Consider the following 72,089-nt stretch of genomic DNA (forward strand, 5'->3'; position numbering starts at 1 on the left):
GCCTTTTCCAAAACCATTTATAAAGAACAGAAACATATTCAGAATCAATTTCTTCTGAATATGTTCAAAATTTGGAAAGCTAGGTCCCTAAATTAACTCCCCATCCATCACTTTTTCAACCATATTTATTTCATCAAATCTTTCATGATGAAGATAAAATTAACCAGTACTGGAGTGGGGAATTAGAAGATTTTTATAATCTAAACACTCACAAGAAGATAATTTTCTTAAAAATGAGAACAGTGACAAGTACATTTAGGAAACTTTGTACATTTATAATTTCAAATACATCAAAATCTGCATTTCAATCCAATCCCAGCAGTTACAATACAAGAGATTGCCCATTGAGATATATTCAGTTTGTAGCACACATATTTATTCATTTATTTTTATTTTTACAGAAAGTTCATTTCTAATTGCACTTACAGGGTAAAGAAGGGATGGAAATTTGCTTGGACAGCACATGAGCGGTTGGCTTTCCAAGAGTTAAAACAGTTCTTTGCCTCTCAACCCCCACTGTCCAGTTCCTCTGAGAAGTCAGAGATGGACTTTGAAGAGGGGGGTGCTGAAGTGGGGAGAGATGTGGTGGAATTTGAAGTTCCCCGTGATTCTTAGGAAGGAGGAAATACATTCCAAGGAGATAAGCTGACTCACAGTTGGGAAAGCCTTGGCAGAGACACAAAGAGAGTTACAGTAGCCCCACCCTAGAGTCTCCTGGGTTATTTCCCCTTAGGTTAGTCTGGCAAGATTTTGTCTGTATGGTTGGAGCAAATAAAGAACTAGGGTTTTGGAATACACTGACTTGTCATTGTTCTTGGGCTGGCCCTGATAGGAGTTGCTCTATGAAACTTTAGGAAGTGGAATTTTCTAAAGATGGTAACTGAACTATGCACTATAATAAAACACAGAAAGAAAGTTACTTTTCTTTCCTTATTAAATGTTCCTTCCTGTTCATCTCGGGCCTCAATAAAATGATGTAACATTTGGGGGAAAATATACATCCCAGTAAGCCAGCACTGGAGGATAAGATAGAGAAGATCTCCACAGCTACCATGTACTTTCCTTTCATGCTCAGATAAGTTGGAACAAATGACAGCCAAACGCTGCAAAAGACCAACATGCTGAAAGTGATAAACTTGGCCTCATTGAAACTGTTGGGCAACTTCCTGGCTTGGAAAGCCATATGAAAGCTGACACTAGCCAGGAAACCCATGTAACCCAGGACACAGTAAAACATGATCACTGAGCCCTCGTTGCATTCCAGTATGATTTCCTTCTTCTGTGAGTGCAGGTCTGTATCTGGGAAAGGAGGAAAGGTACTCAGCCACACGATGCAAATTCCCACCTGCATGAAGGAACCCAAAAGGACAATAGAATTGGCCAGTCCTTCCCTACCCATTTCCTCATTCCAGAGCCTGGCTTGGTTGCCATGAATGCCAGAATCACAGTCATGGTTTTGGCCAATACAGACGAAAGGGCCACTGAGAAGATGATGCCAAAAGTCATTTGCCGGAGAAGGCAGATCATCTTCTGAGGCCTTCTGATGAATAGGAAGGAGCAGAAGAAGCAGAGAAGAAGGGAGAGGAGGAGGATGCAAGTGAGGCTCCAGTTATTGGCTCGGACTATAGGAGTCTCTCGATGCATCCAAAAGATTCCAAGCACAAAGATTGTAATCAAAGAGAAAACAATAGCCAATACAATAAAGAGGATTCCCAAAGGTTCTTCATAGGAGAGATAGGTCAATACTTTGGGAATACATTGATTGTGGATCCTGTTGGGATACTGATCTTCTGGACATTTCATGCAGGCATCCATATCTGGAAAAAGAAAAAAAGAAACTCTTTTTAAATACATCAGAATTTTGTATCACTCTATAGGGCCACCCCTGATTTTAATACCTGCTAACTATTTAGTGAAGATAGGACAGGAATTCTCCTTTTTTTATGCAAACAGATACAACAATCTCATATTCATTATTGTAATATGATTACAATGTTATAGATATCTATAAGAACTTTATACATACTTTTGAAGATATTTGTGTACTCTTTCTATGCCACCAGAAACAGTGAGAATGTTGTGAAATTCCTAGGAATGTACATGAATTATAAAGTTGATCTATGCCTTTAAAAATACACTTAGATTGTATATTCCATTAAAATCTACATTTTTGTTTTCTTTTTTTCTGATCTTTTTTGAGGGAGAATAAACAATAATAAATCCAATTTCTTGCATACAAGCTCTTACCTATTCCTGTACTAATTTACTCATATACCTTTGGAGGAGGGAAACAGAGGGTATTGACTGAAAATAAGAAGCAAAGAAAAGTCTTTAATTAGCTCAATACATTTCTTTTTCTTTTTCTCAAAGTATTATCACCCAAAATGGTAGTTTTATTATGTTATCACCAAACTCTGGGCAAATAGTAGATGTATCCTTAGGACCAATGTGATATTAAATCAGAACAACAGTGCAACTCATATTAGTGTTTATAATCCTGTTTGTACACATGTAAAATGAGGCAGTTATTAATAGACTCTTTATGTGCCATCTCAGTTTGGAGCAGGAGCATTTACAGCTTCAGAGATATCTAAGTTTTTAGAAATAAATATTATATAAATAGATCAATCTGATATGCAAATTTAAAGAATGGATGGAACGAGAAATTGGAGAAGCCTATTTTGTCTAAACAATGAAAAATAATCTTAACAATTGCATTAGAAGATTTAATGGATCATGTAATATTTTTATTGAATAAAACTGCTTTTCTGTTAAAAGAGAAAGACTAAACCCTCCTTTTGTTGGAACTACATACCCATTACATGGAAACTGATAGCTGAGCAATGGAAATAGATTCCCCATGCTTTCCTTTTGACCTGGAGACTAGTCCTTTGACATTGGAAGGTTAAAGATATGGCCCAGATTTCAGTGCATTGAACACCTGATATTAGCTAGACCTATGTATGAATTCCTTTAAAATTCATTTATATGCAGATGACTACAGTAGAATGTGGTCATAATAAAAAAAAATCTTGTTTATAACTTTATTTACATATATACAGGCATAAGAAGTGGATGGATGGATGATGGATGGATAGATGGATATTACCATTGTGATTTTCTCTCTTTTTTCTTTTTTTCTTTTTCTTTTTTGCTGTTTTTTGTTTTGTACTTAAATAAATAAGGGCACTGGGGTGGATTTTTGCTGCTCAGTTAGCCAAAGTACTCACATTTCTTTGTCCTACCTATTTTGTCAGAGATCTGCCCTTCTGGACATGGCACACAATCATAGCAGCAAAATTTCTCTCCCTCCTTCTTCTTTCTGCTGTAGCCTGGAGAGCAGTGGTCATTGCACACAGAGAGAGGCAGCACCTGAGCAGAAATACGTATGAAAGAAACAGGGAATAAAACCCCTGCATCAATACAGCTTTCCCAAACAAAGAATCCACAACTGGGATGTGGAAGGAGAAGAAAATGAAAACAAGAAAAAGCTGGGAGAGGAATTCATCTCAGCAGGATTGAAAAATAAATGTTATTTTGAATATAAATCCCCAACTACAGTATATCCAAACCTTATAATGACTGATGATTATTTATTTATTTATTTATTTATATTTTGAATTTCATCACTGTCCATCTCACTCAAAGAGTGACTTTGCGCGGTTTACAATTAAACTAATATAAATACAGGTTAAAATACAATAAAAACTGTATTCTTAAATAACAATAACAATATAAACATAAATATAAAATCCAAGATGGGGATGTTAAAAATTTCTTAATTAAATTCATGTAATTCACGGGGGCATCTTCAAGGTGTTAACCACCCCCAGGATTGCTTACCCCTCTTCCTGCCCCAAGCTAGATGGTAGAGCCAGGTCTTCACCCCTTTCTGGAAGGCCAGGAGAGTGGGCACCTGTCTCACCTCTAGGGGAAGAGTGTTCCAAGGGAGGGAGCATGGCAGAGAGGGCTGTCTTCCTCGGCCCCACCGATCAACAGTTTCTCATGGATGGGATCCGTAACATGCCTTCTCTCCCTGAACAAGTAGGATGGGTCAATGTAATGGGGAAGAAATGGTCCCTCAGGTAGAGGGCTTTGATACTGTGAATGTATCCCCGATGAAGATAAAACAGCATTTTACAAAGGACTTGTGGATAAACTTTTGGATTTTACGTATGAAAATTGGTGTCTCCTGGGGGACTGGAACAGAATGGTTTCCCCACAAAAAGATAGAACTTCTGAGAAAAAATATTAAAATAACAGTAGGTAAATTACCAAAGTTTTTTTCTAGTTATTTAATAGATAATTTGGAGTTTGTTGATGCATGGAGACATAACAATGGAGATTCGAAGGAATATACCTATTTTTATGAAAGACATAGATCTTTTTCAAGAATAGATACTGTATATTTGAATTTCTGAGACTATGGCTAATAATGTCTATAAAGTGGAGATATTACCAAAGACATTTTCAGATCATAATCATTTTACTAACTTTTAAAAGAAAAAAAAATGGATATTTTAGATGGAGATTTAATGAGATGTTATTTTTAAAGGAAATAGTGGGGGGAGGATTGTAAAAAGAAGTTAAAGGAATTTTTTGAGAATAATCTTAATAGAGGTACAGAAGACTTAAGGATGGTTGGGGTGAAGTAAAGCTTTTGTAAGAGGATATTTTATAGAATGCAATAGTGAATTTAAAAAGAAAAGGCAAGAAAAAAATGCAAATGATTCTAGATGAGATTAAAAAATTCGAATTTTAAAAAATCTCCAGGGATGATAACTATAATTCATCAAATTAATACATAGGTAATTATCTATGTTAACAGTGAGAGAGATGGAAATAAAGATGAACTATGCAAAACAAAGGAATTTTGAATTTGCAAATAAACCAGGGAGATGGTTGGCATACAAATTGTGAAAAGAAAAAAGAAACTGATATTAAAGTTACAACAGAATACTGTAATAACAGATAATGTGAATATGCTAAAAGTATCTCATCAGTATTATACCTCTTTATACAAAGGTCAAGAAATTTCCTTGGCAAAAGTGGATGAATATTTGTACAAACAGAATTTACCAAAGATTACAAACAATCAGAGGCAAATTTTAAATGGACCTATAACAACAAGGGAGCTGGGTTAAGCTATCAAAAAGACTAAAATTTCAGCTGAAAGGTTGAAAATAATTTTACAGGATTTTATTTGTGAAAATCAATGCATGTTTTTACCTAAAAGACAATTATGAGATATTATTAGAAACATTTTGAATATCTGGAGTACTTGGAACAATATAATGAAAAACAAGCTGCATTGATATTCTTGGATGAAGAGAAGGCCTTTGACAATTTTGACTTTTATTTAGAGTTCTGGAACATGTGAACCTTGGAGATAATTTTATTAAATAGATAAGGTCAATTTATTCTTCCCAGAAAGCACAAATAATTGTTAATGGAGAACTAACAAGACCCTGTGAAGTTCAAAAAGGGACAAGGATGTCCACTGTCTCCACTTTTGTTCATTTTGTTCTTGAGGTATTAAATAGAGACCTAAGACAAGACCAGAGAATTATGGGAATTAAGATTTTTAAAAGAATCTTGTATGTTAAGGGCATTTGCAGATGATTTGGTGTTGATTTTAGAAGATCCACCAGAGGGGGTAGAAGCATTAATGGATAAACAAAAGGACTTTGGTATATTATCAGGCTTCAAGATTAATAATCAGAAGACAAAAATGTTAACAAAAAATATGAAATTATAAGATCAAATAGAATTCATAGAGAAAACTGGTTCTAAGATTGAGAAAAAAGTAAAATACTATGACAAATATGAAGTGTATGTTATTTCATACTTATACATACATACATATATACATACACACATACATTTATATTTTTATATTTATATTTATATATATGTAATTATGTTAAAACATGGACTGAAATTAAGAAGGAAATCTTAAGATGGGAGAAATTAAAACTATCACTGTTGGGGAGAATTCCTGTGATAAAAATGAATGTTTTGCCTACAATGATGTTTTTGTTTCAGACAATACCTGTTTTGACAACAGATGTACCATTTAAACAATCACAAAAAGACATACCTAAATTTATATGGCAAGGGAAAAAAACACAAGTTAAATATAATGTGCTACAAGATGCAAAGGAAAAATGAAGATTGGGTTTACCAGATTTGAAATTGTATTTCGCTGCTTATTGTTTGGTCTAGATGAAAGAATGGATGTTGCTGAGAAACAAGAAACTTTTACAGTTAGTCATGACCTGAGGTTTGGAGATTTATGGTACATTAACTTAAAATTAATGTGGACATTAAAAATCATTTTATTAGACATGCCACATTGAGGATATGGAAGAGATATAAACCCAGGTTGGGCCCAAAAACACCTTTGTGGACCTCAGCTCAAGAAGCATTTTATAGATGAGAAACAACAGACAAAGGCAAATGGTTGATGTACCATGACTTACTCTCAAGGGGAATTTAAAATTAAATTAAGAGAACAACTAATAGCAGAAGGATATACCTGTCAATGCTTTTGCCATTTACGGTTACTTGAAAGATTTGAAATGGATAAAAAGACTTACGATATGAAGCAAACTAAATCAGAATTTCAAATACAATTGTGTACTGGTGATGAGCATGTAATTGCTAAAACGTACAAACTTTTATTGAAATTGGAAACAGAGGAAGAATAGGTTTAAAAAATTATGATAAAGTGGGCTAAGAATGTTGGTTATAATATACAGATGGGAAAATATGTGGCTAAAAGGGCTGAAATTTATGTTGTTATGATCTCAAAAAGAATTTTTATAAAAAAGATGTATTGTTGGTACATGATGCCAGAGAAACTATCTAGAATGTATAAAAGCACTTCAAATGTATATTGGAAATGTGAACAGCATGAAGGGACATTTTATCATGCTTGGTGGACATGTAAAAAAGCCAAAAAAAAAAATTGGATTCAAATACATACTTTGATACAGAGGATATTAAAGATCAATATTCAGTTGAAGCAAGAACTTTTCCTTTTAGGATTAATGGATAAACAATTAGAAAAAAGCCATGGAAGATTGTTGCAGAATAAGATTATTGTGGCGAGATTACCATATGCACAGAGGTGGAAAGATTCAGCATTACCCACAATGGAGGAACGGCTGATCAAGATGATGGCACTTGCTGAAATGAATAAATTGACTTCTTTGATTAGAGAAAAGATACTAGGTACATTTATTGGTGACTGAAAGACTCTTATGGACTTTTTGCATAAAAATGAAAAAAATGAACTTGTGATTTATGGTTTTGATGATTAGACAGGACAGACAATAGAAAGAAGAGTAATATGATGTACTGTTAGAGAGAGAGGTTTAAAATGTATTATACTTATAACTGCTATGAAGAATATTGGAAGCCACTTCCTTTTTCCTTTCTTTTCTATTTTCCTTTAACCTTTTCTTTTCTTTTCTTGCACTTTTTGCTTTTTCTTTGATTTCCTTATTGTCCCCCTTTCTTTCTTACTTCCTTTATATTAGTTTGTGTTAGTTTTTAATCTTCTTTCTTAAAAGCTTTAATAAAAAATATTTTTTTAAAAAGGAAGCATTAGTCTTAAAACCTGCCATTGGCAGGTTCTTATTGATGCTCAATTGCATAAATAGAGAACACCTCATCACCTGAAAGGCTCCAGAAAGGCCAAAACAACACTTCCTTCAATTACTGCCATGTATTTGACAATTGCTTCAAAGGATGCTTTATCGTTGTCTTTAGTTGAGAATCTGCAGCTTCTTCTCACCTGATTAAAGCTTCTGTGCCATACAATTTGATTGTCATTAAGGGTTAATTCTCTGCCTGGTGGAGCCTGAGGTTCCAATGTTCCCACCTTGACTCGAGCAAAGGAATTATTGGGGAAAGTGATCCAGTTTACAACATCAAAACCTGTAATTAATTCTCTGTTTTCATCAAAACTCATAGTGTCTCCCATACTGTTGTTGAATACAATGCTTTTCAAGAAAGAGTGAAACTATATGGGAAAAAAAAAAGTAACAGCAAGGGTTTGAAATCACAACTGCATAAAACTATTTCAAATGGGACTACCCTGCTTTGAAAAATACAGATGAGGATCTAGAGTATCATATATAATACATATTTAAAAATCACATCCTCTCTCTTTCAGGTTATACCCACTGGATTCATGAACAAGCATTACCCTTAGAGATTTAGAATGCAGGTTTCACTCTACCACTCATGTTAGCCTCTTTTCTCAAAATACTGAAAGTAGGTATTATCTTCCAGAAGGAGATATAATTCAGGATTTGAACAAGGACCTCCCCAAAGCATGAGTGAAAAGAAACAACCATGTTGATTTTGCTTGTTCTGCTTTGCAACCACTCCTTGTCCTTCTCTAAGATGTGCAAAACTCAAGCTATTCTTGCTTTTGCAAATGCAAAAGACTCTAAGCTCGGCTGCTCCTCATCTGGCACTGGGAAAGCTGTGAGAAGCCTAAAGGAAGAGATTAGAAACAATAGGGATGCTTAAGGAAGGCAACACACATTATTTCTTCAAGCAAATCACATGGCCTCTTTCAACTTAGTTAAGACGATTGCATGAACATCATATGTATCAGCCAAACTATTAACCTCCTAGCTTCTCTGCTTCAAGGTCAATCTCTACAAGCCATGTTGAGTATATCCTATACCAATTATAATAAGTGTTGTGACAAGTGTCTGTTGCAAGAATTTTCAGGAGCATGAGAGAAATTGACTCACAAAGAATGGTCTCACTGGGCAACCTGCAGTTTGTGGGCTGCTTAAAATCTGCATACACCCCACAATATATACTCAGATAGTGCTCTTGAAATTTCGTGACGAAGTGAGCAATCTTCATTGGCATAGAAGGGTCATTTACATTTGCTAATCCAATCTGAACTTTTGATCATATTTTTTTCCAACTAGGGAAGCATTACAGTCTTATTAGCATCATTCACCATAGCATTCTTAGGAGTTAGAGAAACATGGTGGCCCCATTGAACAAAAAAGATTCGTGTTATAGAAACACAATAAAGTACCTGCCATGCCTTTAATGAAATTAAATGATGAAATCCCACTGTCTCTGCTCCCATTAATCTTCTACCTCTGGATCTGGACTTGAGTAAGACATGCAAGGAATGTGCCATGATATAGACTGCATTGTAGATATTGTAATTGTAACCATTCATATTCATTTCAAAAAATGTACTAGGCAGGCTCTCTAACTTCTCATCCCCAGTGCACAATAATTTGTTATCTTCATTTACACTGGAAATGTGTAATGGGCAGTCAAATGCCTGCTCCCAAAAATTCTGAATGAAATTATCTTCCTTTGCCCAGAATGGCTTTATGCTGTGAACAAATTCTTGGAATCCAGGTGGTTCTTTTGAGCGAATAGTGAACGAAAGAGCACCATGGAAACTCTGTATATCCCAAAGCCTCTGAACGGACACTGATTCAAAATTCCAGTGGGATGTAACAATCCACACTTTACCCAGAGATGGTGATAAAGTAAAAGTTGCTAGAAAGATTATCATTCTCAGATTCTGCATGGATGGAGGCGCACCATATACAAAGCACACACGGACATTTTGATTGCTGAAAAGTTGAACATATCTTGACTTCATTGAAATCAACTGTATATATTCATCAATATAAGTCCGCTTTGGTGTTCTAAGTATGAAAGCATAACAAATATTGTTTTGGGAAAGCAACGGTACAATTTTCTGCAAAAACATGTCTCCATAGTCATCATCCACAGCCAAGAGCCCAATCCATGTCCATCCAAAATGCTGGAGTAACTGGATAATCCCAGTGTATTGATGGACTTCATTTGGGAGCATCTGGTACAGGAATGGGAATATATTTTTGTCACCATGTAGTGGTATAAATGTTCCATAAGCAAGCTGAAAGGAAATACATAGCAAATAATCAGAAGCAAGCATAATCAGAAGAGAGAATACTAAATTAGAATACTATTTATTATTAGAATACTAATAACACCATGTGGGCTATTTTTGGTGCCCCTAGGTCGGCACATCTAACACCGTTGCTGCGCGAGCTGCACTGGGTGCCAGTTTGCTTCCGGGTCCAATTCGAGATGTTGGTTATCACCTTTAAAGCCCTACATGGCATTGGGCCAGGTTACCTTATAATAACCTTACTTTATTCTTAAGGGTGGCTTGCACCCTAGAGCCTCTCCCACCAGCCTGTATTTTATACCTTTCTTGGATTCTATATTTATTTACTGTATTTTATAATAACTGTTTTTATGAGATTTTAATGTTTTTATTTCAAGCTTGATTTTATTGTAAACCACCCAGAGTCCCTCTTTTGGGGGAGATGGGCGGTGGTTAAATTTGATCAATCAATCAATAAATAATTTAAATGGGATCCATCCTCAAAATAGCTAAGGGAGAATGTAGGCACTCAAGAGTTGCTGGAGATTATCCAGTGAGATCACATGCCTGCAATGTTATATCAGCTACAAGGGTTGCCTGTATGTTTCTATGTCTTCATTTTAACTGCTCTGATATTAACTGGTAGGCAAAACACTTAAAACCTAACACAAGACCAAAAGCCAGGCATTTATGATCTACAAAAGAGTCTTCTTGTTTGACCACCTGAAGGGAATCAAGCAGCAGGTAGAAGAGACAGAGTATTTTCTGTAGTGGCCCAACCTGTTTGGAACTCAATGCCAACAGGTGTTTGACAACATAGGTTTCACCTAGATTGCCCCCTGTCAAATATTTAATCATCCCTACAGTTTATTCATATTTACTGTATATTTATTGAATGTACTGTGCAATTTTCTCCTAGTGTACAATTTTCTCCTAGACAAAGTTTTAACTCTGAAAATTAGCCTAAAGGCACTTTAAGAATGGAAGGATTTAAAGAAATTTGGGATTTCTAGGGAGCCATCTCAAGGGCCTACCTGTGGAATCTTGTAGTTGGCAAGAACAGTGGCCATGATGGATGAAGCTTCTGTCAAACGTCCTCCAATGGCAGCAATAAACTTTTTCTTCAAATCACAGGTAAAGTTGGGAACAAACCTCTGGTGTGTACAAAGTAGGCTCAACATTGCCTTATAGGTTATCCTTGCAGTGAAGTAGTTGTTCACAATGTGGAAACCCAATGTGATGTTCCGTAAGAATTCAGGATCCTTGTTGATCTCTTTGACAGCAAACACTAAAGCAAGGATTTGCTGATATTCCTTTGTCAAGGAACTAAAAAAAAAACCCCTACCAACTTAATTAAATAATATAGAAAGTGTATTTGTATACTCCTATCCTTTTTTAGATCTAGGGTACTCTCTGCTACAAAGTCATGAAGTTCAAAGGAGACCATAGGACCAGCCCTGAGAAGCAGCCACCTCAGACTGCAGATGCTGAAATCCAGCAACAAGGGATGGAGGAGACCCCAACACATGCAATGTTCTTCACCCTTTGAATAGCCTAACCTCTACAGAAGGGTTGCTACCTCTTGTCCCATTGCTAGTGTTTGAGAAAAAGCCACTTCAGATGGTGTCTGAAAGGAATGGGAGAAGGCAACACTTGTCCCTGCCTTGGGGTGACAGAATAATTTTGGACCAGACCAAAGAGAAAGAAAGTTAATCTCCTGGAATAACTTAAGAAACAGGTTACAGCCCAAGACTGACATGTCAATTAATTAATTTAAATAATATTATTTTCCCCTTAAAGAGAGAAGTAGTGTGCTTTGATTCTGTTTCCCAAGGTTATTCTTCTTATCTAATATGTAGTCTTATTATAGAATCTCCTTTCCCTGTCTCAGAAAATATTAAGTATTTGACAGTAACTTACTCCACACATTGGGGTAAGATGTGGTGTGCTTTAGCTATGATTTGCTCAGTCTCCTATATTTGGCAGATTGACAAATTGTCTGAAACTATTACAAATGGTTTATCAATCACAAAGGCTACATTCAGAAAACATCTCAGTGAAAATCAGAGGAATCATATATGGATTTAGGGGAGAATGTGAAGCCACACGGAGTTTGCTACTCAGTAGCCATACTTAAAAAAGAGAGCAAACTAATTAACAGAAAATTCCCAATGATATTGGGGTTATGAAAATTTCCAAAGACTTATCACTTTATAATCCTGTAAGTAACCGTTTTTTCCCAATTCTTTTGCACTCAGTGGTCTGAAGAGAAGTAAAATAGAATTCCTTACACCACTTCATTGATCAACGTCCGAGAGGGCTCTTCTATGAAGGAAGGGCTGTTGTGAAAGAAGAAGGCTTGAGTGGCAATTGCCCCAATGATAACATTTCCTGGCTGAGCAAATTGATGGGGTATAGGAAGTGGGTCATCACGCATGGTACAATTGATGGCGTGTGTCTTGCATATAACACAGAATAGCAATACAAGGAGCAACATTGCTATCACCCCCATCCTGTTATTGACAATTCTCATCCGGAGAAAGACAGATGTTCCTATACAGAAAAATATCCTGTCTCCACGACATGAAACTCCGTGGCATCAGTTTTCATTATCCTTACATATATGGCCTCCAGGACTGTTGCCACAGTACTGGGATGTTTTCTCCAAATAGATTCTATTATTTTTTTTGTGACTGTTAGTTTTCAGTCTGTATGCATACACATGTGGTTTGTCTGGGCTTTCAGCTGCTTTCAATTATTTAATGTGCTTTCAGTGAATGCCGTTAAAAAAAACAGGTTTTATCTTAGAGTAGCTAGTTTGAGATCCTCACTTCTTTGTTTGGAAGAGAAAAACAGGATGATTTTTCTCATTGTCATTATATTAAATTAATTAAACTCTGCCCTGATGACCATGTCTTACAGGTAATAAAGCTTTCATTCGTTCACTTTCTCTTACGTGATCTCTCTACATGGTATATTCCCTTATCTAAAAGGGATCTAAGCAAACATTACACACAGAGAGAGAATTTCTCAGTGTGTGTCTTAGAAATTACATCTTCCCATTTATGAGAAGTAGAATGAGAAATATGAGAAGGGGAAGAGGAAACAAAGAAGAAAAAAAGTACAGAGACTATCAGAGAATGAGCTAGAGATAAAACAGCCTGGAACATCACATGAGGATTAGAATAGAAAGGCTTCAAATGACAGTTCTCTATACACTGTTCAACAATAATATTTTAAAGATAGGTAGAAGCACTCCTACTATTAGGCTGACTTTCTAAAAAGTGACAGATTTTAATATCATCAGCAATGCTAAAGAATACAGAATAGCAACATTGCTACCTCCTCCATCCTATAATTGAAAATTCCCATCCGGGGCAGATTCTACTCCTGTTTCTAACCCGACAGCATTAAAATGACTAGTTCTGTTTTCTTTCTCTTTTTCATATATGGCTTTCCAAGTCTTTTTTCATAGCAACAGAATACTCCCAGGTTAAAAATATTACCATTTTTATTGTCCCTTGTCTCTTTTTAGTTGCTAGATATCAGTCACAATGGGCACATATGTGGTTTTAGCTGTATTTCCACTGAAACTGTGAGTTTTAGTCCTGCCTAAGCCCCAAAGCCAGCTGGGTGACCTTGGGCCAGGGTCTCTCAGCCCTAGGAAGGAGGCAATGGCAGACCACTTCCAAAAAACCTTGCCAAGAAAACTGCAGGGACTTGTCCAGACAGTCACCAGGAGTCAAAAACTGACCAAGAGATGCTCACTTCTTTGTTTGAAGGAGAAAAGTGGGATAATTTTTCTCATCATCATTAAATTGAATTAATAAAACTCTGCCCTGCTGACCTTGTTTTACAGTTAATAAAGCTTCCATTTGTTCTCTCAGTGTGGCAGGGAGAAAGTCCATTGTCTAAAGCAATCTTCTCTTACAGCACACATATTCATAGTTTCTCGCTCACTCTCTCACAAAGTATATTTTCCCATTTGTCAGAATTAGAGTAAGAAAGATAAGGGGAATAGGGAGAAAAGAAAAAAAAAATACATCTAGAAACAGTAAGAGAAGGAACTAGAGTGAAGACATCCTGAAATGTAATGTCCAGGTCAGGATGGGAATCCTTCACATGACAGCTCTGTTTAAGTAGTTGAATAATTAATATTTTAAACATATTCTTATCATTAGACTATTTATAAGATCTGAAGAGTTTATACAAGGCCTTGTGTGCATTTTCCAGGAATGTAATCAGTAATGATAAAAGAAGATTATAATTTTTACAATGGTTGGAAAAATGCTCAAGTCCTCCTCCAATCTCTCCTGAGAAAGTGGCTAGAAGTGGGTATTTAATTACTGTGATTTGCTTTGACTTTTATCACATAAAAGTAGCATGGATTCTTTCTGTAAATTTCAGGGGGAAAATTCAGTTCAGACTTAGCCACAAAATAAATAAATAGTATACCTCAAATGAAAAAAACAATCATGGGCTATGCAATGAAAATTTATTTCAAAGGAACACTTTTGCCGTTGCCTTATCCAGGGTGAGTGAGGGTGTGTGGGTGTGTTTACTTTCCAGCCTAGCCTGTGGTTGCCTGGTGCTCTCCCTTCTAAACAGCAATCCCAGGAGGGTTCATAAACGTCAATATGGCAGCTGTAATCTAAGCTCTGCTCCTTTCTCTATCCTTCTCTCTCTACGCCCTGAATTAGATCTGGGGTATGTGCAGAGATTTGGAGGGTTAATACCTTGTGGCAGAAGAGTATTCAGACAGAATGACATTCATAAAGAAAGAAATTGTGATCTTACTGTTAGATATTTGAGATTAATTCGGTCACTACTGATTAGACAGAGTATCTTCAAAAGATTGAAATCAGAGCATGGACTCGTGTTTTAAGTGATCAGTATCAATGCCTCCTCAGGACATGGGGAAAAAAATGATAAAAACTTTTTTTAAAACACTGGAAGCCTTATAAGTTACCCTCTCAGGGTAACTTATTCCAGAGGGTGGGGGCTACGGCACAGAAGGCCCTCCTCCTGGACCCTGCCAATCAACACTCTCTCATGGACAGGGTCGGTAACATGCCCTCTCTGCCTGACCAGGTGGGATGGGTCAATGTAATAAGGATGAGGCGGTCCCTCAGGTAGGTGAGGTGCTGCAGGGTTCAGTTCTCTCTCCACTCCTCTTCAACATCTACATGAAACCACTGGGTGAGATCATCCATCACCACGGGATGAGGTATCATCAATACACTGATGATACTCAGCTATATATTTCCATCCTGGGGGCTGTGGGGGTCTTGATGGGGAACAGCAGGCTTCAGCTCAACCTGGTAAGATGGAGTGGCTGTGGATTGATGGCTCTTCAGTATCTGGGAAGTTGTTATCTCTAGTTCTGGATGGGGTGGCACTGCCCCATTCAGAACTGGTGCAGAACTTGGGGGTCCTCCTGGACTCACAACTCCTGCTCAAAGAGCAGGTGGCAGTCGTGGCCAGGAGGGCCTTTGCACAACCATGTTGTGCACCAGTTATGCCCTTTCCTGGATCGAGATGCCTTCCAGACAGTCATTCATGCCCTGATCATCCCCCACATAGACTATTGCAATGTGCTCTACATGGCGCTACCCTTGAAGAGTATCCGGAAGCTTCAGCTGGTCCAGAATGCAGCTGCGCAGGCAGTGATGAGTGCCCCAAGATCAGCACATGTGACACCACTGCTGCACTGGGTTCCAGTTTGCTTCTGGGTCCAATTCAAGGAGTTGGTTTTGACCTTTAAAGCCCTACATGGCATGGGGCTAGGCTATTTATTGTGAACCACCCAGAGTCCCTCCTTGTGGGGGAAATAGGCGGTGATAAATTTGATAAATAAATAAATGGGGCCAGGCTACCTGAGGGACCATCTCATACCTATAACATCGACCCGTCCCACCCTGTCATGCAGAGAGGGCATGCTATGGATCCCATCAGCAAGGCAGTGTCATGCGCTGCCTGCCTCTGAATAATACTCAGACACTGGTTCGTGGATCAGGCTCTGATTTATTCACAGCGCAGTTACAGCGTCGGAAGAAAAAAGCTGAGAGTGACAGGAGCGCGCCGGTGCGGGGTTTAAATACCCCGCGCCGGTCAGCGCCCCCTCACTCGTGGTCACGTCACCCCCCTTTGTCCAATACGTTGCCCTGCCGGTGGGTGAGGGGTTGTGAGGCCCCGCTGGCGTTCCGGGATCGCCCATCATCAGGTTTTCTATTCCTCTGGTGATTGCTGTCAGCTGGGCGATCTCCGATGTATTGGCGCTGATGGCTTGGGTGTGCTCCGTGATCCGTTTAGTTATTGTTTGTTGGCCGTTAGTCGTTGTGGGTTGATGGCTACTTATCTTGAGCCCCTTCACCTATTTCCTTGCTATTGTCATGTGTGCCATTGCGCTGATGACTTCAGCTCAACGGCACTCATGACAGGCAGTTTCACTTGGCGGGGTCCAGGAGGCAAGCCTTCTCTGCAGTGGTGCCTGCCCTTTGGAACATTCTGCCCCTCTAGATGAGGCAGGCCCCTTTGCATCCAACCCTCCAGAAGGGTTTGAAGACCTGGTTCTGCTGCCTCGCCTGGGAGGGGAAGGGCAATAGCTCTTCATGGGGGTGGCTAGTGGCATAGAGTTCTCAATACCAAATGTAATTTCTCCCACTTGGACTTTATATTTATATTTATTATTTTAGTATTTTGGATGCTGACTTTGTAATTTTATATGCTGAGGCTTTTAAAAGGATGATGTATTGTAAACCTCCCAGAGTCCCCCTTTTTGGAGGGAGATGGGTGGTAATAGAAATTTGAATAATAAATAAACAAAAAACAAAAAACAAAAAACAAACCTGGCCCCATGCCATGTAGGGCTTTAAAGGTCATAACCAATACCGTAAATTGGGCCCGGAAGCAAACTGGCACCCAGTGCAGCTCCCGCAGCAAAGGTGTTATATGTGCCGTCTTTGGCGTTCCTAAACCTGCTCACACAGCTGCATTCTGAACCAGCTGTAGCTTCCAGATGCTCTTCAAGGGTAGCCCCATGTAGAGCATGTTGCAATAGTCTATGCAGGAAATGACTAGGGCATGAGTGACTGACCAGAAGGCCTCCCAATCCAGGAGGGGCATAGCTGGCACACAACACAAAGTTGGACAAAGGCTACCCTGGCCACGACTGCCACCTGCTCTTCGAGCAGGACTCGTGAGTCCAGGAGAACCCCCAGATTCCGCACTGGATCTGTCTGGGGCAGTGCAACCCCATCCAGAACCACAGATGGTAAGTTATAATTCTTTTCTTTTCTTCATTTTTTTCTATTTTCTTCTTTCTTCTTTCTTCTTTTTCTTTTAAATTTTAAAACATTTGTTGTATTGAAAATCCTAATAAAAATATACTGGATCCTAATGGGCACTTGAGACTGCTGTGGTCACACCCCTTCCCCTCTGATCACTGGGAATGGCCCTTCATGGCCCTTTTGGCTGCAGGACAGACTGGACACCTGGCTTCCACAGCTGTGGGGCCTGAGTAGAGAGCAAAGGAGCCTCAAAAGGGCTTTAATTAGACAACTGGAGGGTAGTTAAGATTGCTGCTGGTAGACTGTCCTTCTCAAGACCATTAGCTTTCTTTTTTGACGGAGACATGATCGGCACATTAACTTCCTTCACTCTGCCTTTTTCTATGCACATAGCACTAGTTTTCGGCCTTTATTAAACCCCAGAAAACATCAGAAACAGTTATTAGTCTGTTATATGCTCATTCCCCTGTTAGTGTGCTTCCTTTGTTCTCTGTTCCTGGAACACTTTTACACTGCGACCTGTTCTTTATGAAGAACATTTTTTACCATTTTTTTTTCCTCAGTGGCAGTTTCTTCAACAGTGACAAAAACAATACTTTTGCTTTCAACAGGAAATGGTGATAGAAGAAACTGGCAAAAGTTCTTTTTAGATGAAATCTGATTAAAGCCAGCATTTTGGATCACATTCATTCTGTTGCCTATTCTGCCGAACAGAATGTATTGGTCACATCATTATATAATTTTTCCCTATCTCCATATAAAGATAATGTTTGGGGGGCTACAGCCAGATTTGCCTTGTTTGCAGCTGTTTTTAAGAAGAATTTTTTTCATGCTGGTAACTGCAAATACAATCTCAAATAACCCTATATTTGTACCTTCCCTTATCTTGTTTTCATTACTTGATTTGATTTTGTAGCTTGTTTTTTTATGGCATATATTCCATACAAATAACATTTGCTACTATGTTAAATGTAGTAGTAGTTTCTAGGCCGGTGATGAGGACATCCTTCCCAGAAGGCACCAAGCTTGCCAGCTAGCTATGCCAAGGGTCTTGCAACCCCAAAAATACAGGATCGGAATCATCAGGACACAAGGCTGTGGCATCCCAGAAAAACAAGTAGAAAAGTTAAATTTTATTTTTTTTAGTAATGTTTTCAGAATTCCTATTTTTAAATTGAAGTATAACTTTTTATATTGTTTATATTGTTTCAGCCAACATCTTTATGGACACTTTGCTTGATACTTTGCAAGCTGTTCTGCTAGCCTTTCCTCATAATTCATTTATAAAATAAATAAAGTATCTACTTTAAACGAAATATAGGGAGGACAATTCAAAAATATAAAATTAGATACCCTTGAAGGTATCCAATTGATACCTGGCAGAACTGAAGGTCTCAAGGTTCTATCATCCCTGATTTTTTCATGTCATTCTAGCCAAAAATGAATCCTCTTCAGGTATCTTAATATTTCCCCATTATGCCATTCTCCAACTTGAGGCAGAAATGCCTGGAATAGAGGTTGTGGCCTGAAGGCTGATGATCAGTTATTGGCTAAAGTTCCAGTTCTTCCCCAATGCCCTACTACCCCTGTATTGGCAGAAGAATATTCTCCTATGGACTCTCAGACATGTACCTTCTTACGCTGGGTTATGAAAATGCCAGACAAGGATGGATGATATGGAGTTCCAACTGGAGATCAATAGATACCATATAATAGCAGAATCCAGATATGAGGTTGCCCTCAAATCTCAGATCTCAAAATTAAATCAAGCCCACTTCATTTCTCAAATCTCCAATTCATACAGAATCAGGGCTGATTTCCATATGCTTAGAAATTTCTTGTTGGCAACGGTGTTACGATAACAATCTTGTGATGTAGACTGCGGTCTGGGGAAGAGAGAGACAGAAGTGAATCTCAAGTGCCAAATAGCACATTTATTAGGCCAGAAAGCAAAATTGATCAAGAAGTTATTTCAGAGACCTGGGGTGGTGTCATACACACATTGAAGAAAGATTCTGTCCTGACAAATTCCATTACATCTTCTGAAGATCCATATTATGAATAGAACTAACATAAATATTAAATTCCCACCCCAATTATTCATGGCATGGGTCCTCATTCTGTCCCCTTGTCCACAAGACAAACATTTTCTCTCTGCCAACAATATCATTGTCAGGCTCCAGCAAACCTTAAAGAAATTCCTGGATGCTTAAGCTTGATTGCTAGGCTTGAAAGTACTTGAAGTCTCTCAGACAAAAAACACAGCACAGCTACATAAGAATATTTATTGTAGGCTTCCTACAATATTGTAGGTGGGAGAAAAATGGCAGACTGATGCACCTCCACAAACAGGGGAGACAACACTGTGGCAAAGACTGGCAGCCAAGTGTTAAGCCTGGGTGAATGTCACCTCTCCAGAGGTCAGAAGATTGCCCACTTGTGCTTTGAAAGGCTGCTCCTTGCAAGGAGATCTGCAAGATCCAAAAAACTTCTGCCGGCTTCTCATGAGTCTGAGCACCAGAGGCTATGAAAGAGACAGTGTGTTCACAGCCACAGCAGAGCCTGCAAAAGGACACTGGGTTTGCAAAAGATGCCACTTTCTTAAACACATTCGGAAGACAATTATTTCAGAGTTAAAGAAAGATCTTTGATGCAGCAGATTAAGCCACCTGGCAAGTGATCCTTCAACCCAGATTAAAGATAAGAGCAAAGGAACATTTTTAAGGATTTAAAAATAATTAAAGGCAAAAAGCTTGCCATGAGTTGAACTTAAGAAAGTTTAAAATGGACTAAAGGACAGTTGAATTTAGATTTACACATAAGACACGGTCTTTGTCTAATTCAAGGGACCATTGTCTTTTTAGTGACATACCCATTACCTTGCCATCAATACCTCATTAACACATATTATGTTATGATCAATCAGTTATAATGCCATATTCAATAGTATGTATATTCCAGTTTGCATATCTATATAGAGTGGTGTCATCCTGTGCCTTTTTAGGCTTTTGCTTCAGCCACCTCCAGTACCATAATCAAACAATTTGTGCTTCAATGAGTGCCTCTGATCCCTGTTACCAAAGTCCTCTTCGGATAAATTTCTCATATAGTTGTTGATTATTTACATTACATTATTACATTACTGACTTCTCTGCCCTGGTTTTCAGTTTGATTCTCACAATAATATTATGACTGAATACTTCCTAAATATCATACACATAATTATTGAATGTGTTAGCCCTTCAAGGTATTCCAGAAAAGATGCACAAGTATGAGTACTAGCTGTATCTTTATTGTAAAGTTACATTAACAGCCCCCAGGCACAGAGAAATCATTTACTTCATTCGGGATGGAAATATATAGCTGAGTATCATCACGATGGCACTGCGGGTTAAACCACTGAGCTGCTGAGCTTGCTGATAGGAAGGTCGGCGGTTCAAATCCGCGTGACGGGGTGAGCTCCCGTTGCTAGTCCCAGCTCCTGCCAACCTAGCAGTTCGAAAACATGCCAATGTGAGTAGATTAATAGGCACCGCTTCGGCGGGCAGGTAACGGCGTTCCATGTAGTCATGCCAGGCACATGACCACGGACGTGTCCATGGACAAACACCGGCTCTTCGGCTTTGAAAACGGAGATGAGCACCGCCCCCTAGAGTCGGACACGACTGGACTTAATGTCCAGGGAAACCTTTACATTTACCTCTACACAGTCAAAGGCTTTAGAATAGTCAATAAAACAAAAATAGATGTTTTTCTGAAACTCCCAGGTTTTTTCCATTATCCATCGGATATTGGCAATTTGGTCCCTAGTTCCTCTGCCTTTTCTAAACCCAGCTTGTACATCTGGCAATTCTCGCTCCATGAATTGCTGAAGTCTACCTTGCAGGATCTTGAGCATTACCTTACTGGCATGTGAAATGAGTGCCACTGTTCTACAGTCTGAACAGTCTTTAGTGTTTCCCTTTTTTGGTATGGGGATATAAGTTGAGTTTTTCCAATCTGATGGCCATTCTTGTGTTTTCCAAATTTGCTGGCATATAGCATGCATTACCTTGACAGCATCATCTTGCAAGATTTTGAACAGTTAAGCTGGGATACTGTCATCTCCTGCTGCCTTGTTATTAGCAATGCTTCTTAAGGCCCACTCAACCTCACTCTTCAGGATGTCTGGCTCTAGCTCACTGACCACACCGTCAAAGCTATCCCCGATATTGTTATCCTTCCTATACAGGTCTTCTGTATATTCTTGCCTCCTTTTCTTGATCTCTTCTTCTTCTGTTAGGTCCTTGCCATCTTTGTTTTTGATCATACCCATTTTTGCCTGGAATTTACCTCCAATGTTTCTAATTTTCTGGAAGAGGTCTCTTGTCCTTCCTATTCTATTGTCTTCCTCCACTTCCACACATTGCTTGTTTAAAAACAATTCCTTATCTCTTCTGGATAACCTCTGGAATTTTGCATAGCGACAGTAAGAACAGACCACGGAACAACGGACTGGTTTAAGATTGGGAAAGGAGTATGGCAGGGCTGTATACTCTCACCCTACCTATTCAACTTGTATGCAGAACACATCATGCGACAAGCTGGGCTTGAGGAATCCAAGGCTGGAGTTAAAATCTCTGGAAGAAACATTAACAATCTCAGATATGCAGATGATACCACTTTGATGGCTGAAAGCGAGGAGGAACTGAGGAGCCTTATGATGAAGGTGAAAGAAGAAAGTGCAAAAGCTGGCTTGCAGCTAAACCTCAAAAAAACCAATATTATGGCAACCAGCTTGATTGATAACTGGCAAATAGAGGGAGAAAATGTTGAAGCAGTGAAAAACTTTGTATTCCTAGGTGCAAAGATTACTGCAGATGCTCACTGCAGTCAGGAAATCAGAAGACGCGTAATCCTTGGGAGAAGAGCAATGACAAATCTCGATAAAATAGTTAAGAGCAGAGACATCACACTAACAACAAAGGCCCGTATAGTTAAAGCAATGGTGTTCCCCATAGTAACATATGGCTGCGAGAGCTGGACCATAAGGAAGGCTGAGAGAAGGAAGATCGATGCTTTTGAAATGTGGTGTTGGAGGAAAATTCTGAGAGTGCCTTGGACTGCAAGAAGATCCAACCAGTCCATCCTCCAGGAAATAAAGCCAGACTGCTCACTTGAGGGAACGATATTATAGGCCAAACTGAAATACTTTGGCCACATAATGAGAAGACAGGACAGCCTGGAGAAGATGTTGATGCTAGGGAGAGTGGAGGGCAAAAGGAAGAGGGGCCAACCCAGGGCAAGATGGATGGATGATATTCTAGAGGTGACGGACTCATCCCTGGGGAGCTGGGGGTGTTGATGACCGACAGGAAGCTCTGGCGTGGGCTGGTCCATGAAGTCATGAAGAGTCGGAAGTGACTAAACGAATAAACAACAACAACAAGCCCCCTATCACTGTTGCCTTTTGCTTTCCTTCTTTCTTGGGCTACTTCTAGTGTCTCAGCAGACAGCCATTTTGCCTTCTTAGTTTTCTCTTTCTTTGGAATGTATTTTGTTGCCACCTCCTGAACAATGTTGCGAACTTCTGTCCATAGTTCTTCTGGGACCCTATGTACTAAGTCCAGTCCCTTAAATCTATTCTTCACCTCCACTGCATATTCCTTAGGTATATTAGTGAGCTCATATCTAGCTGATCTGTGGGTCTTCCCTAATCTTTTTAGTCTGATGCTAAATTGTGCAAGAAGTTCGTGATCGGAACTACAGTCAGCTCCAGGTCTTGTTTTTACCGACTGTATAGATGTCCACCACCTTTGGCTGCAAAGGATGTAGTCAATCTGATTTCGGTCTTGTCCATCTGGGGAAGTCCATGTATAAAGCCGTGTCTTAGGTTGTTGGAAGAGATTGTTTGTTATGCAGAGTGAGTTGTCTTGGCAAAATTCTATCAGCCTATGTCCTGCTTTGTTTTGTTCTCCCAGGCCATGCTTACCTGTAATTCCAGGTGTCATTTGACTGCCCACCGTAGCATTCCAGTCTCCCATGATGAAAATAACATCTCTTTTAGGAGTGTTGTCCAGTAGGTGCTGCAGGTCCTCATAGAACTGCTCTACTCCAGCTTCTTCAGCATCTGTGGTTGGGGCATATATTTGGATCACTGTGATGGCTTGCCCTGAATTCCAATTGAGATCATTCTATCGTTTTTTGTATTGTATCCAAGCACTGCTTTAGCCACTTTACTATTAATTATGGAGGCTACTCCATTTCTTCTGTGGTCCTCTTGTCCACAGTAGTAGATCTGGTGGTCATTTGATGTGAAGTGGCCCATTCCAGTCCATTTCAGTTCACTGATGCCCAAAATGTCTATCTTTATCTTGACATCTCACCAATAACCACATCCAATTTTCCCCTGGCTCATAGATCTTACATTTCAGGTTCCAATGGTTTGTTGATCCTTAGAATATTGGATTCGCCGTTCACTAACAGCACCGTCGGCCGCTGGCCGTCCTTTTGGCTTTGAGCTAGCTGCGTCATCACGTCTGGGGCTAGTTGAACTCATCCTCTGTTCCTCCCCAGTAGCATTTTGACCATCTTCCGACCTGGGGGTCTCATCTTCCGATGGTATACTGATATATCTCTGGTTGTACTGATCCATTTAGTTTTCATGGCAAGAATACTGGGGTGGGTTGCGATTACCTTCCCCAGGGATCACATTTAGTCTGACCTCTCTGTCATGACCTTCCCATCTTGGGTGGCCCTACAGGGTTTAGCTCATGGCATCATTGAGGTGCTCAAGCTCCAACACCACGACAAGGTAACAATCCTTTGCTGAAGACATATCCGTATACATATCCATATCCATATATATACTTTATTTCAAATACAAAATATAATTTAGATGCTTTTGGAATTAAATTTGGGGAAGCAATATCTATATTATATTGCTTTATGGTTAGGTTTGTGATTGTTTATTTTTATGTGATTTCAATGGCTGTTAGCTATAAACAGTGAAAAGGTTGATTTATGATAAGAGCTGTCCTCAGGCATCCAAAACACTGCCTATGGAGAGGACACAAGAATTAGATCACCAACATGGTATCCTCTTCTCCTGAACTTCCCAGGTTGAATTAGACCATCTGAAAGGAAATTGTATTAATGCATATGATAACTACAGTATGTTCATCCAAAAACACTAGCAACCTCTTGTCTTTTGAACACCTGAAAAGGGTCCACAAGGAAAAGATATTAAAATTCCCCAATTTTTCATGTCACTGTGTCACAAGAATTGCAATCAAGTTAAATAAATGAAGGAAGGGAGAAAAGCAATTTTATTGTTGTAATTGTTCTTTCTATGGTCAAAAAAACCCATTCCCAACCAAATGGGAAAGTAAAATAATATGCACTCCTACCAAGCACATAAAAAATGGGGAATCTGTTTTCCATAAGGTTGTCTGAGGACCCAATTATATTTTATAGAGCTCTGACATTTAAGACTAAGACACCCTTGAGCTCAGCCTGACTCCGAGGGACTTCCTGGACAAAATCATGTTGTTTTCTGGGAAGCAGTATATTAGCAGTTTGTGACTGCTTTTTTCAGGCTGTATTTACAACTTCCCAGTCTAACACACTACCGTAAACTTCCCTGGTGGTCCCAACCCTTATTTAGATTCCATGCCCGGGTAGGGTGGTTAGGTGCTCTCTCCTCCTCAGACAGATTCTCAATTTAGTGCCTAATTGCCCCACCACCAAAACAGGACAGCAACCATTTTTTCAGGGCATATATGGCTGATGTCAGCCTTTATGCACCCCTCTCCAACCACAATGTGACCTTCAGGTGCATTTTCTGGCTATGGTTTGAGAGTAGCCTTTTCCTTTTCTGTCACCATGAGTGTTCTTGTCCATTTCAGCCAGAGCACTTTAATTCATTACAGGTTAGCTCTGGTAGTTCATTCACTCCTTCATAGAGGGAGAAATGCCCCCTCAACTGAGGCAACCGCTACCCTGATCTGAGAGGTTCCAAGACCTCACCTTTGATATTAATAGTAAAATGTCACCATGGCATTGCATGTAAGAGGTTGCTGACTCAAAACACAGATTTTGTTTAGTTAGTATCTTCTTTACTTCAGCTAACTAAATAACTTTTCCTAGCTAGGCTTTTTTTTTTTTTTTAAAAAAAGCAGGGTTCCACTGTCCTATAGGTCATGTGAATTATAAACTCCTTCATAGTCTTCTGCAACCATGATTGAACCATCAGTGAGATCTGCCATCATCATCTACAAGCTGTTCACAACAACTCTCTTCTCCTTGGACAGTTCCTTCTATTTCTTTGAATATCTGGTGATAAACAAAAGACACTTAGGATATTTTTTTTCTTTTATTGTAATATTATAAATCTTAATACACTGTTATTTCAATGCAGATTTCAATGCCATATTCATGTAATATTATAAATTATGAACATTCTAAACCACTCTACCACCCGGAACATGAGCGTGCAGGCCTGTGTGGCACAGTCGAACCCAGAGCCCTGCAGGGAAAACCTGTCCTGAAAACCCCTGGCAGGGGTTCCTGTTCCCACTCCAGGAACAGCCAAAACCTCTTGTGGCCATATTTGTCCACAGCTGGGACCTGGATCTTAGGCAAATACAAATGGGCCACAACCAAACTCCAGAAGCTCAGAAGCACTGGGTCAGGAAACAGCCATCTCCTCCCTGCCCAGAGGACACCATCTGATCCCCTGGAGCTGCCCAAAGATCCTGTATAGAGGACTCCAATGCTGAATCCTCTGACCAACCCATCCCCCTCAGGATGAGTTCAACTAGCCCCAGACGTGATGACGCAGCTAGCTCAAAGCCAAAAGGACAGCTAGCGGCCGATGGTGCTGGTGGTGAACGGCGAATCCGATGTTCTAAGGATCAACAAACCATTGGAACCTGGAATGTAAGATCTATGAGCCAGGGGAAAATTGGATGTGGTTATTGGTGAGATGTCAAGATTAAAGATAGGCATTTTGGGCATCAGCGAACTGAAATGGACTGGAATGGGCCACTTCACATCAAATGACCACCAGATCTACTACTGTGGACAAGAGGACCACAGAATAAATGGAGTAGCTTTCATAATTAATAGTAAAGTGGCTAAAGCAGTCCCTGGATACAATCCAAAAAATGATAAAATGATCTCAGTTCGAATTCAGGGTAAGTCATCTAACATCACAGTGATCCAAATATACACCCCGATCACAGATGCTGAAGAAGCTGAAGTAGAGCAGTTCTATGAGGATCATGGGGCAATCTCCAGATCTGCAAACTATCAACTTGCCAGCATAGGCCACGCACAGGTTCTGTCCTGTCCCTTAACAGGTGGGACAACCACATGGGCCCTGAAGAAGGGGATCCCTCCCCCCTTCCAACGTGGGTCAGCAGCAACTGCTTCTGCTGCTGCTTTTCACTCACCTTCAGTGGGCAAAACCATCGCGGGGCTCCCCCCTTCCCCCTGTGCCCCCCAAACTCCCAGGGGACTCACTCCTGCCTGGGAGACAGGTACCCCTGAGCACGGCCCACAGAGTGATTGGCTAAGGCCAGGCCCTGCTGAGGAACTGCAGCTGGCACACCTACTGTGAAGGATGGAGTCCCAGTCGGCTGCGTAAGTGACTCCCAAGGAAGCCCCAACGAAGGCAGCGCCTGAGCCACCAGCTCCAGCAAAGCAACCTCCGAACAGTCAGCGACTGCCTCCACTACGTGCCTCCTGCACCCCTCCAAGCCCTCCATCACACCTCCTACTTGCTCTAAAGACGGGTTCTCCTGAAACCCCAGTTGAGACAGGTCAGCCATAACGCCAAAGAAAAACAAACACACCAGGAAGGGGAAAAGAAAGGGGCAGACTCGCCCACCAAAAAATGCCAGTCAGCAAAAAGAGGGAGCCCAACAATAACTCCCCTTGCCCCTGAAGAGCCCTCCTGTAATGGCCAGGAAAAAAACGAACTACTAAAAGAGAAAATTGAAAAAAAGCAGAAGACAAAGCAAGCCACAAAATGGCTGCCACCAAAAGGCAGCAGGAAGGAGGCAAACAAACAAAAGGGGGGTCTCCCCAGGAAGAGGAGGCAGGAATTACCCCAACTTGGGGGGGGGACACCTTCCCACTGAAGGGTGTCACAAAAAGACCCAGAAAAAAACACTGCAACACACACACACACACACCAAAAAAAAAAAAATCCTTAAGTTTGGAGAGGAAACCTGGAGACCCCATTCAACACTTCCTACACGGAGGGTTAGTTTTAGGGTTAGGGTATTTCTAACCCTAACCTCCATACCAGTGGAACTCAGAGCCACAAAGGAATGTGAGTTCAAGGTATATAGGTTCATAAACTTCTCTGTGAATATTAAATGACAGGTCTCCAAACCTGACAGCAAAGTTTTTAAAGACACAACACTTCTAATGACTGCCTATTCAAAATGACAGTCAGACTCACACAGGTATTCTATGTATATCTAATTTAATAATGAATAGTATAAAGAAACACAGGCAAAGCTGAGAATACTAAAAGTGTGGGATTTCTCCCAATTAATTCCCAGGCAATCTCAAACCTCTCCCCCCAGAGTCAGTACAATTCCATCCCCCAGCAGGTGTTCCTAATGGTTGCTGGCAGTCCTCAGGTAACCTCCTTGACCAGTTGAGATAGCCCAAACATGCGTTCCTCCAGACTCGCATCATCCAGCTCGCTGCCTGGCACCAAGGAGCGGCAGCAGCCCCCTCCTGTACAACGACACGTGTCAACACCAGCATGACATGGGAACTCGTTGTGGTGTTTCAGGAACATTGGAACAGGAACCATGACAACACTGATATTTCAGAAACTGGAAATATAATTTTATTTATCTAAACCTATCTCAGGAAAGTAAACACTGATAAAGGTTTTGATATAACAATATTTTACAATATGGAATAAAGGTTTTATCTCCAGTTGTCTGCTCATGATTCTCTGTCAAACAGGAGTTATGAACAATTAAATAAAAGTTAGATTAGGAAGTACGTAAAAAGCAACCTGATGCTGAAGCCATTTCAGTTCAGCTCAGTCCAGTTCTCCTTGCTTCTTGTATATGGTTAAGAGAGAAAAAATAATGAAAATTGTGAGAATACTATGATTTCAGCTTTAATACACTAAAGAAATATTAAAATAGTTCTGGTACTTTGTTATATTATTATTATTCTCTCTTCCTAATGCCTTCCTTCAGCAACTTTTGAATCATTATCGTATCATGACCAGGCATTCCCAGCTTACACAACTTCTTCAGCTTTATGTAGACCTTCTGCATATTTGCCTGTACATACTTAACTTTAATAAGTAATTGCATTGAATTATACTAGAGGAAAAAAAAAATGATCTTTTTCTGATTTGGTCATGGGACATAATTCACAATAGCATCTCCTTGAACATCTGCCTCATTTTCAGATTTTTTTTCTGTGTTTGACCCCACAGCAATGTCAGCACAATGGTAGCTAATATTATGCCTCCAATAATCACCCTGTAATTTTCCTGCCCATAATTTTCCTGCCCATCACACCCAAAGGAATTTTGAAATACCCATAAGGAAGAACAATTATTTCAGAAACTAATTATAAAAGCCTTCTTTAATGCTCAGATGTCGTCACTGACCAAGATTCTGGCAGGTTTGCTTATTAACTGTACATTTTATCTGACTTGTTGCTGACCTCTGGTTTTGATTTAAAGTGACAGAATGTGAGTAGGTTACAACAAATAGATGTGCACAAACTGCAGAGAATGAAAGAGAGTGGAATGTATGCCTGGAATGATGGATTTGTCCTCAAAATGGTACTGTTATTGATGCTGCTGCTTGGACTTCTGCCTCACAGTGTCAATGAAAAGCTTTTTGTTCCTCCTGATCTAAAGATTCATTCTAGGAAATGCAGAGTGAGTAACTTCTTCCTTAAAACTCAGGAGAGGTTTCAGCAGGGAGAACTTACCATTGGAGAAGTAACTTCTCTGAGCCTCCTTCTGCGCTTCGGTACAAATTTCAGTGCACCTCCTTCTCCCCATTTGATCCAGCAAAATATGTAAGGAAGTTTCTTTTCTGTTTTTCATAAAATATTTATCTGCTTAGTTCAATGATGCAAAAAGTAGAACCTATTAAAAAGTGGCCGCCCAGTAGCTTCCCATTATGGGCAAACCTCAAAAATTTTCCCTTTTGTTCATTTTGAAAGAAGAAGGTTAAATGGCCAAATGGGTGGTCTTAAGGCTTGCTGAGATGTCAGACATCTATTTCATCTTTGAAAGTACTGATTCCATTCAGGGTGCTTATACCTCCTTGGTGTTGTTTCATTTTTTCACACAGTAAGTATTAAAAAACTCTTTTCTTTTATTCTAAGCACAGAAAGGAAGCCACTTTGTCTTCTCTTTCTTAACTAACATTTTATATTTTTCTCCATAATAGCATCAATGTTGTTCACGGATTTTAACTTTACTGTAAGACTGCCCTTATGGCTATCCTGATCATCCTTCCCTAACATTTAAGTCTGCTGCAATTTGTGCTTACCCCATATCTTCTCTCCCCCAATTTTTCCAAACTATCTTATCTTACAAAATATGTAATCCTTGGAAGTGGGGAGGGAATAAAATAGGGTTGAAACAAATATTTGAGTAAGTTCATTCTATGAAGAACAAAGGACATATATTTAATGGCAACTGAAAATAATACACACAGAGAGCAGTCGTGATAGATGTAGCAGTGCCAAGTGATGGCAACATCAGAAAGGAGGGGTATAAGAAGCTGGAGAAATACCCGGGCCTGGAAGAGGAATTAGAGAGGGTGTGGAAAGTAAAGACCAAAGTGGGCCAGTGGTGGTAGGAGCACTCGGGGCTGTGACTCCAAAGATGCGAGACTGTCCCCAACAGCTCCCAGGAACAACATCACAGCTCTCTGTCCAGAAGACTCCGGTGCTAGAAACAGCTACTGTAAGATACTCAGCAGAACCCTCAAACTCCCAGGCCTCTGGTAGAGGACCCAAGGTTGAGGAAGACACACACCACACACAGGAGTGAGAAGGGAATTTTTATATCTTTGCATATTTCAGAATAAATTCTCGTTTTCTTATACAGAATGTAATTTTTATTGCAGCCTAATACCAAGTCATCACCAGCAAATTTTGGCCTTCATCTTTGCAATAGAGGAAATTAATAGAGATCCTAAAATCTTACCTAACACTACTTTGGGGTTCCATATCATTAACAACTTCTGCAATCCTCGTATTACTTATCAGACAACATTGGATCTTCTTTCTGCAAAAAACAGACATGGCCCAAACTACAAATGTGTCGTCCAGAACAATTTGATTGCTGTCATTGGTGGAATGTTCTCTTTGTCTTCATACAACTTAGCCACTATTATAAATACCTATAAAGTGCCACAGGTAGATATTCTGAAACATACAGCAATATTAAATTCCATCTTATTTGTTCAGAGGAAAAATTGGGATTGGTGGAGGGATTGATGGATACTGAAGATAGATATTTCAAGCTTACTTGAAAGTTTTCTAAATGTATTACTAAATGTATTACTATTTCAAAATATCACTCATATAATCTGAAAGCTTTTATAATTGAAGAAAACTACACTGAGAATTTTGCATAAATTCAAATAAGCCATTGTGCAAAAGGACTGCATATTAGCTATGTACTGAACACATATATTTTATACTTTATTCATAATATACGTATTTGTTTCTGCAGTTCCCTTATGGCTCCCTTGACCCAAACAGAACTGAGAAAAGGCTATTTCCTCACTTGTATCAGATGGTCCCCAATGAAATCCTGGAGTATTCTGGGATTGTCCGATTGCTTCTTCATTTCAGGTGGATTTGGATTGGGCTGATTACCTGGGACTACATCCCTGGAGAAAGATTTTTGCAAATATTATTGCCCATGCTTTTCCTCCATGGCATCTGTACAGATTTTATTGTAAAGATACCGACATGGAATTATGTTGCTCAAAAGTCAACATTATTTTATAACAGATTGAAGGAAATTTCAATAGTCATGAAAAGCAAAGCCAATGTGTTTGTTATCAGTGGTGGTCTTTTACCAATGTGTGCACTCTATTGGTATCTTTATACAACACCCCTGCATTCACCTCTAGGTAAAGTATGGATTGTGACCACATGCTGGGCTTTCAAAAGAATCACCATCCAGAACAACTGGGATATACAATTCTTCCAGGGTGTCCTATCCCTGTCACTTCACTCAAATGAGCCTGCAGGATTCAGGACATTTCTTCATGGTCTCAATTCTCTGTGGGCAAAAGAAGATCCTTTTCTCCATGATTTCTGGGAAAAGGTCTTCAAGTGCTCTCTGAAAGATCTTCATGGCATTGATGAGCTCCAGCCAGTTTGTACAGGAGAAGAGAATCTGGAGAGTCTTCCAGGGACTTTCTTTGAAATGAGCATGACTGGCCACAGCTATGCCATCTACAATGCTGTCCAGGCTGTGGCACATGCTCTACATGATCTTTTTCAATCTGGATCCAAAATCAGATTGCAAGGACTTGGAAGGAAGCTGACTCCCCAGAATCTCCAGCCATGGGAGGTAATTATCACACACAAAGCACGGTTTTATTCTTTTACACAAGGCTAGCATATCCCAGACTTCTAAATGTGAGAAAAGTTTTCAACTTTCTAATACTTTGGGCTCAATTTTTTAAAAATATATGTTTTCTCTCTTCGTGTATATGTATGTGTATGTGTGCCTATGTGCCATATAAAATTGATAATGTTGAATTGTATAACTTAGTTCATTTCCCCCTCTTCCTCTTCCTCTTCCTTCTATTTTCTGAAGAGCACAAAAGACAATGATTTTAGAGTGGTTCCACTTCAATGTTTGGTTCTTCAGTCATATTTAAATGACAGGAATGGCATGTTTTTCAATTACTGTTTCCTTTAAAAGTTCATACATACCTTTCCTATTCATATTTTATGGTTCCTTTTTTTATGTTTGCACTAAGTTAATTTTGATTTTGTTATAAACCTATTTCTGGAGACTTTGTCTAATTGAAAGACTAAGCGATTAGGCCACAGCTCTACTTTCCTAACATTTACCATTTATTGATTACTCACAGCAATTTCATGATGTTTGTAATGTAAGAATTAAATAAAAATGCAATGAATTAAAAGCACATCATACACATGGAGTACTTAGCACCCTCCAATAAGAAATCTATTTACTAACTATGTTAGATTGACAATAGAAACCCTATCTCATTCAAAACTTCTCCACCCACTGGTAGGAAAGCAATGATGATGAAATTAGTCTTCTTTTAGGGAGTGGAAACTGCTACTAAGAAGCGAACAACTGGCAGAACAAAGAAAAATGCAACTGAGATTCTTAAACCTGATCGAGCTGATACTAAGGAATGAAGTTTTTTAGGTATATCTATACTTTGCATTGGTGCTGATAGTCAGGCTCCTTTGGATACAGGTTTAGCACTAAAACAGGATGGCACACATGCAGAATAGCACTAACTTCAGCATTGCAACAAACACTTTTTTTTAATTGCTTTTTATCAGCTAAACATAACTACTCCACCAGGGAGTATGACAAGTGAGGGATGATGGCCATTTGGTGCCAGGTCTCTCATGTCACAGATCAGCTCCTTGTAACTGCAGGTTTGTAAGGTACAGGGGAGAACCCAGCACAGTAAGGATGAAGCATGTCCTCATGTATATGAAGTGGCCAACAAAAGCATAGAAGATCCCAGCCATTGACTGCATCATTAATAAGGTGTGATATATATTTTTGGATGGGGAGATGTTTGTCGGGACATGAGGGAAAACAGCTAATGATGAATTGGCACAGCCTCTCTGGTGGGCTCCAGATGAAGCCAGGTTGATGTCATAAAGTCAGGTCCTTTTCAAAGAGTTAGCAATGGAAAGTTGTGCCACAATTAGCAGGACATGAGCTTGAACCCCAAGTCCTATACCAGACACATGGTCACCTGGTCATCAGGTCTGGATGCTAGAAATCTGTCTATCACAAACTCTGATTATTCAAACTGGACATAATAAATACAGTCAGTTTGAGAACTGAACATTGTCAATAGTAAACCACTGTGGAAGCAATTTTGCTTCAAGAGTGGAATTATGATTCTTCTGAGCAATCTAACCCATTTTTTTAGGTTCTGGTCAATATACACAGAACTAAACCGCTGAGCTGCGGAGCTTGCCGATCGGAAGGTCGGAGGTTCGAATCCACATGACGGGGTGAGCTCCCGTTGCTAGTCCCAGCTCCTGCCAACCTAGCAGTTCGAAAACATGCAAATGTGAGTAGATTAATAGGTACCGCTTCGCCGGGCAGGTAACGGTGTTCCATGTAGTCATGCCGGCCACATGACCGTGGACGTGTCTACAGACAAACACTGGCTCTTTGGCTTTGAAACAGAGATGAGCACCGCCCCCTAGAGTCGGATGCGACTGGACTTAATGCCAAAGGAAACCTTTACCTTTATCACCCATGAACAATTATCAGTTATCCATTTTTGTTCACATTCTTTCAAATATCTGTCCATTTTTCCCCCTCCTTATCCTCCCTCTCTTTGTTCTTCTTGCACACATAAACTAGAAACATTTCTGACCTTTGCTATAGACTACTAAATCCACCTGTTTCAGGGTAAATTTGAAACAATGTGAATATTTCTATATTCTCTTTGAGTATAGCTCCATCACTTTCTAAGGAGAATCTCGTTCAACAACAGTGTTGGAGAGCCAATATCTTTTGACAACAATCAAGAATTAATTGCAGGATTTGATATTATATACTGGATAACTTTCTCAAATCAGTCGTTTCTTCGAGTCAAAGTAGGAAAGTTGAATCCTTGGGCTCCCTTGCATGAAGGCATAACAATTCGGGATGAAAGCATTGTGTGGCACAGAAATTTTAACCAGGTAAGTTTATAGGAGAAGAGCTACGTTGGACCATAGCAGCAAAACATCAGATAGTACCTGGTAATTCCTTTTCAAATATCATTGAAAGCATATGTTTTCATGAACTACAGCTCCCTTCATGAAGGGCATGGAGGCTTAATCTAATGAGGTTAGTTGAAAAAAAGAGGGGAAGACAGGGTGGTAATCAGAAATGGATAACATTTGGGACAGATTACAAGCATCCACTCAATTAACAGTTATAATGTATTAAAAACCCATTTTCTTTGTTAAGATGTTTAATTGCAATTTTTTTTTTAATTCCTAGACATGGAATAGATTGTATACAGAAGAATGGTTTTCAGTGGAACCCCATACCTTTTTCATTACATCATTCAGTAGATTTACCACTGATTTTGGGGAAATTCCTCTAAAAGGAATATTGAAGGAAAGAATACACTCATTTTGGGGGTTAAAATTTTTAAGGACTTTTTGTAAGGCTAAGGTTAAGAACACGACTGAGATCTCACATACCATATGTTGCTTTATGATTGCTGGGTCCTGCATATCAATAGTGGGTTGAGATTATGAAAATTGTTCTTTGAATGAAGGAAAAGGAATAGATGAAAAAATAATGAAAAGAAATTGGGACTTTACCTTCAGAATTTTGTAAGATGCATCGTTTTGCTTTCTTTTCTAATTTATTGTAAACAAAAAATTGACTTTAGGAAGGAATTTATGAATCTGGACTTGAAGAAATAAGAAGATGGGATTTTACCATGGGAGTCATTTAAGATGCGTAACTTAGTCCAAACAAAAAATGACTTTAGGGTAAAAGATTTCAATCTGGTCCATCTCCCTTGTGTGTTTACACAGGGGGATTTACCACACTTAAGCTGGTTAATAAGATTTTTAACTTCCTTGTATGTGACTGAGGGCCACTGCTGTAGTGTGGATAACGGCAAATCCATCACATAGGTGTTAGCATGTGAATCACAGTAGAGGGTTTGGAAATGATATACCCAGGTGCTTGAGGGAAAACTACAATGCACTTGTATGGTGTCATTATAGGAACAATTAGTTATAATATGCCAGAATAGGGAAAGTTTTTTTGATTTCGTAGCTTTGATTAGCTGTGACCACTTTTTCTTCTGATGTTGGGTTTTTTTTTTCTTTCTGAGCAGAGCCTTATATTGTCTTTTCTGCTCCTTTAAGATTTGGATGGAATCTGGTGAATTCTAGAGAGCTGCAAACCCTCTACTGCAGGGTATCCGTACAATCTCTCCTTAAGCAAATATAGATGGGCCTTTTCCAGAGTCCGCTTTGATGCCCTCCCTTCAGCACTGCTGGCAGGAAGATTTCATGGGACGCCTTGGCAGTGGCCTTCCTTGCCAGGAAGTTACCTGACAGTTTCAATGAAGCCAAATTTATCACCTTTAGCATGCTGGTCTATTGCAGTGTTTGGGTCTCCTTTGTACCAACCTACCTGAGCACAAAAGGGAAAGGTATGGTGGCTGTGGAGGTCTTCTCCATCCTAAGCTCTAGTGCTGGCTTAGTGGTTTTCATCGTCTTCCCTAAATGCTACATCATCTGGTTCAGGCCAGATCTGAACAGAAAAGAGCAGCTGGTTAGGAGAACAAAATAAAGCAAAAGCACTGAGATTTCCCATCCTATTTTCCACTCTGATTAGACTGTCTTTAGGAAGGTGCATGGAGAATTTCTTCCACCTTTCTTCTGTGAGGTGATGTGGGGTTTATTTTCTAATCAGCGGGCTCTTTTGTATGTCTCTTCTCTTACTTTTTACTTTACACTGAAGTAGAGGAATCATGCCTCAGAAAATTGGAAGCCACATGTAAAATGACTTATTTTTTTAGTTGTTAAAGTATGAAAAAATAATTGACTTCCATATAGGTATTGCTGACATACCTGTTTTCACAGTAGGGCTGATGGTGAGGGATACTTGGGACATATTTTGCTACCTCTCAAATGCCCCAGGTTGCCATCCCTTGAAGGATGAATATTTCCTTCATTTTCTTTTTTTCCTGTAGTAAGTAGGATCGATGGGGAAAAGAAAAACTATTGCTCTCAGAATCAGGGTAGAAGACAACAGGGAGGAGCAAAGAGGGAGCCCCTGACTTGTTAGTTTGACTTCATATACCACAGTGATCAATACGATAAAAATGGCAAATGTTCAGTTACTCGGCATGTGTACACCACCACTTTGTGAGCTTCATTGGCTTCTGCTGGGCTTCCAGGTGCAATTCAAGGTGCTGGTTGTCACCTATGAAGCCCTTCATTGCCTGGGAACTGGTTACCAGAGGGACTGTCTTTACCCAGTTGTTTCTACCCATCTGGTCCAGTCCAGCAGGACAGGTATGTGCCAGTCCCCATCAGCGAAAGAGTGCCAGCTGGCAGGGCCCAGGAGACATAGCATTTTTGCTGTAGTACCCATCCTATGGACTTTTCTCCTTCCAGACATGATTTGGATTTCAAAGAACCTGGCTACTAAGACAGAGATATTACCAAAGACTTTTTTAGGTCATAATCCTGTGAGTTTGATTTATCAAAGAAAATCTAATTCTTTTAGATGGAGGCTAAACAATATGTTGCTACAGAAAAAAGCAATAGTGGAGAACTATAAAGAGAAATTAAAATATTTTTTTGAAAATAATTTAGGTAAAGGCACTGATTTAAGAATGGTTTGCGATGCAAGCAAAGCTTTTGTTAGAGGTTATTTTATACAACCTAATACTGAATTAAAAAAAAAGTCAAGAGAAAGCACAGGATATTTTGGATGAGTAAAGAGAAAAGAAGAATATACTGTATATATAAAATTTTCTCCCTCCAGAGATTAGGATGGCATTGACTCTGCTAGCCTTTTGTAAGGCACTAACAAAATGGTCCTGTGCCCAGGCCTGGGGCACCAAGTTCTTAAATGGGCCCATCACCTGGAGATGTTTGCAACTGCCCATTTTGATACCTTCCTTGCCTGCTATGTATTTTAATTTGTGTATTATTGATTGTAATTGTTTTTAATTTATTTTAATATTGTTTGCCGCCAGAGTCACTTGATGAGATGAGTGGCCATACAAATTGATTAAATAGATGAATAGTCAATGCTTCTGCAACTATGTCTCCAATGTCATCAACAGAATGTCATCAATTGAATGAGTAGGAGGAAAGGTGGGGAGACTGCAAGATTTTCATCATTCTTTTTAGAGTCTTCCTCCCATTTCTCTTAATGATTTTTTGGAATAAATGCCACAAGCTCTAACGGTGGCAAAGTGTCAGGGTCAGTCTCGCTTCGCAATAAGACACAGACTCACTTAATGGGTATTAAGGATTTCTGGTTTATCGGAATGGTGGCTGACAGAACGAAAAACAGGAACAGGGGGTGTGGTGTGGAGGTGCCCATTTTATACCCTCTTGTATGGCCCCGGGCTCCTCCACCCTCTATTGTCCCAATCCCTCTTGATGGGACCCTTGATTGCTCCATGGGCGTTTTCCCGGTGTCTTCTCTTGTCCTCTCGATTCTGGTGTGTCCTCCAGGGCACCAGGTGCGGCTTATCTCTGCTCATCCGATGTCCTTCTTTTCAGCTGTATATAGGTCCATGGGTGTGGGTGCTTTGGGTGCTTGTTTTAATCCCTGTTTTAATTATCTTCTTCCTCTATTCCTTGATGATCATGATCTACGTTGTGAGGCTCTTTGTGCCTTGCAACGAGGTCATGACACAAAGGCTCTGAGTCTTGGTGTGTTCTTCCTCTTACTAGCATTCCTATGAAGCCACTCCTTCTTGTATTTCGTTCTATTTCTTATTTTCTAGCTTTGTTCTTGTTTATATAGTATATTTTATTACACTGAAAATTTCTAATAAAAATATACATATAAAAAAATTGCACTCCTTTCTGGATCAGGACATCCTACTCACAGTAATTCATGATTTCATCACCTTCCAGATTGATTACTGTAATAATCTGCACATAGGGCTGCACTTGAAGAGCATTCAGAAGCTGCAGCTAGTCCAGAATGCAGCAACACCAGCAGTATCCCATGTTTCATCATGCAATTATGTAACACCTCTGCTCTACAAGCTGTGCTGGTTTCCAGTGGGCTTCCAGATGCAATTCAAGATGGTGATGATCACCAATAAAGCCCTAAATGGCATAGGGCCAGGCTACTTGTTGGACTGACTGTCTCCTATTGTCTCTGCTTACCCCATCAGAACCAGTAGGGTTGGCTTGCTCCAGGCCTTTTCTATCAGTCAGTGTCATCTTGCAGAATATAGGAGTCATGCCTTCTCTGTCACACTGCTTGTCTTATGGAACAGCATCCCCTGGGGATTTGGCTGGGCCCAACTTTGTTGGACTTTTGTAAGGCATTGAGGAGTTGGCTATTCCCTTATGCATTTGGCAAAAATGTTAAGCATTGGTTGAACTCTTTAGTTCTTGCCTTTATTTATTGGAAGCACAATGATGTTTAGACCTCCAGCATGTGTTATATTATTGTTATTGTAAACTATATAATGTGTTGCTGCTTTGGCTTGTAACCACCCAGAGTCATTACTGTAAGATGGGAAGTATATAAATCCTTTATTAAATAAATAAATAAATAAATGCATAAACAAATACTTTCTGCATGTCTGGCTGTACGTATAGAGGACTAACTCTAATGAGTAATTCCCTTGAATTATACCAGAGAAAAAGTGATCTTTCTCTGATTCACAGATGGGGAAACTTCACCATACCACCTCTGTCAACATCTGCCTCATTCTCAGATGTTTTTTCTGCCTTTGACCCCACAACAGTGTCAACAAAACAACAGGTAATACTTTGCCTTGCAATTATCAGCATGGGAATGGTAATTCTGATGTATGGGTATTAGATTCTGGGGCCAATTGTCATTTATGTAATTGTAAAAGCTCTTTTGTGTCACTGTCTAAAACTGACAGACAAAGTGTATCTTTGGCTGATGGGTCTGTGACCAAAATTATGGGACAAGGTGACTTGTATTTATCCCGCTTGGGAGAAACTGTAAAAGGTATGTTGTATGTGCCAAATTTACAGTCAAACCTTTTATCTGTGGCACAATTAGCTGCAACAGGGTATATCATAACATTTAAGAAAAATGGTTGTGAGATACGTCAAAATGGTAGATGGTGTGCTGCTGGTATGTTAAAAGACTCCTTGTACATTGTGCAAAATGCAAGGAAACCAAGCTGCAAGGCTGCAGTTGGCAACACGCCATATCATGACCAATGTGTACACCTGATGCATAGGAGAGTTGGTCATGCTAATTTCAAGTATATAGCACAAATGCCACAGCTGTGTGCTGACCTAAAGATAAAACCCTCTGACAAATACTTAGACTATGTAGTTTGCGAAGAGTGCAAAACACAAAAAGCTCCTGTGAGTAAGCACAGTGACAGAGTTACAACTAGACCTTTGGAAATTGTACACTCTGACATTATTGGTCCTTTTGCTCCATGTTTTGGACAAGCAAGGTATGCAATGACCATCACTGATGATTTCTCAAGATACACATTTATCTACATCTTAAAACATAAAGATGAAGCTTTTGAGAAATTTAAAGGGTTTGTGACATGGGCAAATGGAAAATTCCCAAGGCCTGTATCTGCACTCCAATGTGATAGAGGAGGAGAGTACCTTCCTCACAAATTCAAAAGATTCCTAGCAGAAAAGGGGATAGAACAAATTCTTTCTAACCCTTACACCCCTCAGCAAAATGGTGTTGCTGAAAGAAAGGCCAGAACCTTGCTAGATGGAATGTTATGCATGCTTAAAGATTCCAGGTTATTGTTTAGAATTTGGGCAGAAGTGACGTCCACTGCCTGTTATGGGCAAAACAGATTGCATAATTCTGTGATTCAGGATGCTCCATTCCATTTGTTTTATAGTGTGAAACCAAAGGTAAACCATCTGAGTGTGTTTGGTAGCACTGCATGGGTTCACATTCCAAAACAACAGAGAAGGAAAGGAGGCCCCACAACAAAGAAAGCCATCTTTGTTGGATATGAACAAAGCCAAAGGAGCTACAGGTTCATAGTGGGAGAAAAATTAATAATTAGCAAAAGCACTTCTTTTGCTGAGCAAAACTGGGGGAGGTTAAATTCTAGCTCTCCAGTTGATTTAACTACAACAGAACAGCAAGGACTTGCTGATAGTGATCTTTTGCCTGATGAGGACATGAAGCCAGAAAAGCAAACTGAAGATCTGTCTGATGAGTCAGATGCTTCTCAGGAAAGTGATAGGAGTCAAAATTTAAGCCCTGTATTACCTTGCAGATCTCAGAGGCATAATAAAGGCGTTCCTCCATCATGTTTTCATGCTGAAATAGTAAAGGCTTTTCACATCTTTACTGAACCTGAGTCCTTAGAACAAGTGAATGCTTTACCACCTGAGATTGCACAGAATTGGCATTCTGCCATGCAATAGGAGTTAGCATCCTTGAAAGAAAATAAAACATGGAAAGTGGTAAATCTATCTCCCAATGAATGCTGTCTAGGTTGTAGGTGGTTTTTCAAATTGAAAAGGGATGCTGATGGCAAAATCCAAAAATATAAAGTAAGGTTGGTTGCAAAAGGGTTCACTCAGAGAAAAGATTTAGACTTTGACAAGACTTTTGCACCAGTTACTAAAGGTGAATCAATTAGATTACTGTTAGAAGTTGCTGCAGTCAAAGGAATGTCAGTTCATCACTATGACATTCAAACTGCATTTCTCTATGGCAATTTAGACCACAAATTATATATGCAGCAACCCCCTGGCTATGACAAAGGCGAATATCTGGTCTGTGAACTGCAGAAGTCAATCTATGGGTTAAAACAGGCTGCTAGATCCTAGAACCAAAAATTAGATGAAAAACTGCAAAAAAATGGTTTTGAAAAAGGAACAGCAGATCCATGTGTATATATGAAGAAAGACGAACAAGGCTGTATGTATCTGTGCATTTATGTTGATGATTTGCTGCTGTTCACATCAACAGAAAAACAAAGGCTTGATTTTGAAGCCTGCATGAAAAGCCATTTCACATTAAAAAGCCGTGGAACAGTAACTAATTACCTAGGCTTGAAGATACACAGGGAGAAGGATGGTAGCTTTCTGTTAAGCCAACATAGTAAAATTCAAAAGCTCCTAGAGGATTTTAATATGCAAGACTGTAAACCAGTCTCTACTCCTATGATAACAGATTTTCAGAAAGATATAGGAGAAACTCAATTAACAGAGGCAGAGAAATATAGATCTGCAATTGGAGGTTTACTGTACATTGCAAATCACTCTCACTCAGATATCTCAAATTCTGTGGCCATTTTAAGTAGACAGGTAGAGAAGCCTACATCTACTGGAAAAGCAGCATTGAAGAGGTTAATGAGGTATTTGCAAGGAACAAAGAATTATTGCCTGAAGCTAAATGCCTGTGGAACAGAGAAATTGCAGGCTTTTGCTGATTCTGACTGGGGAGCAGATGTCAGTGACAGGAAATCCACTTCTGGGATTTTAATTCAATTTGCTAGTCAAGCTTAGACTGGCATTCTAGAAAGCAAACACTTGTTGCTCTTTCCACTGGAGAAACAGAGTTTTATTCTGTAGCACAAACCTATAATGAGGTTGTTTGGTTTCAACAGTTGTTAAAAGACATAGGCATGGAAGTGAACCAGCCTATAACTGTTTATGAGGATAATCAAGCTTGCATTGCAATGGCAAAATCTGAAGCCTGCAAGAATAGAATGAAACATATCGGTATTAGACATCAATATATCAAAGACATGATAGTCAAAGGGGAAATAATGTTAAAATATTGTGAATCAAAAGATACGATGGCTGATATTTTAACCAAACCTCTTGCTCTACCAAGACATACAGAGTTGACAAAATTGGTTTGTGTCTTGCTCCTTAACAAAACAAAGGGGAGTGTTGGCATTTTTGTTTTTGCCCAGACAAACCATTAAGGTTACCATGGTAATTGAGTACTTCCTTAAGTATCAGCAGGGTGAAGAGGTCAAATTTAATTGTCCTCAGTTTGGGTGTTAATAGCTGCATTGCTTGGGGGAGGAGCTAGCTTGTTGCTTGTTAGTTTTACTTTTGTTTTCCTTGCAGCACAGCCTCTCTTCCCATCCTCAGCTCTGCACGTGTGAGTGCAGAAGCTTGTAAAATATGTTTTTGTGCTTTCTGTAAATAAATTTATTTTTATAGAAATGCCTGGTGTGTGATTTTTCTGATCTCTCTGGGCCAAATGCTTTCCAGCACTCCGACAAGGTTGCCATCCCTTGAAGAAAGAAAACTTTTTTTTTCTTCTTGTAGGAAGCAGATGGATTGGAAAAATCAAAACTCACTCTCAAAATCAGGGTAAAACACAGCAGAGTGGAACAAAGAGGGAGCCCCTGACTTGTTGGCTTAACCCCTTATTGCATAGTAATCAATATGATGAAAAGCGGCAAAATGTCAATGCTGTAGAACTCCATCTTCAATGTCATTAACATGACATGTCCTTCAAGGCTCATACTAATGTAATGAAAGCTGGGGAGACTGTGACATTTTCCCCTTTCTTCTTAAAGCCTTCCTCCCATTTCTCTTAATGAATTTCTGAAATAAACCCTGCAAGTGATTTTCCATTACTTAATTCTCCAAACCAGAGGCAATTCATGGTGTTCAGGATGTGATGTTGCAGTGTAGTCAATAAGGAAGATGACCTTGGTAGAAATATGCAAGAACTGTTACCTAAGCAAAAGGGGCTGAATTTTTTGTTTTAAAGTCCTGAGAAGTAATATTCAGAAATGACTCAGGCAGATGCTTCCCTGATTCACTGGGGTATAAGTAAGGGAGATGTACAGCACAGTCAAAATTGCAAGATTCTGTTATTATAGCCAGTCTCAATAAAAATATTTTTAGTCTTCTGTAGAGTTGATTTCCTGGTCTCATCTACCTAGTGGGGCTTACATCAATCTTGCAGATCTCCTAATCTCTTTCAAGAGAGGCTGAAGGTCTCACCTTTGTAGCTAGAGAAGGCCACTAATCCTCAGTATATTCCCAAGGTCCACTGAGAACCTTGCTGTAGCACTGTTGCAACATCAGCAACACGTAGATTCACAAATAACTACAGGCTTACCAAGTGAGGCTGACATCCAGAAGGCAGAGTATGTCTGGAACACCCTCAACTACTTCAGATTCAGAGGATCAACTTTCTGGAACTCACTGGACCACCTCCAGAACAGGAGGACTGGTGCAGTGATCTGGAAGAGGTTCTTCAAAACACTAAGGAGCTGTGCACCAAAAAGAAAGACATGGCAGCTGGGAAGATCTCCTCTCTCTTATCCTCCAATTATAGTTTGCTGGTGGGTGTGTCGGTGGGTGTGGGTGGGTGTGCATGTATTTATAGCAAATCTTAACAGCATAAGAAAGTAAAAAGAACAAAAAATAAAATATTTTAGAATCAACTTTCTTTTGCCCTAATTTATGAATATTTATTTTGAATAATCTGTGAAAAATATATACCCCAGTGGTCCTGTTTCATACCTGAACAAAATAAAAATCCTCTTTGGACAATGATTGATTGATTGATTTAATAAACCACCCAATCACAAAGTAAGTCTAGGTGGCTTAGATATTAGGACTAAAATATGAAACAACAAAAAACAAAATACAGACACAACATAACACCAATAAATAATAGTAACCCACAGCACATCGGGGAAGAACAGAACACAGAAACCAATAACAAGCAAGAGAAAACTGCATGCTAATATCAGGAAGTGGATCATAACCCACCCAGTTCCAGGGCCTTTTGGAAAAGCTGGGTCTTTAAAGATTTGCAAAAACACAGCAGGGCAAGGGCCATGAAGACTTCTGGGAAATGCTGCTCCATTGGGTAGGTGCAGTCACAGATAATAGGTAAGAGGTATAGAAGCCACACATGCTGGCTATATCTGGCCACTTATAACATTCCAAGTTCTATTTACATTTACATCAAAGGGATTAGTTCCCTTTCAACAACTGAGAATCCTGAGAAGCAGAGTTCTGGTCCTATCACAACTTCTACTATGAATCCAGTTAATGGAACTATAAGCCTATTGTAAACTTTCATAAGCAATATGAGTACTGGGAGTCTGGGGATTGGATTGGGTGCAGCCATATCCCTTCTTGTGTGTTAATATAACTTATTGCTCTAAGACAAGTGTAGTCCCTTAATAGAGTGTTATTCTACTTAGAAATGTCTAATATGATCCCATCCTGGTATACTGTACATGGGATAGCTGCATTGTGCACAATGAAACTTGTTTCCCTGAATGCTTTTTTTTCCTATTCTAGGATTCTATGAAAAATCATTGGGTTTAATGGAACTTCCTTTTTTAAAAAAATATATGGATTATGGTATGAGTTGTATTTTTCATATATTTCAACCGAAGACACACTTAAAAACAGCCCAAAATATGAGTTCAAAAACATTAAATCCAAAATATGTTGTTTTATTAGTCTTCATGGATGACCTCATTTAAGGGATTGATGAACTTTAAGAAAGAAAAGTCTCAGTGAATCTACTCTGTTGTTTCAGATCTACTGTGAAATATGACCATATCTAGGATTCCCTAAATATGTCATTCAGTTTCACAACTATGCCTATGTTGATTAGGTGTTTAACTGCCATTTAGCTAACTGATCCAAGCTTCTTTTAATCACTGGTGAAAAGAGGGTGAGATCATACTATAGTGAGCAAGCTAGGGGAACCTGGGCACCCTAGAGTCCATTGGAGTTGGGTGGCTAATAAATTCAACTAAATAAATAAAACAGTGAAAAGATGTTAATCATCCTACTTGTTATTTGACAGCTATTAACAGTGTGAGAATTCAGAGTGCTTTTATTCACCAGTTTCTGCCCATCAGTAATCAACAATTACTTCAGATGAGAAAAAAAATAGAAAGTAGATTAGAGTGACTGATTATGCCAAGACAATCTCAAGGGTCTACTTAAGGTTTTTCTGGAATATTACTTTTATATCTGTTGCAGATCCTTGTGTTTATTGATGAAGTTGTAACTCAATCCCTGATAATCCCTCACATCTTTGTTAATGGAATAAATTATCAGCCCGTCCTTGGCTCTAATGGCTTGTGAGTGGAATGTGCAGAAGCAATCTCTGTCTGCAAAGCTGCAGAGCTGCAAAGCTGACATGGGTTTGTTCTCCCTCAGCTGATGCATGTAGCAGGCTGATACATGTAGCAGTGCTTTATGGCAGGCATGCAAAGGGAGCCTGACAATATCTCTTTCAGTACATTCAAATGATGTACCAGGATTCAAGGTGTTTCTTGAGAAGGTAAAACCTTTCTGGAGAAAAGAAGATAGTTTAGCCAGGACTTTTGGGAAAAGGCTTTTAGCTGTTCATTGAAAAAATTTTTGAGTTGAGTTGCATCTTTTTCCCTAAGTGCTACATAATTGTACTCAGGCCTGAACTGAGTAACAGGAGACAGCTAATCCTAAGAATATAAGAAATAAGCTACCATTTTCCAGTCTGAGTGCCCTTCAGACTGATTGACTTCAAGTCCCCAGAACCGTTTGCTACTAATCTTAGGAGTCCATGCTGAGATAAATTATCCTGCAAGTTATGACTACAACTGTTCTAATGAGATTCTGTTGCTCCCATGCTGTCAGTCCTAAAATGGTTTGTTCACCCCACAGAAGGCAAGAAAACCACAAATGAGCACATGATGAGATTCACTGGCATAGATGGCATCATTTTATGTTGCTGAATGTCTACCATGCTTTTAAACAAAATCATGAATCAGTTCGGTCCTGCTATGAGAACTTCATTAATACAGGTCCATGATGTTTGCAGACAATGTATGCCCACAGCTGTCATAAAACATGGACTGATGTATTTTGCCCTGTGTAGAAGCACAGACATCCCAAACAGGGACTGTTACATCAATATCCTGGTTACTTCATGAAGGTGGCAGATTTGAAACATGACACTGAAAGACATTACCTGGCAGTGACAGATAAGCAGGTTGTGTAGTTGTCTGCATGTACAGTTCTTGGTCACAAACTAGAATAGGTGCTTTACAACAAATTTGTTCTTGCCACAAAGAACAACATTCATTGTATAGGCATCAAGTCAGAATGGTTGTGAAGATTGCCCCTCAGTTATATGACATGAGCAATTTCCAAAGTGTGAAACAGAGACATTGCTGGACTGCATCATTGCCAAACTTCTGTTCAAGGAATACTAGGAGTATTGAAATGTGTTTGAATAAAACTTGCTCAGAGAGAAGGAGAAGGACGAGGAGGAGGACAAGGAGGAGGATGAGGAGGAAAGTCTTACTTTCCAAGTTGAGCTCTTTGCCTTTATTTGAAAGCTTTTTCTTTCCATTTTCTTTACAGTAAATATTCCATTCTGATATCACAAATTAAACAGATACGCCTCTTTTTTCTGCTCAGACTGTAGCTCATATGGAAAAAACTGATAAAACTTTTCAGTTTATTAAAAAGAATTCTCTCTATATAACGGTTGTAAGCATTACTTTAGAAATGGTATGAAAATTAGAAATATGATCACTGACTGTGCCACGCATGATAGTTCTAAGTGATGGCATTCATTTTAGACATTATGAAATATTACAATATGCTTATGTAGACATAATCTTTGGCTTCATTACAGAAGTATTCACTTCAATAAGGTCTACTTATACTAAAATAAATAAATAATCCAAGAATCAGTCTCAATTTCCAGGTAAATTAATAATACACATGGCAATCTTTTTATTTTTTTAACAATAATATATTAATTTTTTTTAAAAAAAATAGAAATTTAAGACTAATACAAACTAAAATAAATATAGAAAATAAAGAAAGTGAAAAGAGATAGAGGAAAGAAAGTAAGAAAGAGGGAGGGAGGGAGAAAAAGGCAGATATATAAAAGATGACTCCTCCCTCCCTCCAGGCAAGTATAAACAATTTCAGTTATGTAACACCTTCTCTAATATTTTATTACAAAAGAAAAGAAAAAAAAGCTGTCCTCTTTCCATATCTCATCCTTTATCAATAATCAAATTATAAAAACTCACCTTTCAGTCCTAATCAGCAAAAGTCTATTAAGACAGAAATAAGATAATCTTAAACGTGATTCCTGTGTACATTGTTCCCAAACAGTTTTGATTTGTTTTATAGTCAAATAGTATTGCTCCATTTCAATGGGTCACTTCTCCTCTAATTGTAATCTTTGTTTCTCTCTAGTCCCCTCTAGCCAACCTTCAGAGTCTCTTCTTATCATATGTTTATTTTCCAATCAACAAAACATTCCCACGGGAGGATATTTTACAGTTAATTTCAAAATCCTCATATATATTTTATAGAATTTTAAACAACCCATAGAAGATATTCTTTCATATCCATCTGCCCCCTTAGCTTTCCAAAGACAACATTGTAATCCCCTTTTTCTGTTTTCCAAAGGTAAAAGTTTTTCTTTTTATTCTTAAAACTTACATAAAGATTATTTCATCACGGATAGAAGGAAAATCTCCCACTGTAATAAAGCTTGCTTTTCTGGAGGCTCTTAAAATTCAAAGGATCAACAATCAGCAATTTCCAAAAGTAATTAAGAAAGGAAGTAGACAAACCCAGTGTCTGTTTTAAGGACGCTGAATGACAGCATAGGCAGTATGGTTTTTCCTCAACTCCCAGAGCTCTAAAACCACTGTAAATAACACTTTTGCAATTTCTTCATGAGGCATGGAGTTTCTGTATGGAGTAGACTTGTGGGTAATCCTAGACTTCTCCTTTGTCCAGAGAGGGGTTCCAAGGAGCTGATCAGTTCCTGGTTCCTCTTTCTGCTGCAGTCATCAGCTCCACTCTTTGAGGAGCCATGTTCAGTCCGCCATATCTTCCCCAGAAACCCGACACATGGTAATCTTGTAGTAGTACATCCAGTTTAATGCATCTAGTGGTAAGGTCCTGAAAGAGTACTCCGCCATCTGCAGAATGAAGAATCATGCTTCTCTATTGTCTACCTTCTAGCCCTCAGGTAGTATATGAATGGGAGATGAATGGGAGATATATTTAGGTTCAAACCTATATTTTAAGGAATACTGTAGAACATCATATACTCATTCTGGAAAGAAGCTTAAAGTCATCTATTCAGTATGTGCAATTAAGCATATACCATGCAGGATGCAACTACAGATAGCCATTGGGACTATTGGGTTGGAAGACTATTCCAACCACCTTCTGCCTACATTTTTTTAGGGATGATCAGTTTTCTACCAGGTACAGATCATGGTGATTATTAATAAACCTGTGATTTCAATGTCATGATGTCTCATGCCATTATTTCTGGATTTGAAGAGGACAAAATATCAGAAGCAATGTTACATGGGAGAGATGGACCTGGGAGACCTACTCAGGAGAAACCTGCTGAAGGAAGTCAATGCTGATCAGGGAACCAATCTATAATTAGAGAGCAATATTGGCTCAGTAAGGTCAGTGAATCAACACCGATTCATAAAGGCCTTAAACAGTGATGCGTAGTTAACCAGACCTTTCTTTGGGATTTGACTCAGTTGTATTCAAAATCTTATGTATTCTGCTCCTTTCTCTGCTGTCTGTCCAGTGAATCCACTAATGCATGCATGAAACTAGGGTAGAATTCACAAGACTGAGATAAATTCACAAAACTGAGATACAGTATATTATACCCTCAAACCAGATAAGCACTGTAAGGCCTGACAAATTATAAACTCCAATTATCATTGCACCTGGGCCTGCATCATTTCAAAAACAGTATTTCTAAAAAATCCTTTTGGAATTATATCTCTCAGAATTTGCAACTAGTATGCCTTTTTGGCCTGCAGACAATTAATGTGTAGGAACGTAAAGGCTGCTGGCCTGCAGGAATTATAACAGTGATTTGCAAAACCAGCTGGAAATAGAAAGTCCAGAAAACTACAATATGATCCATTTCTCTTCTAGAACATGTCAGTCTGCCTGTTCTGGGAGAGATCCAGAGATTTTGCAGAAGTGGTTTATAGAGTTCCAGAAATAACAAATGGCTCCCTTACAAGAGAGCCAGGTTGGTCTAGTGGTTGAGGTGCTGGGCTAGAAACCAGGAGTCTGTGAATTCTAATCCCGCTTTAGGCATGAAAGCCAGCTGGGTGACCTTGGGCCAGTCACTCTCTCTCAGCCCAACTCACTTCACAGCATTGTTGTTGTGGGGAAAATAGGAGGAGGAAGGAGTATTAGGTATGTTTGCTGCCTTCAGTTATTTATTTAAAAAAAAATAATAAAGGCAGGATAAAAATAAAAACAATAAACAAACAAACATGTTTCATCTGAACATCATGCCCCTAATACCACAAACTGCTTCCAGTTTAGAGGATTAACTTCTGGAAAAACCTCTGGACCACCCAAAAACCACCAGATCATTGTAGCCTGAAGGAGAACCAGATCATTTAAGAGGTCTTCAAAATATTCCATGTCCAGAATACTAGGTTTTGCATACACTTAATTTACAGGATCATCAAACTGATTGTTTTGATAGAAGCCATTCTATACAGTATGAGCCATTTGTCCATGAACATTCTCTAAAACATGGAGGCATCCACAGGATCTGATGCTTTCTCCAAAATGATGAAAGCAGTGTCACACCATCATGATGCCAGCTCCACTGCTTTCATAGGTGAATGAGATATCATAATGCACATACAAAAATGGTGGAGCTGGCATCATGACAGCACAGCACTCCTTTCATTATTTGTCCCCTCCCCCCACTTCACACACTAGCACACACACAAACAGAGACAACACCTTTGATAAATTACAACAGGCTTCTCTCACTTTGGCTGTACCCAGAGAGCATTTGGGTACATCAAATTATTGTCATCTCTTGTTTTTGTATTTTGAGAAGTGATATTTTTAAAGTGCAAGAGGTTTAAGTTAAAAGTGAACATTTCCCTAATGTCAACTGCAACTTCAGCACCAGAGGACTTATTAAAATTTATTATCTTTACTGGATTGTCTCTAATTACTGCATCCTCTAGATGAGCATCAAGGGAAATTGAAAGCTGTAGGCAATATCTAAAGAACATCCATAAGGACACTCTCTAGTTGTAGGCGATGAATTAAAATCCAGGAACAAGTATAGATCTGAAGGATTTACTTTTGTGTCTTGTGAATTATGGAAAGGAAACTTATTGCATGTAACCTAAGCAATTGACCATTCATCCTTTTGATATCTCAGCTAAAGTATACCTGTTCAGCTTCTTCATAAAGCCAGGAATGCATCAAATTCATAATGTCAACAGGAAAACCTATGCCCTCAAGAGGTAAAATCTATCAGCTTGAACTATATGAACTACACGATGAGTAAAAAGAAAAATTATGCATAAATGCAAGTACAACATTGGAAATCAAGCTAAAATCAACAGACAGCGTATGGATACCAAGAACATTGTCAACCATTAAGAGGAGATATTCCATGTAATGGTAATAACAATTTGGACATTATTGATGAAAGCAGCAGAATGCTAATCTGAAAAGTAATCCTGGTTTCAAAATGAAGATATCACTCATGTTACTATGTCAAATCGTGTTCAAGACACATTCGTTTTCCAGCAGCACTATTTCAAAGACTTCTTCCATTATATGCAACATGAAGGATCCAGTCAAAATTTCACATGAATTCTCTCAGCTGGGGAACTTTGCCATTGGACAGATTGCTTCTCAAATCTTTTTCCTTCACTTCTCAACTAATTTCATGGAGCAGCCATCCCAGTTTAGTTTCAAAGAAGCCATGTAAGCATTTCACTCTCTCTTCCTGCCAACTCTCCCACCCCTGAGCATCACTTCATTAAGACTGAAGCAATTGGGACATGAGAAACAGTGAGGAGTTGAAAATATCCTTTGATTTTTATGGCATTATTGTTGCTCTTTCCTTTGCATTATGCCTTTATTTACTCATGGAGAATCACATTTGTCTTATTTTCAGTATTTTGTTAGACTTCCATTTATTTCTGATAGCTGGATTTACTGGTAATCTAGTATATATAATTTCACATGGCATTTTTGTTCACAGACTTCCTTTCAGTTTTGCTAAAGTTTTCTCTTACCTACACAACTCAGGACATTCTATGTTTGCTAGTTTTTATATTACAAAAAAAACTGTTTTTGTTTGCTAAACTGTTTCTTCTAAAACCTGTTTCTTCTCAAACCTGTTTCACTGCACCTTATGTAACTCTGCAGTGTGATGCCAAAGAACTACCAGTACATTCTGGCTCTCGTATTTGCAATAAATGAGATCAATGAGGATTCCATGATTCTTCCCAATGTCACTCTGGGTTTGCATATCTTTGACAACTACTGCAGTGGACAGATCACATATAAAGCCACCCTGCGCCTGCTTTCCACAAAGAGCAGATTTGTCCCCAACTACAAGTGTGACCCCGAGGACCGTTTGATAGCTGTCATCGGAGGGCTTGATTCTGAAACCTCTCGTTACATGGCTACAATATTAAATGTTTACAAGATTCCACAGGTGATTTTTTGGGGTGTACCTGCAAAACATTACATAACTAAAATATTATGGTATATTTATAAGCTGTTGAAGGACAGTTAGTATTCATGAGACACATAGAAATAAATCAAGGTTGTAAGTAAAAGTACAGTCTATAATGCATAAAAAGCATATCCACCATACAAAATACATTTCATATTAGTTTCCAGAAACAGCATATCAGATGGCAATCCTATGCCAGCAGTTGAAGAATGCAGCTGAGATAGTTTCTAAAGGTTTCCCTGTGCAAAACATTCCCTGCAGATAGTAATAAATTTGTCAGGAGAAAGTATTCTAACTGACTTTCTTCATTACATGATTAATTAGCAAAGACATGAATAGTATTTATTTTATTTAGGTCCTAGAATGAAATATAAAGGTAGAGAGTGGATTGGAACTCCCAAGCTTGATGCAATTAAAGTTCTGTTCAAATGCGGATTGTAAGATATTTTGGCTACAAATGCACGTTAAGAATTAATTTATTGCACATATCAGTCATACCAAAATTATTCCATTTTTTATTGAAATGTATGCTTTTAGATCACTTATGGATCACTTGTTTTAGGACTGAGTGATGAAACTCTTCTTTCTTCCATATATCGGATGGTTCCAAATGAATTCAATCAGTACATTGGGATTGTTCAGTTGCTGATATATTTTAGATGGACATGGGTTGGCCTCTTTGCGGTGGATGATGACAATGGAGAAAGATTTTTCCAAGCCATGGTGCCTATGCTTTTTGCAAATCATATCTGCTTTGCATTTATCAAAGCAACACCCAAATGGTCTGATGTGGCTGAACTGTTAGACTTATTTCTAGATGATCTGGAGAAATTTCCCGGTCTCATGAAAAGCAAAGCCAATGTATTTATTGCCCATGGTACACTGATATCCATGCTTAATTTAATCTGGTATCTTCAGATGGCCGCCTTGGATTCACAAACTGGTAAGGTGTGGATTATGACAGAACAGTGGGATTTCACATTAACTGACTATCAGAAGAACATGGATATTCATCCTTTCCAAGGTGCTATATCTTTTTCAGTACATTCAAATGACATACCAGGATTTAAGGCATTTCTTGAGAAGGTAAAGCCTTTCTGGAGAAAAGAAGATGGTTTTATCCAGGACTTTTGGGAAAAGGCTTTTAGCTGTTCATTGAAAAATTACAAGATGGCTGAAGATGAGGAGCCCAAGAAAGAGTGCACAGGAGAGGAGAAACTGGGGAACCTCCCAAGGACTTTCTTTGAAATGAAAATGACTGGCCACAGCTATAATATCTATAATGCTGCCCATGCCATTGCACATACTCTACATACTATTTATGAAGCTAGAGCAAAATACAGAAGAAGGGTGCCTGGAGGAATCCTGAGGTTTTGGAATCTCCAGCCACAACAGGTAATTGGCATCCAAAAAGCATGGCTTAGTTTTCATAGGCAGATTATCAGAAGCTAGAACTTTGGGGGAGGGAAGGGGGGTATAATTTCCATTCTTGGTGTCTTCCATTTGTGTTGAAATGCAGTTCCAAAAAAGTGTATGAACCTGGCTTTGGAGAAAAGAAATGCTCAACTTCATGTATAGAAACATGGGGACTGAACTGGTTGTGACGAAATGCCATAGAAATTGTATTGCTGTAATTGGAAAAAATGTATATTTCCAAATGGGTATCTGCTGTATGAGAATTGGATAATTTTTTTCACAGAAATGCAAAGATCTCATCCAGTTTAGGACACTGGAATGGTTGCAAGTAAACTGTTTTAATCTTTTTCCCTCCAGCTACGATCCTACAGTAGTTCAAATCAAGGGACTTTAATTTGCACTGCAAAGTAATTATATCATTTAATTAATGTGTCAGAATGATAGAATACATACCTACATACATATACATAAATATCATACACACTGTATATACACATACACATACACATATACATACAGTACATTGATTTATTGATTATGTGTCATCAAGTTGTTTTCAACTCCTGACTGAGTCCATCCACCTTGCTGCTGGTCTTCCCTCTTCTTCTCTTTTCTTCCACCTTTCCCAGACCCTTTTCTAGAGAGCTAGGTCTACACAAAATATGTCCAAACTAGGATAATTTGAGCCTGGTCATTTGTACCTTGAGTGAGAACTTGGGGTTGATTTGTTTGATGATCCATTTGTTTGTTTTCTTGGCTGCCATGGTATTTTCAGGAGTCTTCTCTAACACCAAAGTTCAAAAGCATCAATGCTTTTCCTATCCTGCTTCTTCAAAGTCCAACTTTCACTTCCATAGAGTCTCACCTGGTTTGCATGATTCTGATCTTTGTAGGTATAAAGACATCACAGCATTTGAATCTTTTCCAAAGCCTAAATATTAATATTAGTATATTGCATTCCATGTTTCCCATCTAAATTAGGTGCCCATGCCACCAACTTCAATATCTGTGGACAGACCTAAATAGGCATTTAGCATGCAACATCAGTGAAAAAAATGGAAATGCGGTTCTGGGCATAATCAATACAATTTCTAGTCCCTTGATCTTGATGATGCCCTGGGCATCATTTCAAATATTGGGTAAAGTTTTGGTCATCCCAATATTATTAAAGAACTCAAAAGTGTCCAGAATCTCCCTCTCCCCCAGGAAGACATGTTAATAAACTGTCTGCTGTTATAATAATGGAGGTGTCTTTGGGATACTCTTGTATGACTTTGGGTACCCATTTGAAGTAAATTATTGAAGAGATGGAAGAAAAGGTTATGAAAGGTTTCTCCCTCTCTCCCTCTCTCTCTCTCTCTTCATTTCATATAACAAGAGCATATGATTGGCAGTAGATTCAGGATGGTTATAATATATGGATAAATAGAATATAGGATTTAGCATCACCAGATCTAGTATTGGCCACAGTACAGATTACTTTAAAAGGGCATTTAGAAAATAAAAGATGGAGGACATATTATGAATAACTGTTATTTAAAAGGGGCTTTAAGTATCAATTGCAAAGTAGGAGAAAAAAGAATTTGGAATCATCCTGGAAGAATTTCAGTGGTTGTGGATTTTTAGAAACAGAATCCTGGGATGGCAGCATAATCTAATATCATTCTTTTTATTTGGGATGATCAGGTCTGAACAACGTAATCATGTAACATAAGCTTTCTTAGTCTGCTGCCACAAGGTCTGTTACTGCCAACTGTATTATCACACAAATAGTTTATTCTTTCCAATCCAACAGCATGTTGGAAAGGAATTAGGTAAAGGCGGCAAGGACTCTCCATCAGCCGGGTAGGAAGCTCACTGAAGAAGCTTGCAAGAGAAACATTGAGTTCAAAACTGAACTGGATCAGGGTGGGGGCTGGAGAGAAAAAAAATCAGAAAAAAAATCTTCCAATGCTTTCCAAGAGAGAGGCAATTGGGTAGTGGCTTAGAACGTTGCGGACTGTTTCATTCTAAGGCCCCCTCCCTCGTTCCTCTTGATCACATGAACCATAGCTAAGCATATGCAGTTCATGTGGTTCCCAGTACACACATGCAAACACAAACCCACACAGATGCAACAGAAGGAGAGAGCAGAAGCATGTATATGTATACATAGAGGTGTAACATTTTACTTTGTTACAGAGCAGAGAATGCAGATGTTTCCCAAGGTCATTGCTCTGCATGTTTTCCCTACTTGTTTAGCCTGTTACAGGTAACACTGTAAGTTGCTCCCCAAATCGTGCAGGTTTTTCAAACATCTTCTTTTCAATATGTTTTCATTGCCACAAAGGTTGCACAAGGAACTTTCCCTACTTTTCTTAGCATACAGCACTTACTGCAAACCTTTCCTCTCTGTTATATCATCTGAGCAACTGACTCTTGAGTGGCTGGAGGTCAACAGTTCAGTTCCTCATTTAAAATGACACTGGAACAAATTCTGTTATATAAAACAAATGAATACCTTTATTATCATCACTGACCAGAACAATATACAACTTTATAAAAAACATAACTTGATTTCCCCATCTTAAAGTTTTCCCTCCATAATTAACCTGAAGATGCCTACTTAACCCTACAGGCCTCCAGTTGCTTCTAACCAGACTTAGAAAGTATTAATCCCTCAGCAATAAATGTTTCTTAGCCTATTTTTCAGGATTTCAACAATCAATGTTCTTCTTGTTTTGATTTAGCTCCATCCCTTTCTAAGAGGTATCTCATTCAACAACAGTGCTGGAGAAATGGTGCATTTTGATGAAAATGGTGAACTAGTAACTGGATTTGATGTTACAAACTGGGTAACTTTCCCCAATCAATCATACGTTAGAGTCAAATTTGGAAGTCTGGATCCTCTGGCTCCTCAAGGCAAAGAATTGTCCATTCATGATGAAAGCATTGTGTGGCACAGAAGGTTTAACCAGGTAAGAAAAAGGAAAAAAGAAAAATCTTAGGTTCTTGGTTTAAGAAAAGGTAGTGTCATCTCAAATTCTTGATTCAAAAAAGGAATGATTCAGAGAGTGTCCTCTCAAATTACAGTAAGAATCGTAATCATTGTGTGTAGTCATGGAGCTAGAGGTCTAGTCGGGAAAATGGGAAAGCCTTGATTATCTTGTTAGATGGCTTAGAACAAGGAAAAGCACAGAAAATATGCAGTTTCTCGGTTCTCTTCAGCTTTGGATGAAATGGACTTTGATTACCCTTGCGGATGATTAATGGCAGCAAAAAGATGTTGGGAAAGGGATACTGAAGGCTAATAGCTCTTCTGGAGTTTTAGATTTTGAGACAATGGACCATATTTTCTTCTTGGAAGCATCACTGTGATTGCCTTGGGAGATCTAAGAAAATAATGCTAGATATCCTTTGATGCATTCCATGGCTTTACTATATAGGAAACTGCAAGGCTTACTCCTATGCCCTTGTGAGGTTTCAGCTGGCTTCTGACTCAGAAAATGAACCTGATTCTGAGTCAGAAGGGGAAACCGATACATACCAGGCAGAACGTGGGAAAACAAACTCAGAAGTGACTCAGCAGAGCAGGAGAAGCTCGAGATGCTGATTGGCCAGACTTCGGAGGAGACTTTGAATCTGCCAATCAGCGCGCAGGAAAGGTGTGCAGAAAAGCACACAAAGCAAAAGGCAGCCTGATTGGCTGCAGAAGGAAACAGGCGCGCAAAGGATCGGCATAAAAGGCAGACACATGAAGAGCAAGCTGCCGGAAACAACCAATCCTTCTTGCTCTCAGCCAATGAGGAAGAGTCTTTACCTGCATCAGAAGCCTTGCCTGTAGCCAGAGTGAAACCAGTGCCAGAGTCTTCTGCCTCCGTAAAATCACTTCCTGTACCAGCTGCTCCAGAGGATCCTTCTCCTGCTGTCCCTGTTGAGTTCAGACCTCATTGCCGCACTCCAGCATGATCCAGGTGTGCACCTGGTCTTGCTTCTGAGTCCCAGCCTTGCCTAGAATCTCCAGTCCAGTCTAGTCATGCTTCAAGCTCTCAGCCTTGCCCAGAATCTCCAGTCCAGTCTAGTAGTGCCTCAAGCCTTCAGCCTTGTCTAGGAACTTCAGTCCAGTCTAGTTGTGCCTCAAGCTCTCAGTCTTGCCTCAGGTTTCCAATCCAGTCTAGTCTTGCTTCTAGCTCGCAGCCTCACCTTGAGTCTCCAGTCCAGTTTAGCCCTGCCTCCAGTTCTCAGCCTTGCCTAGAGTATCCAGTCCAGTCCAGCCCAGCCTAGTCTCAAGAGTCAAGCCTTGCCCAGTGGTTCCAGTGCCATCTCGCCTAGTCTCCACATGTCGATCTGGTCCTATCGGTGCACCAGCTTACAGCTCCTTGCCTCCTGCCTTGCCATGCACTCTAGCTTCACCATGCCTGACAGACTTGATCAGAGAGTTAGCTGAATTCTGCCTCACTGTTCTGCCACAGTCTGACCCTGCACTCTAACCCTGTTCATCCATCACTGCCAGGGTGATCGTGATTGGAATTGCCAAATCGTTGTTGTAAATAAAGAGTTTTGACAAGAATTCTGTCTGGCCACCTCATAGTCCGAACAGAACAGCCCTATGTTTTTTATCACTATAGAGGAAATCACCTGAAAATTTTGACTGCAGTGTCAAAAATATGCCAATCACCTCTGTATGCCATCTTTGAATTCTGGAGAAACTTTGAAAGACTTGAGGAAGTATCAAGAACCCATTTAGAGATGAATGGTGTAGTGGGAGAGGTCCACATTCCTTAAAAGTTGAAATCTGCAACTCAGAAGATTTTTTTTTTTTACACTCAGCACTCTCTGCAGTAGCATCAATGGTGACATGGTTTAAGATGTGTGCAGTATTTAGGGATTTAAAAATTATTAAAAACTCCATGAATTGGACTTGATAGCAGATCCAGAGTAAATGTAATTCCTTAAGTTTTATTATAACATAGTTCTGTTGTGCTCATGTACACATCAGTGGTGGTCATATTTCTCAGTCCTAAATACTCTCCACTTATGTTTTATGTTAGGTGTTGCCAATTTCTGTATGTAATGACCACTGTCATCCTGGTCTCCATAAGAGAAAAAAGGAAGGGGAGCCATTTTGTTGCTATCATTGTGTACCATGTCCAGAAAGAAAGATTTCTACCCAGAAAGGTATGAGACAAGATTCCTTTTCAAAATATCAGCCCCAGATAAAATTTAGATGCCCTGGAAGGGAGAATGGGACTGTTCCCAGTGGCCCAGTACAAAGTACTGTGTGTTTTATGTGTCTAGTAGATGACCTTTAGTTAGACTTCCATCTAACCAATCTCACATAATTGCTGGGGTGATAAAAAAGGATAGAACCATATAAACCAGCTTGAATTTCTTTTAAAACAAATCGGGTAAAGAAGTGATATGAAAATGAAATGAAATGAAAATGGGGACAGCTCTTTGACTCTCCAATAAGAGATTAAAACCTCCATTTCCTTTCTAGATTGCCTCAGATTTCCTTCTCATCTAAAATCTATTTCTCCCTCCTATTTCCAGATATGGATTTCTGCACTGAATGTCAAGAAGATGAATATTCAAATTTTGAACAGAACCAGTGCATCCCAAAGCTTTTAAACTATCTCTCCTATGAAGAGCTGCTAGGGATCACTTTAATGGGGTCTTCTATTTCTTTTGCTCTGACAACAGTTTGGGTACTTAGAACTTTTTGGAAGCACCAGGACACTCCTATAGTCAGAGCAAACAACCGAAGCCTCACCTACACTCTTCTCTACTCTCTTTTCCTTTGCTTCCTCTGCTCTCTCCTCTTCATTGGAAAACCAGCACCTGTCACATGTCTTCTCCGACAAACAGCCTTTGGCATTGTCTTCTCTTTGGCCGTTTCCAGTGTTTTGGCTAAAACAATTACCGTCGTTCTGGCCTTTGTGGCTACCAAGCCTGGGTCCAAGATGAGGAAATGGGTAGGGAGAAGGTTAGGAGATACCATTGTCCTTTCCTGCTCCTCTATCCAAGTGTGCATTTGTTCTCTTTGGCTGTTTACGTCCCCACCATTCCCAGATAGGGATTTACACTCTCTCCATCAGGAAATCATCCTGGAATGTAATGAGGGCTCAGCTACCATGTTTTGCCTTGTCTTGGGCTACATGAGCTTCCTGGCCATGGTCAGCTTCTCTGTGGCTTTCTTTGCCAGGAAGCTACCTGACAGTTTCAATGAAGCCAAATTTATCACCTTCAGCATGTTGGTCTTTTGCAGTGTTTGGTTGTCTTTTGTTCCAATGTACCTGAGCGCCAAAGGAAAATATGTGGTGGCTGTGGAGGTCTTCTCTATCTTAACTTCGAGTGCTGGGTTGTTGAGTTGCATCTTTTTCCCTAAATGCTACCTAATTGTATTCAGGCCTGAACTGAATAACAAGGAGCAACTAATAAGGAGACAATGCTTGGTCATACAGTATAAGAAACAATTTATCTAGGAATCGTTACTTACATACATACATATATAACTAACCCGACTCCTAAAATACTAATAAATTAGATAGTTTGGTTGAAGCTAGTGAATGTTTGGACATATGGGACCATTGCCATTTTCCATTTCATATTTTGAGAAACAGTGTTCTACTGAGCACCCGATGAAGTCTACGTTAAGAGAAAAAACATTTCTCCAGATATCAACAACTTCAGCACCTGAGGTCCTATTATCTTTCACGTCACTATCATTATCTGCATGTCTCTCCCTTATTAACCTGCTAGCCTCATCTGATTATAAGATGTTACATACTGTTGAAGAAATCAGAAAAATGCTCATCCGCAAAACATCCTTGAACCTCAACATGATTGTTCCATTCTTATTACTGTGTCCAGTTGCTTTCAAGATAAAGTCCTTTTCCAGCAGGATTAAGACTCCTTCCACTGTATGCAAAATAAGTGATCCAGTCATGATTTTACATGAGTTCTACCAGCCAGGGAACTTTGCCATTGGAGAGGTTGTTTCCCAGGTCTTTTTTCTCCACTTGTCAACTGATTTCCTAGAAAAGCCTTCAGAGATTAGTATGAAAGAAGCCATGTAAGCATTTCTATCCCACCTTGAGCAAAAGAAAACTGGATGAGTTTGTGCAGGATCCTGATATCTGCCTTCTGAATGAGATTTTTCCTTATTATTGAATAATCACACCTGTTAGAGGAAATAGTTCCCATGTATGTGTATATCTCTAGGCGGGGCAGTCAAATAGGTAAATCATATATCTCAACTAGCTACAGCCTATCAGGAAGGGAGCTAGAGACTGAGGGAGCTGGATGGTTCAAAGCACGAAGAGAGTACATAGAAATTACCAATTCCACAAAAGGAGAGAAAGATATGGAAGAAACCTAGAAGACTTTTCTTACTTTCCTTGTAGAGCTCACTGCTCTTTGTGACCAGGAGTCTGTGAGGTGCTGGAGAATCAGTGCAAATCAAATCCCATTTCCAACATATTTGATTATTCATAAAATTACCTGCCATGGCTGGAGATCCTGAAGATTGAATTTTCTGCCATTCAAATTTCCCATGTGCTGTTGTTGGCCGAATTTCATGGCATGTAAAGCATGTGCCACAGCATACACAGCATTGTATACACTGTAACTATCACTGGTCATCCTCATTTCAAAAAAGGCCCCAGGAAGGCTCTCCAGTTTCTCCTTCCCTGTACAGACGGCCTCCGTTTCCTCATTCCCAGATGGATTTGGAAAGACACAGCCAAATGCTTGCTCCCACACATCTTTGAGAAAAACATCCTCTTTTGATGAGAAATGGTTCCTTGTCTGGAGAAAATGCTGGAATCCTGCAACTTCATTTGAGTAAGGTGCAAAGGTCAGAGCACCATGGAGGACTTGGATATCCAAGCTCCTCTGGTAAAAGAATGATGCAACACCCTTTTGGGAAGCCACAATCCACACCTTACCTTTTGGCGTTATAGAAACCAATTCCATTTCAGGTAGATGTAATAACCATCTGAAATGTAAAAGATAGTTATCACTGATTATGACAGCATTGGCTTTGCTGTTAATAAAACGATGAAAGGTCTCCACAAGGGATTTTAACCCATCAAAAACATTGGTGATATAAGTTCCTATGAACTCTTCCAATGAGGCGATGCAAATGCCATGGAGAGAAAACATTGAAAAGATTAGGTGCTCAAATTTTCCTCCAAGTCCTTTCACAAGTACCCCTATCCAAGTCCACCTGAAGTGCAATAGTAGTCGAATAATCCCCCTGTAATGATGTTCTTCACCTGGAACCATGCGGTAGTAGAAAGGGCTTTCATTTGGAAAAGAACCCGTTTGGAACTATGGAAATAAAAAATAGATAGGTATATAGAAAACCTAGAGAGAGGAAAAGCATGATTGACAAACAAAAATGTGTATCCTGTCTAAATTAAGACTTCTGAAATACCTCAGCATATGCCTTCACATAATTTCTGTGCACAAGATATTTATGAGACTGTGGTTGAACTAGATGATCTTTGTGTTCCCTTCCAGATCTACAATTTGATGAGTATCTGAATTCCTGTCCCCAGAATTTGCTTGAATAAAGATCCTGACATCTAAGCCTCTGTTTTGGCTTATTATTTATATACAATAGGTACTTACTTTGTCATTATTCATTCAGTCGCTTCCAACTCTTCATGTCTTCATGGACCAGCCCACGCCAGAGCTTCCTGTCGGTTGTCAATACCCCCAGCTCCCCCAGGGATACACAAAAATGTGTATCCTCTCTAAATTAAGAGTTCTGAAATACCTCAGCATATGCCTTCACATAATTTCTGTGCACAAGATACTTATGAGACTATGGTTGGACTAGATGATCTTTGTGTTCCCTTCCAGATCTACAATTCTATGATTACGTACCTGTTGGCAGAATTTGCTTCCATAAAGACCCTGACATCTGAGCCTCTGTTTTGGCTTATTACTTATATATGTAATTAGTTGCTTACATATTTAGAGAACTTTTACCTTGCCCCAGGTTCAACTGACTCTGGGCAGTATACAATTTGGAAAAATGAAGCAAAGCACAGTATCAATGAAATAATAAATACATAATACATTCTCAAATAAGAAGAAACTAGAATGTTTCATGAGAAGTTTATATTCATATTCTGAAGGATGTATTAGGAAACAACCCTCTCTTAATTACTCTACTGTACATTTTCAATAAGTTTTCCAACTGCCTTCCTAAAACAACTTTAAAATTTAAGTTTTGCTTTACACTCTTTCAGACATTTATGAACTGCTATTGCTTAGGTGTTTCTTGGTTTAGCAAGTTGAATTTGCCAGCTGTAGCACTGCATCTCCAAGGAGAAACCTATTGATTCCTCTTCTAGTAACGCTTCTTCTCAATTGGAGATGAGATATTGGGGGAATGGGAGAAAACATCGTGGAGGTCTTATTAGGGAAGGAAGGATTTTTCTGCTGCACTGTAAATGGAAATGAAGCTTTTGACCTGGCTCACATTGCATCTGCTGTAATGATTCCATACATTTCTAAATTCACAGATATTTGTCCTTTTATTATTATATATTGTTCATCAAGATTTATTGTTTGAAACCTTTCCAGTATGGATTCTTTCCTTGTTAATAGCTCACAACAACCTTCTCCCTGATTGACATGCACATTCCTTATTAATTTCCATCATTTTATGTTATGATATAGTCAATACATTTTCTTAAATATGCTCCATAGAGAAATGTACATGAAAGATCGTTATACCTTAAGGTCTTGCAATCCCCTACATCTCAAAAGACAAAGCCAACCCATCTTACCTGTGGAAGTTTGTAACTGTCTAAAATATCTACCAAATGGATTCCAGGATCAGTCCTGACAACCGATACAAGTTGGTTCAGGATGCCACACTTGTAATTGGGAATGAATCTGTTCTGACTGGAGAAAAGTTCCATTGTAGCATGATATGTGTATGGCCCACCATAGCTATCAGAGATTTTGAAGCCTAAGCTGATATTAGGTAGGAGCTGGAGATCTTCATTGATCTTCTTCACAGCAAATATCATGGCCAAGATATGCTGATAATACTTAATCAGGATTCTGCAAAGGGAAAGAGATGCTGTATCAAATGAAATTCTGCACCTGAAAAGGGCAATGAAAATAAATTCCATCAAGAAAATGTCTTAGAAGCCAATAAGCACTGTTTCGTCTCAGCTGATTAAGAGAATAAGCTCCATCAAAATAACAATGATGTAGAAGGTAATAGTCACTGTTTCATGTTAATTGATTTTTCTATTATTACTCAGTATCAATATTGTGGAATTATTTTTGTGGGGAATAATCACAGGTTTTTTTTTTCTCTATCTCTCTGCAATTTTTAGCAATTCTAATTATGTGCAGCTGACCAGAATAGTTCCCAGATATGTAACACGGACATTAGCATTGTACAGCTGGGAATTAATATTGGATTAATTACTTTTTTCTTACACTAGCGATGGTTTAATTTTAACTTAAATGACTGCAAAAAATGGCAAAACTGGGATACATTAAGAATTCTGTCTGACTTTTACAAGATATCTGTAGAAGACTGCAGATATATTGTTCAAGCACAAGCAATAGTGACTTTTAGAGCACCACAAATGATTCTATAGTAATGCATAAATTGTAGCTTTTTCTATTAGGTAATAAACAATTCAAAACTCTCTGAATATTGGAAACAAGCATTTAACCAAAATGCAAAGTGTTTTCCTTCCCTAACAACAGCTGTAAAAATTGGTGGTACTGCTGTCATATTTATGGCCTTGATAAGCTTCCTTGTAGGAACCTGTTGCGAAGGAGAAATTACAATTTTGATAATTGTAAGGGAAAGAGGAAATTGCAACCTTTAAGTTTCCATCCTTTCAGTGAAATAGTAATGGTGGAATGAGTCAATGAAGAATCATATAATGAAGGAAAACTTTTTGAGATGAGGGAAAGTTAGATGTGGCAAAGATGTCAAAGATTCTTTTAAAAAGTGCCATTCTGTACTGAATAACAGACAATGCAACAATATCTGCTGTTTCAACAGGGATTTTAGCACTCTGGCAGAACTGATATTTTATACCAGTGACCCCATGAAATAATTCTAAATTCTCCACTGGACCCAGTGAAATACATCTCCATGGTGCATTCTAATTTTTAGACAAAAGGAAGTTTCAGAAAGTGTGAGGGCATAAACATAGTACGTCTTTGCACTTCTTTGGAGCAAGGTGCATTTTACCCTTGCAGTTGCCATCACAGCTGCACTGAGGTCCTATGAAAAGTTCTTTTTGGCTTAATAAGATGATTGCCCATTACCAAGAGTGTGAATGCTTAATATTGTCAATGTTCATACAAACAGGATCTTAAAGCAGGAAGTGTAAATTGAGATCTCCATAATTCTTGACTTCCAGCTTCTTTTCTTTTAAATTGACAGATTGGTAATAATGTAATTGATTTGGGATATAATTATGTATGTTCTGATCTTGTAAAATATTCGAAGGTTTCACTGCAGAAATGAAGATATTGTGCTAAACTCTTGGTTCATGGTATTATCAACTTTTCAGGAAGCAAATAAAAATTAGTTCATAAAGAATTAGTGATTTTTTTTTCTTTTTATTAGTGAGTACAGAGGATAATCTTTCAAGGTCAGTTGGATTCAACAGTATAGGCAAATAACCCTCATGCAGAAGCTAACAAAAACAAAAAGGTAAAAGCTGAAGATGACTTTATGACTGTTTGATATAGATTTCTTGAATCTGCACAAGGTGGTCCTAATTTATATACTAGTCTTAATATGCATAGTAATCTATATCAGATTTAAAAATTGTTACTGTGCATTGTATTATTATATATCATTCTTTATTAACATATTTAGCATATTTGAAAGTTCTATTGTATAATAAAATTAACTCATTGTACTGTGTATGTATAAATATAGACAAAAATATAGAGCATCAGTTTAGAAAATTGGATCTATGGTTAAACAAATGTCCCGCTTGTGCAAAATAATAAAAAATAAAATAAAATAAAATAAAAAATGATACTTTTAAACATCTAAATACTCTTTGGAGTATTGGTCTGAGAAGGATTCTTTGTAGAGCATCCAGGTATGTGGTACACACATTCCATGATGCACAATATTCCTATTCTTCCTCTTATGAATATCATACAAATATTGTTGTTGTTTATTCATTCAGTCGCTTCCGACTCTTCATGACTTCATGGACCAGCCCATGCCAGAGCATCCTGTTGGTCGTCAACAGCCCCAGCTCCCCCAGGGACGAGTCCGTCACCTCTAGAATATCATCCATCCACCTTGCCCTTGGTCGGCCCCTCTTCCTTTTGCCCTCCACTCTTCCTAGCATCAGCATCTTCTCCAGGGTGTCCTGTCTTCTCATTGTGTGGCCAAAGTATTTCAGTTTTGCCTTGAATATCATTCCCTCAAGTGAGCAGTCTGGCTTTCTTTCCTGGAGGATGGACTGGTTTGATCTTCTTGCAGTCCAAGGCACTCTCGGAATTTTCCTCCAACACCACAGTTCAAAAGCATCTATCTTCCTTCTCTCAGCCTTCCTTATGGTCCAGCTCTCGCAGCCATGTTACTACGGGGAACACCATTGCTTTAACAATGCGGACCTTTGTTGTCAGTGTGATGTCTCTGCTCTTAACTATTTTATCGAGATTTGTCATTGCTCTTCTCCCAAGGATTAAGTGTCTTCTGATTTCCTGACTGCAGTCAGCATCTGCAGTAATCTTCGCACCTAGAAATACAAAGTCTTTCACTGCTTCTACATTTTCTCCCTCTATTTGCCAGTTATCGATCAAGCTGGTTGCCATAATCTTGGTTTTTTTGAGGTTTAGTTGCAAGCCAGCTTTTGCACTTTCTTCTTTCACCTTCATCATAAGGCTCCTCAGTTCCTCTTCACTTTCAGCCATCAAAGTGGTATCATCTGCGTATCTGAGACTGTCAATGTTTCTCCCAGCGATTTTAACCCCAGCCATGGATTCCTCAAGCCCAGCATGTTGCATGATGTGTTCTGCGTACAAGTTGAATAGGTAGGGTGAGAGTATACAGCCCTGCCATACTCCTTTCTCAATCTTAAACCAGTCTGTTGTTCCGTGGTCTGTTCTTACTGTTGCTACTTGGTCGTTATACAGATTCTTCAGGAGGCAGACAAGATGACTTGGTATCCACATACCGCTAAGAACTTGCCACAATTTGTTATGGTCCACACAGTCAAAGGCTTTAGAATAGTCAATAAAACAGAAATAGATGTTTTTCTGAAACTCCCTGGCTTTTTCCATTATCCAGCAGATATTGGCAATTTGGTTCCTAGTTCCTCTGCCTTTTCTAAACCCAGCTTGTACATCTGGCAATTCTCGCTCCATGAATTGCTGAAGTCTACCTTGCAGGACCTTGAGCATTACCTTACTGGCATGTGAAATGAGTGCCACTGTTCTATAGTCTGAACAGTCTTTAGTGTTTCCCTTTTTTGGAATGGGGATGTAAGTTGATTTTTTCCAATCTGATGGCCATTCCTGTGTTTTCCAAATTTGCTGGCATATAGCATGCATTACCTTGACAGGATCATCTTGCAAGATTTTGAACAGTTCAGCTGGGATGCCGTCATCTCCTGCTGCCTTGTTATTAGCAATGCTTCTTAAGGCCCATTCAACCTCACTCTTAAGAATGTCTGGCTCTAGCTCACTGACCACACCGTCAAAGCTATCCCCGATATTGTTATCCTTGCTATACAGATCTTCCGTATATTCTTGCCACCTTTTCTTGATCTCTTCTTCTTCTGTTAGGTCCTTGCCATCTTTGTTTTTGATCATACCCATTTTTGCCTGGAATTTACCTCCAATGTTTCTAATTTTCTGGAAGAGGTCTCTTGTCCTTCCTATTCTATTGTCTTCCACTTCCACGCATTGCTTGTTTAAAAATAATTCCTTATCTCTTCTGGCTAACCTCTGGAATTTTGCATTTAATTGGGCATATCTCCCCCTATCATTGTTGCCTTTTGCTTTCCTTCTTTCTTGGGCTACTTCTAGTGTCTCAGCAGACAGCCACTTTGCCTTCTTGGTTTTCTCTTTCTTTGGGATGTATTTTGTTGCCGCCTCCTGAACAATGTTGCGAACTTCTGTCCAGAGTTCTTCCAGGACCCTATCTACTAAGTCCAGTCCCTTAAATCGATTCTTTGCCTCCACTGCATATTCCTGAGGGTTATTAGTGAGCTCATATGTAGCTGATCTGTGGGTCTTCCCTAATCTCTTTAGTCTGATCCTAAATTGTGCAAGAAGAAGTTCATGATCAGAACCTCAGTCAGCTCCAGTTCTTGTTTTTACCGACTGTATAGATGACCACCACCTTTGGCTGCAAAGGATGTAGTCAATCTGATTTTGGTGTTGTCCATCTAGTGAAGTCCATGTATAAAGCCATCTCTTAGGTTGTTGGAAGAGAGTGTTCGTTATGCAGAGTGAGTTGTCTTGGCAAAATTCTATCAGCCTATGTCCTGCTTCGTTTTGTTCTCCCAGGCCATGCTTACCTGTAATTCCAGGTGTCATTTGACTGCCCACCTTAGCATTCCAGTCTCCTGTGATGAAAATAGCATCTCTTTTAGGAATGTTGTCTAGTAGGTGCTGCGGATCCTCATAGAACTGCTCTACTTCAGTTTCTTCAGCATCTGTGGTTGGGGCGTATATTTGGATCATTGTGATGTTATATGGCTTGCCCTGAATTCGAACTGAGATCATTCTATCATTTTTTGGATTGTATCCAAGCACTGCTTGAGCCACTTGACTATTAATTATGAAGGCTACTCCATTTCTTCTGTGGTCCTCTTGTCCACAGTAGTAGATCTGGTAGTCATTTGATGTGAAGTGGCCCATTCCAGTGCATTTCAGTTCGCTGATGCCCAAAATGTCTATCTTTAATCTTGACATCTCACCAATAACCACATCCAATTTGCCCTGGCTCATAGATCTTACATTCCAGGTTCCAATGATGTGTTGATCCTTAGAACATCGGATTCGCCGTTCACCACCAGCACCGTCGGCCGCTAACCGTCCTTTCGGCTTTGAGCTAGCTGCGTCATCACGTCTGGGGCTAGTTGAACTCATCCTCTGTTCCTCCCCAGTAGCATTTTGACCATCTTCCGACCTGGGGGTCTCATCTTCCGATGGTATACCGACATATCTCTGGTTGTACTGATCCATTTAGTTTTCACGGCAAGAATACTGGGGTGGGTTGCCATTACCTTCCCCAGGGATCGCATTTAGTCTGACCTCTCTGTCATGACCTTCCTGTCTTGGGTGGCCCTTCACGGTTTAGCTCATGGCATCATTGAGGTGCTCAAGCTCCAGCACCACGACAAGGTAACAATCCTTTGCTGAAGCATACAAATATACACACAACCATTTAATTAATACTAATCTGAATCATAGAGAAATGCACACAAGATAATATGGTCCCAACATCAGAAGCAAAGCCTCACACCCAGTTCTTTTTGCACTGCAGCCTATATGTATAATCTAGGAAGTAAAATGTACTGAGTATATAATCAATTTGCTATCAGATGCAAATTTACTGTATGTAGTTCGGCTGCAATCAACTGTAATAGGGTTAAGAATAAAGGAGATGTATATAAATTTATACTGTTACAATAACATATGTTATACACACACACACACACACACACACACAAATACATGCACTTGTATATCTCCATTTACTTTTTAAGCTTACTGCAACATATGCTTGGAAGCCCAATAATATATTTTTAAATACATTTAATGTCTCTGCTTTTCAGAAATTTTAATTCTTACATTGCTTACAATTGTTCCCACTTCTAGATAGATGCACATCCACTGAAAGAATAAGTCTTTTATATTCTTCTTATGTTAAATGATATAGAACTATCATTTAGATATCATCCTAGTCATTCAAGCAAAATCACCTACATTCAGAACCTACTTGGTTGAAAGTGCTGGGCCAGCTGATGGCTTCCTCATGAATGGTGAACATTTTGTCTTCAGCAGCCCAGGGATCCAGCTTCCCAACTTTCACACGATGGAAGGACTGGTTTGGGAATGTGACCCAGTTCTCAATAGCCAGTCCTGTAGCCAGTTCTCCATTTTGGTCAAAGAAATTTCATCCCCAACATTGTTAAATAAGAGTCTTTTCAAAAAGAAATGAAGCTGAATATAGAAAGAATATGCAAATATTTTGAAAAAGGGAGTACAATTAACATGTAGAACCAGTTGATACAGTATGGATACTTTAATTTAAAACTGTTCACATGCGTGCATATGTCTCCTAATTTTAATGTGCTGGTGTTCATTCAGATACTTTATATTCAATTTGGTTATCTGTCATTGTTGATTAAAATAATTATACAGCAGACTTCTTATTATAATGACATAAAAAAAATTCTAGCCCAATAAAACCATACATCTAAGAAATTTTAAAACTCAAAAATATAAAAAAGGCAAAAAAAATATTTAACATATAATGTTTTACTGTTTTTGCTTACTGGCTTGCTTTATTGCTTTAGAGATACAAAAATTAGGAAGCATCTAATCAGTCCAATTTTTGAACCAGCTTTTAAAATTAAACTGCTGTAGAAAACAGTAGGCAAAGATTGCCATTACTTTAGAAAATATCAGCATTGTCCAAATGCCTACTAGTGTAAGATACCTCCAGTAATTCTAGATTGAAATAGATCAACAGAGGGACTGAAAATGGTATCTTCAGTGTTCATTGATGCCTGCCTTAGAATGCAAACATAACAACATGACACTGATAGCCTTAAGGGGAGATTAGAACAAGATATGTTCTAATATGTTGTATAGTACCAGATACTAACAATTGTTGGTATATTGTTTTCTGCTACAGGAATTAAGTTGCTATGGTAACAAATCACTTTGACAGGGTGAGAAGGTCAGACTTTCTGTCCTCAGGTTTGGGTGTGAAAAGGATGACCATATAAGATAAAGCTGCTAATTGCCTGGGGGAGGGAATTTGTCTGGACTTGCCACAAGCAGTTTCAGTTTCCTTTTTGCTGCCTCTTTTCCAGTCCTGCTCTGCGAGTGTGCATGTATGAGCTTCTAAAGCTTTTGAGCTATCCAGGATTTCTGGATATGGAACCAGTTTATGTTTTATGCTTTCTGTAAATACACTTAATTTTATAAAAATGCCTGGTTTGTGGTTTTTCTGATCTCATGTGCCAAATGCTTTCCAGCACCCTGCAACAGGTTATCAGCCCAGACCAGAGAGATCAGCTCCACAACTCCTCAGCATTTTAAAGGAAGACAACAAAGACCTGTGAAGATTTTCTTTCTAGCCACTGCCAGTCTGCAGAACAAAGAAGCCAGCTGAGGTGACTTGCAAAAGTAGGAAGAAGCCATGGCTGCCTCCCAGCCCTCAGCGATGCCTCTCGAGCATCTATCAGAGACCAACTACCTGAATTGGGCCCTGAAGATTGAGATGTGTCTTCACAGAGAGAATGTTTGGATGCCAATTGGTAAGGAAACCCCCCAAAATCCCAATGCTAAATGGCTTAGAACAGGCTACAGCCACCATTATCCTGGGAGCTGAGGACAATCAGCTAGTGCACATGCATGGCATGCAGTCTGCAAAGCAACTTTGGGATGCTTTGAGAGACTTGTATGTGAAGGCAACAGCAGGGAGTAAAGTTACCATGACAAAAAAGCTGTACAAAGCCTACTTAGCAGAGGGAGATAGCCTTCCTGAGCACCTGCATCATATTCAGCAGCTGTTTGTTGAGTTGCAGGAGAGAGGAATAGAATTTGCACCTTTCACAAAATCCTATATCCTTCTATCCTCATTGAATGAAATGTGGGACACACTACTTTGTACCCTAGAAGCTATGTCTGAGGTGGACCTCACACTATCTTATGTAACACAGCACTTACACACTGAATGGGAGAAGAGAGAGGAAAGATCCCCCACTCCCCATCTCTCCTGGAAAGCTACAGCACCAGAAAGCAAGCAAAAGGAAGGGAAATGAAGCTGAAGCAACAACACTAGCCAGCCAGCAATCTTCAATTGTGGTTCAGCTAGACATCTGCAGAAAGACTGTGCCTTGAAACCCAAAAGTAGAAAGACAGAGAAGAGCAAAAGGGCAACACAGAAGAAGGCTCTTCAGACAACCCACATTGCACAGGTTTCTGAGAATTGAAAAGAGTTTATTTATTTATTATTATTCAAATTTAATTACCTCCCATCTCCCCCAAAAGAGGAACTTATTTACTTATCAGTAAATAAGTTTATTTACTTATCTGCTAAGTAAGTGGCCAATTGGTGTCTAATGTTTCTTTGATAAAACTTTCCTTTTTTTAATAAAATAATTTTCTCCTGACTACTTAGCCTTGCAGACTGTTAATGCTTTTCTTCCTAACTCACAGGTTGTTTCCTCCAAATGACAATCACTCACTATTTCTAGCATTCATCTCTACTCATGGAACATTGTGGGCTGTACCTTCAAAACTTTATATATTTCATTTTCAAATGAGGAAGCAAAACTTGGAATTCTTTCTTTCATCCATCCCCAGCATTTTATCTGCTTTCATTCCATTTTCTCTTTTTTAATTGTGAGGGGATGAATCATATTATTTGAATTGCAGACAGGATGAATCATATTATTTGAATTGCAGACAGGTTGGTTTCCCTATCTTAGTCTTCTTATGACAAATGGCTTGTATTTGAGCCAGGCCATTACAATGGAAGCACCACCTCCCCCTGCACAGGGTTTTGCAAGCTGAACCTGGAGTGTTTCGATTGTTCTCTCTCATCAATCAAAGTCTTGCTGGTGGTTTATTACAAAATTGAGGTCTGTCCCTTCTCTCATGTTTAATGTATGAACTACAGTCTCATAACTTTCTGATGTTTTTTTTTTTTAGAAGCAGGACAGTAACTATTCATGTTTATATTCTTATATCTGCCCTTCAAGATGCCTTCTCCTTTCTTGCATTTCATTCATATGCTGATTCA

General features: G+C 39.1%; 2 protein-coding genes across 2 annotated transcripts; one reads left to right on the plus strand and one right to left on the minus strand.

Annotated features, from left to right (window-relative positions):
- Positions 1 to 916: 916 nt before the first annotated feature.
- LOC134496699 (vomeronasal type-2 receptor 26-like) lies at positions 917 to 12,371 on the minus strand. Its single transcript, XM_063302408.1, is given in 7 exon segments — positions 917 to 1,386; positions 1,389 to 1,817; positions 3,246 to 3,372; positions 7,802 to 8,029; positions 9,074 to 9,940; positions 10,969 to 11,260; positions 12,226 to 12,371. Coding segments are annotated over 7 exon segments (2,559 nt in total).
- Positions 12,372 to 30,094: 17,723 nt separating this feature from the next.
- Positions 30,095 to 59,559, plus strand: LOC134496700 (vomeronasal type-2 receptor 26-like). Its single transcript, XM_063302409.1, has 9 exons — positions 30,095 to 30,175; positions 30,950 to 31,801; positions 33,925 to 34,152; positions 45,148 to 45,248; positions 51,367 to 51,658; positions 52,217 to 53,074; positions 55,825 to 56,052; positions 58,126 to 58,252; positions 58,628 to 59,559. The coding sequence occupies exons 1-9, from the start codon at positions 30,095 to 30,097 to the stop codon at positions 59,557 to 59,559; spliced, it is 3,699 nt and encodes a 1,232-aa protein (XP_063158479.1).
- The last annotated feature ends 12,530 nt before the right edge of the window (positions 59,560 to 72,089 follow it).

This window comes from Candoia aspera, chromosome 4 (assembly GCF_035149785.1).
Source record: "Candoia aspera isolate rCanAsp1 chromosome 4, rCanAsp1.hap2, whole genome shotgun sequence".
In the NCBI taxonomy this organism is placed as follows: domain Eukaryota; kingdom Metazoa; phylum Chordata; class Lepidosauria; order Squamata; family Boidae; genus Candoia; species Candoia aspera.

What these genes read in the sequence shown, in the direction of transcription:
- LOC134496700 (XM_063302409.1), top strand. Translation starts at nt 30,095, where the DNA reads ATGCGAGACTGTCCCCAACAGCTCCCAGGAACAACATCACAGCTCTCT. An exon ending in CGGTGCTAGAAACAGCTACT is followed by an intron (nt 30,176 to 30,949) that starts GTAAGATACTCA and finishes TTGTTTCTGCAG; the next exon opens with TTCCCTTATGGCTCCCTTGA. An exon ending in GGAATCTCCAGCCACAACAG is followed by an intron (nt 53,075 to 55,824) that starts GTAATTGGCATC and finishes GTTTTGATTTAG; the next exon opens with CTCCATCCCTTTCTAAGAGG.